This window comes from Camelus bactrianus, chromosome 21 (assembly GCF_048773025.1).
Source record: "Camelus bactrianus isolate YW-2024 breed Bactrian camel chromosome 21, ASM4877302v1, whole genome shotgun sequence".
Taxonomy (NCBI): Eukaryota; Metazoa; Chordata; class Mammalia; order Artiodactyla; family Camelidae; genus Camelus; species Camelus bactrianus.
The window spans coordinates 24,230,559-24,301,567 of NC_133559.1; the positions used below are offsets into that span (position 1 = coordinate 24,230,559).

At 46.5% G+C, this 71,009-nt stretch overlaps 2 protein-coding genes across 4 annotated transcripts; one reads left to right on the top strand and one right to left on the bottom strand.

Moving 5' to 3' along the window:
• Positions 1-23,383: 23,383 nt before the first annotated feature.
• SEC16B (SEC16 homolog B, endoplasmic reticulum export factor) lies at positions 23,384-60,730 on the bottom strand. 3 transcript variants are annotated; one of them, XM_074349835.1, is made up of 27 exons: positions 60,532-60,730; positions 59,956-60,045; positions 58,046-58,399; positions 56,415-56,527; positions 55,203-55,305; positions 54,314-54,422; positions 52,966-53,110; positions 52,172-52,323; positions 51,733-51,794; positions 49,926-50,061; positions 49,207-49,441; positions 46,616-46,709; positions 44,363-44,444; positions 40,251-40,368; positions 39,003-39,114; positions 37,397-37,502; positions 35,555-35,695; positions 34,257-34,373; positions 33,448-33,520; positions 31,248-31,547; positions 30,334-30,401; positions 27,135-27,281; positions 26,866-26,964; positions 26,409-26,520; positions 26,189-26,268; positions 25,130-25,228; positions 23,384-24,535 (listed from the first exon to the last, which is right to left on the bottom strand). In XM_074349835.1, exons 3-27 carry the CDS (start codon positions 58,339-58,341, stop codon positions 24,467-24,469), a joined length of 3,168 nt encoding a protein of 1,055 aa, XP_074205936.1. In that variant the 5' UTR covers positions 58,342-58,399; positions 59,956-60,045; positions 60,532-60,730; the 3' UTR covers positions 23,384-24,466. The 3 variants fall into 3 exon arrangements, with proteins under 3 accessions (XP_074205936.1, XP_045372548.2, XP_010953198.2); XM_045516592.2 differs by having other exon boundaries at positions 46,616-46,713; positions 49,211-49,441; positions 60,532-60,721; XM_010954896.3 differs by having other exon boundaries at positions 26,409-26,517; positions 46,616-46,713; positions 49,211-49,441; positions 60,532-60,719.
• Positions 60,731-62,666: 1,936 nt separating this feature from the next.
• LOC123616814 (large ribosomal subunit protein uL11-like) lies at positions 62,667-67,475 on the top strand. The gene is given in 2 exon segments (XM_074349837.1): positions 62,667-65,567; positions 65,570-67,475. Coding segments are annotated over 2 exon segments (609 nt in total). The 5' UTR covers positions 62,667-65,455; the 3' UTR covers positions 66,067-67,475.
• The last annotated feature ends 3,534 nt before the right edge of the window (positions 67,476-71,009 follow it).

Sequence of the window (71,009 nt, forward strand, 5' to 3'; positions counted from 1 at the left end):
CTGCACAGCAAAGGAAACCACAAGGAAAACAAAAAGACAACCTATGGAATGGGAGAAAACTTTTGCAAATGAAACCGACAAAGGCTTGATCTCCAGAATATATAAGCAGCTCATATGACTTAATAAGAAACAACCAAACATCCCAGTACAAAAATGGGCAAAAGACCTAAACAAGCAATTCTCCAAGGAAGACATACAATGATCAATAGGCACATGAAAAAATGCTCAATATCACTAACTATCAGAGAAATGCAAATCAAAACTACAATCAGGTATCACCTCACACCAGTCAGAATGGCCATCATTCAAAAATCCACAAATGACAAATGCTGGAGAGGCTGTGGAGAAAGGGGAACCCTCCTACACTGCTGGTGGGAATGCAGTTTGGTGCAGCCACTGTGGAAAACAGTATGGAGATTCCTCAAAAGACTAGGAATAGGCTTACCATATGACCCAGGAATCCCGCTCCTGGGCTTGTATCCAGAAGGAATCCTACTTCAGGATGACACCTGCACCCCAATGTTCATAGCAGCATTATTTACAATAGCGAAGACATGGAGACAGCCTAAATGTCCATCAACAGATGACTGGATAAAGAAGAGGTAGGTATATTTATACAATGGAATACTACTCAGCCATAAAAACTGACAACAGAACGCCATTTGCAGCAACATGGATGCTCCTAGAGAATGTCATTCTAAGTGAAGTAAGCCAGAAAGAGAAAGAAAAATACCATATGAGATCACTCATATGTGGAATCTAAAAAAAAAAACAAAAACAAAAACAAAAAAACAAGGCATAAATACAAAACAGAAATAGACTCACAGACATAGAATACAAACTTGTGGTTGCCAAGGGGGCAGAGGGTGGGAAAGGATAGACGGGATTTCAAAATTGTAGAACAGATAAACAAGATTATACTGTTTAGCACAGGGAAATATACACAAGACCTTATGGTAGCTCACGGAGAAAAAAATGTGACAATGTATATATATATATGTTCATGTATAACTGAAAAATTGTGCGCTACACTGGAATTTGACACAACATTGTAAAATGATTATAAATCAATAAAAAAATGTTAAAAAAAAAGAGATACTGTGAATGAAAGCAAAAAAAAAAAAAAAGAAAAGAAACTACAACTTCTTGATGGCATTTTGCAGGGAAATCATGCAAGAGGCTGGAGAGATGTTGTTTTGAATGTATCTGCCTTCTTACCTAGTTTAATGATCAGAGGGATCCCACGTGCAATTCTTTTACCCCAGTTCTTTATCCCGTGGGTCTGACAAAGGTGGTGGGGCTTCGCATCTCACCATATTTGCTGTGCCCAAGAAACTGGGGTCATGGAGAGGAGCTTCCTGGACTCTAACTGCATACCTGCTCTGTCTGTGCTGGTGCTGCGAGCCACACGTGGTAATCGAAGGGCTGAACCATGGCTGGCCTGAATTCAAGTGGGTTAGAAGTGTAAAATACACACCAGACTTTAAAACTTAGAATTTAAAAAGATGTAACATACCAGATTAGTGAGTTTTTATATTTGATTACATACTGAAATGAAATGTTTTGATGTATTGGACTAAATCAGGGTTTTTCAACCAAAATACTATTGACATTTTGGCCATGTAGCTCTTTCTTGCGGGAGGCTGTCCCCTGTGCACTGTGGGGTGTTTAGCTGTATCTCCAGCTTCTATTCGCTAAATGCCACTAGCACCCTCCCAGTTGTGACAACAAAAATTGCCTCACGACATTGCCAGATGCCCTTGGGATGCAAAATCTCCTCTGGTTACGAACTACTGGGATAAATAAAATATATTATTAAAGTTAATACCACCATTTCATCTTACTTTTTTTTTAATGCAGCCACTTGAGAACTTAAAACTGCACATGTGTCTTGCCTTTCTGGCCTATATTGTTTTTCCGCTGGGCAACACTGTCCTAGACGTGAGCATTCTGAGGTCAAGGCTCTGCCTTTTCCTTGTCTCATCACCAAGGCTGCGAACACGGACCCCTGGGCCAGGTGCTGGGCAGAGCCACAATAGGTAATGTTTGCAGGTACCGTCGGCAGCTGTTGGCCCACTGAAGACACTAGGGAGAGTAATAGGAAGGAAACGGGACAGACACTGAAAGGTCACAGATCAGGACCACAGGTGCCAGAGAAACACAGTTGCACGAGTCCTAGAGTCTGAGGAAAAGAGAGTTCTTAGTAATTATTGTGACATCCCTGGCTGGCCCCGATGACATGAAAACCAGTGGAGAAAGGCCACTTCAGGAACCCATGTTGTCTTTTAACTGAGATTAGCTTTCCTGGTGTCAAAACAGGAGAAACTAATGTATTATTTGGGGACATAATGTCTCAATCAGCACATAAGCTCCCAAGGCCCCTTGCCATTTGTTTATTGTTTACTTTGCAGTTCTGACCCCCTTGCCCTGCTTTTCTTCAGCTGTTCTTTCCAATCCTGGGTTTACCTCCCCCCACCCCCATGTCTCCTCTGACAACAAAATCCTCAGAAGTTTGCTGTCCTTAAGGCACCCAGCACCCCTTTCCACCACCATGGGCTCCCACCCTGTTCTAATGTCGTTGCTCTTTACTCACAGCCTGACTTGCCCGCCACCTCTCCAGCCCTTCCTGAATTGCTCCTTCCTGAATCTTCTCCTGATAGTTAGACCTTAATGTAGGTACAGAGTTTACGGCTGAGCGCCATCTCCAATGACAGGCATCTCCCACCGCCTCCGGCAAGGCTCAGGGATCCTGCCCCATAGCCTACCCACCTGTCCTCAGGACACAAAAGAAATTTTAACATTATCACTTTATCAATTAAGTTGCCTTTGACCAAAAGTAACAGAAAATTCCAACTCAAGGTAGTTCAAACAGGTAGTCAGCCCCTCAGTTAACTTAGTAACCCAAGGAAGCCATTAAGGACCCAGGTGCTTTCCGTCATTTTTGCTAGGTCATTCTCAGGGTCTGCTTTGTCCTTAAGGTTGCTCCCTTCATAGTCCCAAAACACCTACACAATCCCAGGTGCTCCTTCCAGAGACAACGTCCAGAGGTAGAAAAGGAGCCACCTCGTCCCTGTGACTCTTTTGAAGAGTGAGATTCCCTTCCCCACAAGCCCACTTACCACATCTCATGGGCAGAGCTGCTTCATGTGTCTGTAACTAACCAATGACTGGCAAGGAGGATGGGACCACCATGACTGGCTTGGAGGTTCTCAAAACGTGGTCTTCAGACCGAGGGTATCAGCACCACCTGACGCAAATTCTCTGCCACCACCCAGACCTACTCAATTAGAAACTCCAGGGCTGGAGCCCAGCAACTGGTGTTTTAACAAGCCCTCCAGGTGATTCTGGTGCACAGTAAAGTTCAGGAACCACTGGCTTAGACCAATCAAGGCCTGCTTCTGGGCTAAAGCCTGCCTCCCTGGAAACACATGGTCATGATGAGGGTGGATGTGTAACGAAATCAGGCTTCTTTTGCAAGAAGAAAGGGGTGATGTTGAACACATACCAACATTACCTCCTGTAATCACTGTGTCCATTTTTTTTCCTTTTTGACTGGAAGAGTAGCCTTTCCTGTATTATATGCTTTTATTGTACTTGCCCAGCAACCACTTTACAATAGTTCAAAGAATGTTTTTAGAGATCCTTAGAAAAAGTGTAACCAACTCTATTTCCATGCAGCATCCAACAAAAATGACACCCCTTTAGCAATGCAGTCTTTAGAATATTTCCCATAAAGGGCTTCCTGCTATCCTCAGGATAATTCTATAAAGTAGAAAGCACAGTTATTTTTATTTTCATTTTACAGATGGGAAAACTGAAGCTCAGAAAGGACAGAATCACACAGCTAGCAAATGTCAGAGCCAGGACTCACTTTGTAGATCTTCTGGCTTCAACTCTTTTTATTCCCTCCAAGGTGATAGCAAGCTGTGTCCCAAGTAAACATTGCCAGACAGAGGCTGCTGGGACCCAACGCGCCCTTTGTCAGAACTCCGTCGGGGAATGACCTCTTGCAAAAAAGTATTTTAAGAAGAAAGCCATGTCTATTTCCATGACTTTCACCTGCATGGCCTGCTCTGCTGCAAGACACTGGAATTCCAACTACAAGAAAATCTGACAAGAAGAAGTGGCAGAGACTTCCCCCCCACCGTTAATTGTACAGCAGAGAGAGTCTGCATGCTGCTGCCCAAGAAAATGAGCGTTTTCATTAACACCAGACTGAATGATTGACCTAATGTTCAGCAAAAGAGATGCTACCTTGCTTACACTGAAATTACTTAAGATTATTTTTCTCTAGAAAATCCAGAAGATTTTTTATTTTCTTTTTGTGAGCTAGAAATATGAATGACTTTTAAATCCTAAATAAGAAAAAAAATAAAAGCACACACAATACACATTAAGATAAATTTCAACAGTACTTTTCAGCTCAGGGACCCAGGCTGTTGTGTTCTTGAATAGCATTAAACCAGGAGCTCAACCCCTGAAGATCACATCAGGTTCTTGGGGCAACAGAACCCAAGAAACAGGGCTGTTATGTTTTTTAACCCCAATCTCCTTGTAATCTATCCGTTCTACAGCACTGCCAGAATTCTCTCCAGATCCTGGGAGCACACATAACTAGAAAGTACAGCCTGAGACAGGAAACCTATGAGTCAACCGTATGAGATCCTGAACAGGCAACCAGAGGCCCAGGGAGGAGGAAACGGCATACACTTGGAGATTTCCAGAAGAGGACTTTTACTGAGGACAATAAGTCAGCAGATTTCAATGGAAACCCTGGATACAGGACAGGAGCATCATTGTCCTGACAGCCCTTGCTCTAGGGTTAGCCAAGCGAATGGTCATCTACAGATTCTCTACTCTTGGCCCCACTGCTAATTTTAGTTCTGCCTTTTGTGGCCTCACTGAACCCAGAATGATGCTCTCTGGGCCCTAAAGTGCTGTGAATCTGTGCTGGACCAGCTCTGGATTCTAGCATCACTCCAACTTGACTTGGCTTAGATCTCATGCACCTGCTTACCAAGATGCTGTCACCAAGGAGAACTTTCTTTTCGATAAAAAGAAATCCCTGCTCCAGCTCTACTGGGTCCTGGTGCAGCTGTCAAGTCCTGTCCCTGACCGAAGTCAAATGTCTTCCTGCCGAGACCCAGGCGTGGCGGAGCACATGCCGCACCTCAGGTCCACAGGAGCAGTGCACTTCAAAGCCCAGGAAGCGCTCCGCCTAAGCTGGGTTCATGAATGCTTTATTATTGTTCTGCTGAGCAGTTACCCCCATGCCAAGCAAGTCAGAACAAGCCTTCTAAGCTGTGGTGATGGATGTTTGCAGGAAACCCATGGGAGTTATTAATATTCATGTTCCCGTCACACTTTTGCAAGTCATAGAAGCTTGTTTTCTGTAACACATCATTAGGCGAGGAAGACAAGTGACCTCCTAGGGTTTTGACGCCCGAAGGGTGGTCACCCAAGACTCAGCAGGGACTAAGGGGAGATCAGACAAGGTGAGCGAGATGACAGTGTTAAATTTTCTCCTTTTGGGGACTCCTAAAAGACCCTTTCGGTGAAGGCAGACCTCCGTGGGCCCCTGCAGAGTGAGCAGTGGTGGAATCTGGGGCTGGTCACAGTCTCCCTGTCGCAGAGGACAGCAGGACCCAGTGAGGGGTGTCTGCAGTCACAGCTCTGAGCACAGCATGGGGAGCTGGGACATCTGGGCCGAGCCATCCTGCCTGCTCGGAGCACTGGAGGTGCCTGTGGATTCAGGACCAAAAGATTCAGGGAGTCATGAGGGTCAGAGGAGACCAGGGTCAGAAGGAGACCAGGTCCAGAGCAGCAAGGATTGAAGTGAGGGAGGGAGAAGTGTCCAGCAACCACAAGAACCAGTTAATGGGGATGACGGCAGGAAAGCGATTATCACCCATAAGCCTCTCACATTTGCCCACCTGCCCCTCCCTACTCTAAGGAAGCACCCAGTTAAAAATGTAAGCTGTTTCACACACCCCATTCACACCTCAGAACGCTGCCACACTGCTCTGTAATTAGATGTGTGGCCTCTTTGTGCCTCTGTTTCCTCATCTGCAAAATGGGCATAAAAGTCATACCTAGCTCGTTTTGTTGTAAGAATTAAAAGAGTTAATATCAATAAATGTGTACCTGGCACATAGTATGCTCCATTCAATGTGAGCCATCATCACTATTACCATTAATATTATTTATGGGTCCATTTCCCTCAACAGACTGAGTTCTCTAGAAGCAGAAATTGTGCCTCATTATATTTGTCACCCCAAAGCACTGTGCCAGGCATGATTTAATTGCACCATAAACACCTAGTGAATGAATGAACCAATGAATGAATGGCGCCTTCCCTAATCCTCCCTCCACCCTCCGGCCACACAGAGCCATTTCTTCCTAATAGCATCAGGTCATTAATTCATCCAACAAATATTTATTGACACCTGCTCTGGGCCGGGTACTGTTCTGGGTACTGAGAATACAGCAAGGAGCAGAAATGGCAGGATTCCTGGTCATCGTGGAGCTCACCTCTCATGGGGGAAGGGACAAGCAAGAAAAGTGAAAATCGAGCTCACGATCTGTGCCACAGAGAAAAGCTGATGGGCAGGAATGCCAGCGAGCAGGCTGCTCTGTGTAACCAGAGTGCGGAGGGAGACCTGCCGGGGAAGGGGGTCCCGCGGGAAGCCCAGGAGGCGGGCGAGCCGGCCAGGCAGATGTAGGGGAAGGGCCTTCCGGTCAGAGGGAACCAAACATGCAAAGATGGGTTTGTGCTTACTGTGCTCTGGCCGGCGGCACCCACTGACAGCCGTCACAGCCTTCCTAAAATATTTGGAGAGGGCTTCCTTCAGCAGCTGAGCCGTCAAGGTCAGCTTAGGGTACCGGATTTTCTACAAAGTCACAGCACAATCAAATAGCAACAGCCCTTTGTTAACTAATGTGTGTTTCTGAGCAAAACTGGGTCTCTCAATCTGCTCAGGAAGGGACCCTCCTGGCAATTCCAGATCTGTGTCGATCTATATATCATAAATCTCTCTTCCTTCTGGATAGACCAATTAAATGAGATATTGGATGTAAAAATGCCTTGTGCTATCCCAGGTCCACTGTAGTTACGTTAAATGGTTATTCCTGTTATTCCAGTCTTATTCGTTCTCCCTCCCCAACTCCCACCCTTCCAAAATGCCACGAAGGAGGAAAATTACTGCAGGAGGCTGTTGCTCTCTTGCTACTTGGGAAGCATGGGTGGGAAGTGGGGGACGGGATAACTAACTATTACTGGATACTTTCTGCACCAGACCATGAGCAGCTTGAGAGTAGCGATCTCCAGCTTTGTTGACTCTGCACAATACCCAGCAGACGACCTGCCACACAGTAGGTATTCAGTACATGCTTGATGCAAGAAAAAAGGAAAAGCCCAGAGCAGCACCATGCAGTGGGACATGGCACCATCACAGGCTCAGTTCCATGAGTCCTGCCGGCTTCTCAGCCAGCCTGAGCTGAGGACACCCACAGAGCGAGGCTGGACGCAGACCAAACACCTTGGGAGCTGAACTCTCTCACTGTGCCACACGCACACTCCCTCAAATGCCACCTGGTGTCTGGGGCGGTGAGTGAGCGGCAGCCCACAAAGGGAGTCTGAGTGATTTTACTGCATTTAGCTTCGTTGGCGTTTAGATAAATCATCCCTTTCTGTAATTTTAAACTTTAGCTCGGTGTTCTCAGAGAAGATATAAATTATTAAACAAAGGAAAGCAACTCTGGCTTCAGATCAGATGGCAATTAGCATCACCTAGCACTGAGAAAGGAGTCCTGTCATGTGGTCCATGTGTCAGCCTAAGGAGAGCAGGATTTGGCAATGCTGCTCAAGTTCTGGCTGATCTTAATCTCAGATGTGCTTGGAACCCAGACGGACTAATTGGAATGATTTGGGCATTCACTGCCACCATGAGAGAAAAGAAAAGGAAATTAAAAAGAGAAGGGAAAAAAGAAAAGGGAAATCTTGGCATAAGAACAGAGGGCATCTCTGTTAACCACTCCTTTTTTATATACCATGTATGGTACTTATATGATCTCATTTTAATGTTTACACCATGAGGTAGCTGCTACTATCTCTGTTTTGCAGATGATCAAACTGAGGTTCAGAGAAGTTGAGTAACTCACCCAAAGGCTCATAGCAGGTGGAGGAGCTGGGAATAGAACCTGGATCTGCCTCCTACTAAGCCGTCTCCTCTCAGAAGAGGGCATAGGACCCCCAGGCAGCCACAGAGTACATCGCAAAGGGCTCGTGGGCAGTGAGCAACAGTGCCCTGGGGGGAGCTTAAATGTGGACCACCCTCTTTGAACTAGTACCTCGGGAAAAAGGATGAACCATCGCACATTCAAGTGATACCAGAATTATTTCCTCCATTTAATTAGAGATTTTTTTTAACAACAAACTGAGCAAAAGTCATGAGGTCCAAAAGCACTGTTTCTCAACTTTTTCTTCCCTACAGTCCCCCACTTTTGCATATGTTCTGTCTCCCTTATTAGATTATAATCTACATCATATGCATAGAGATGGAGAAATATTATATATTTGATATTCCCCTTCAGCGCTAAAACCAGGACTTGCCCCGACACTTAGCAAATATTCGTTAAATGAATATTCTTGTGTAAAACCTACCATGAGAAATAAAAGATTGTACCTGATCCAACTAAATAGGGTTCAAAAAAGAGAAACCTTTAAGCGCTGATTTTTATTTTTGATTTCAAAAGGAAATCCTCCTCTTGGAATTGAGAAAGTGACAGGAGTTTTATTGACACTGGAAGACGAGGGGTGGGGTGAATTAATCAGACGGCAAAACAAAAGTCTTTATTTACCTAAGAGTCCCTCTGCCCCAGCCAGATGCCTCTTACCACGAAGAGTTTTTATGACTCAAGGATGATCCCCACAGAAATGAGAGGAAAGGTAAACGAAAGAGTTAAAAGGACACCATCAGGAAGGCATGTAGGACTCCCAGGTCACAGTTCTAACTGGTCAGACAAATGTTAATAAGAGGGAGAAAACCACAGAAAGCTGCACGGAAAAGACCATCAAACAAACTTCAATCAAAAGACCAAGACAAACATGAAAGTCTGAACAATGAAAGCAGGGAAGTTGGGAAGAAAATACTGCATCAAAGATTCCAAGTAAGGCCCTTTTAACTCATCTGTAGAGACCACACACACACATACACAGACACACACATAGCTGATGAGAACGCCCACACACTAGCCTTGGTAACCTTCCAACAACCATTGTTGCCAATTACTGTCCCTTTGGTCCCAGCCCACCTGCTTGGTGTGACACAAGCCAGAGATTCCAGCCGAGCATCCCAGGACCAGTCAAGTTCACATTAGCCAGGTAACTTCTGAGCCTGAGGGAAGAGTCAGCTCAAACATTGTACTTGGGATCAAGCCAAAAAGCAGCTGCTGAAGTTAAGAGCCCCGAACCAGCTCCAGAAAGATTGTCCCTCTGGATAAGAAGAGTCATTTGAGCAGTCCGCACATGGGCTGCATATTCAGGGAAAACATTCAGGTAAAAGCGACTGACAATGCGATAAAATCTAAATCTTTCTTCCTCGGAAATGTTAAACTTACTTAGAACAAAGACCTAGCGACATCCTCTAACAGATGACAGACGTTCCATAGCTCAGCGACTCTTACAAAATGGCTAGAACGGATCCCACATTCACTATGCACCCAGCACTGCTGTAAGTGTTTACAAGTCTTAAGTCACTTGTTTTTCGTATTAATCAATGCAAAAAAATTCTGTGAGGCGACAAATGATCATTACTCCCATTCTGCGGATAAGGAAACTGGGGCCCTGGAAGGCTAACTTATCCAAGATCAAACAGCACCAGAGCCCTCACTCTTACCCACTATACTATACTATGTCATGTTTTAGGGTCCCAGGAAAACCTTAGATTTTTATCTCACTTGCTGTCATTGACACAGAATAACCCCCAAGCCTCTCCATTGGGAATATATGTGCATTCCTGGAGATCTGTCCAGTTCTGCAAACCCAATGAAACCTGACTGGGCACCTGCTACTAGGAATCAGGGCTAGATGCCGGGGCGGGCTCCATCTGGTGGTGGCAGTCAGGCTCCCCTCGCTGCATCACTGCCGAGGAGGAGGCACACTGATGTGGGACATTGCCTGGAGCACTACTGGGCCGTAATGCAGGGTGGGAGATTCTGTGCAATAGACAAGAAGTCAAGTGCTCTTGCATTCCTGACCTGCTCTCTCCCCTCCTTATTTAGTTCTGACTTCATTTCCAGGTTGTGTCCTTATATTTGGTTAGTGTGATGTTAATTCTTTGGCTTCCTACCGACTCCCATCTCCCAAGGCCTCAGGGGTTAACCGAGGCCAGCTGCGCTCTAGGCTGTCTTTCCCTAGACCTGTGAGATTCAGGTGTCCCTGCCCTCTTCCCTTCACATGGAGCGGGCAAGGCTTAGGTGAGGGCCTCAGAGGAAGGGACCAGGAAAGCCAGTTTTCAGTCCAGTCCTTGAGCTCTTCAGGAGGCCAAGAAGAAACTGTGGGTCACACATGGCAAAGCCAGCACACAGGGCCATGGGTTCCACATGGGGCTCTGGGCCAACACTGTGCAGTAATCAATAGTGTACTGGCTGTCTGGCCATGTCCTCCAAGCATTTCTACATCAACACCAGGAATGATAAACTGACTGACTGAGGATTCTGATTTTCAGGATCCCACCTCTGTCTGTCTCCATTATGGAGACATCTTAGAGATATAAGGACCTATGACCCATGGTCCTTCCGTACCTTCAAGGAGCTTACAATCTGGTGAGGATACAGACATAGACACACATAGTCATATCCAAGGTTGGAGGAACACACCGTCTGTCTACCTGGGAACACAGAGGGCATCATGGATTTCAGCTAAAGCAATGAGAAGAGGCGCACAGGCCTTAAAGGATGAACAGGATTTTGATGGCAAAAGAGGGAAGCACATTCCAGGTTGAGGGAACAACACGAGTAGAGACTATGGGGCAGGAAAGGGCAAGGGGGGTTGAAAAATATCAGTGATTGAAGCCTTGGGCTTGGGAGCTCAGTGAGGGATGAGGCTGAAACCAACCCACAGAAAACTTTCAATCATATTAAAGGACTTGGCCTTTGTCCCTCAGCAAGTAAGCAAACATTACAGGTTTTGAGTATTTATTTTCTGAAGTCTTCCCCTAGCTCTCCCTTGAACTCTAGTCTGACAAATCCAGCTGCCTGGCTGGGCACGTCTCCACTTGTAATTCTCGTAGACATCTCGAAACCTAATGTGCCCAAACCAAACTCTCCATCTTCCACCCCACATCTGCTCCTCCTGCAGCTTTGCCCATTTTCCTGCTGCTAAAGTCAAAATCTAGGAGTCAGCTGTTACTTCTTCCTCTTTCACACCCCACAGTGAATCCATCAACAAATTCTAATTGCTTAGCCCTGAAAATAGACCCAGAATTCCACCCCTTCCCACCACCATCTCCACAGCCACCACCTTGGTCCAGCCACTGCGACATGTTGCCTAGAATATTGCAAGAGCCTGCTGTCTCCCACCCGGAGTCTAGTCTCCACCCAGTAGCCAGAGTGACGCTTGAAAAGTGTAAGACAGATCACATCGGTCACTCCTCTGCTCAAAACCCATCAGCAGTTTCTCTCTCACTTGGCGTAAAGGCCAAAGCCCCTGCCTTGGCCTCTGCATCCTATGTGACCTGCCCCCTTCTGCCCCCTGCAGCCCCCTCAGATGCGGACCTCATGGCCGTCACTCCCACACCAAGCATTCTCTACCTCAGGACCTTTATACTTGCTGTTCTGGATCTTGCCTGGATCTTGTGATGAGGAAATTATCCTGGATTATCCAGGTGGGTCCAGTGTAATTAAAAGGAGGGAAAGGGAGATTTGGTAGCGAAGAGAAGGCCATGTGATGATGGAGGCAGAGGCTGCAGTAATGTGGCCACAAGCCAAGGAATGTGGGCAGCCACCAGAAGGTGAAAGAGGCAAGGAACAGAGTCCCCCCCACCTCCCCGGGTCCTCCAGAAGGAACCAGTCCTGCTAACACCCTACTGTTAGCATCCTAAGACTTTTCTCAGACTTCTGACTTCCAGAACTGTAAGATCATATATTTGTGTTGCTTTGAGCACTAAGTTTGTGATAATTTGTTATAGCAGCAATAGGAGACTGATACAGCTGGGGAACCACCAAGGCCTGTCACAAGTAGAAAGGGTGCTGGACAAGAATTATTGGATCTCCAAGAATCCTTTTACTCTTGAAATTCTAAGAAATTATGGGGGCTTTAAAAAAAAAATCATTGCAGCCTCTCCTGCTTCTGAGTCCTTCCATTGCAAGATGTTCCAGGCTGAGGCCAGCTCTGCCTACTCAGCTTGGCCTCTTTTATAGCAGGAGCTTTTAGGAAACACTATTTCCGGACCTGACATATGGAAATCATCTTATTTTTAAAGCGCATTAGCTTTCCTAGCTTTTTCTTTCTTTCTTTTTCCCTTGATGGGAGGAGGAGAAAGAAGTCTTCATGCCCTGAAGTAGAAATAATTACCTTCAGGACTTCAAGATCGCATCCCCACTGCTTATGCCATTCTGATCAAAGTCAGTCATGAATTAAGAACAAACTCTAGCCTTCTATTCACTCTTTCTTTAAGTAATCTTTCTGCCTCTCCTCTTTGACGAAAAAAAAAACTTAAAAACCGAAGACTAGTATTAACCATAATGATAATGTTTCACGTTTATATTCTCAAAAAGCTTTAGCATCATTAGGCAGTTAATGCACATGACACTTCTCTCCAGGAGGCAGGTCAGTCCTGTTACTCCCTCTTAGCGCAGGGATCTGGGTGCTGCGAGATTTAGCGCTCACTCATACACCTGTCATTCATCAGTCACAGAGCCAGGGCTGGAAACCAGGTCAACAGAATCTCTGATGTCTCCGACATATGTACTAGACCCGTGAGTGGCAAACAGCTTCCAAAAAAGATTGTGTTGACAAAAATAAGTTTATCAATTAATAACAGGAATTGAACAGAGTGTTCCCATTCTTTAGGGGAGATAAGACTTGTGAATAATAAACAGGGCACAGAAGGCAAGGTTAAAACAAAGGGCTATGCTGTGTGGCACAGACAGTAAGAGCTGCAGGGATTCAGAGAAAGGAGATGTGATTGCACAGACGTGCCTATTCAGAGTCTTTCCCCCCACATTTCCCACCGACTTGAATTCTTGTAGCTCAGAGAGGTGCCCTGTATTTACACAGTCAGAGCACATACATGTTCTCCCCAAAGACAAAGCAGCAACTACGTCTGGAGCAGAAGAGAACGCATTAGACATTAGTATATTGGCTTCTGTGTTCCTCCCATTATAAGGACTGACCTGGATTTAAGAAATCTCCTATAGCCTAGTGATGGCATGACTGTAAGACTGATGTGGGCCAGCCTGGACTCCTGCTCTGAAGAGACAAGACGGACAGGTGCTTGTAGGACTTGAAGCATCTTATCATTTGCTGAAATGAGCTAATTCTTTTAAGCAGCCAGGTGCCTCACTTAAAGCCAATAGGTGATTTCTGTGATTTTTTTTCAAAGACAGAGATGAGTTAAACCAACCACACCAAACCTTGGGGTTTCACAGCCTAATTAAACTTCCCCTCCCCATCCTCCCAAAATGTGGGGGACTTAGGATCTTTTTGTTTTGCCAAGTAAAGGCATTTTTAAAACGCTATCATCCACTATTAGCATCATCTTATAAAAGAAAGGGTGTTTTAGTGACAAATAAAGTGGAAGGACCGCATCTCAGAATTCCAGCAGAGAATTCACGTAGATCTATGAAAACTCACCACGTAGGCCTTATTTTCTCATCTCATTGCAAACTGGCGAAAACTTTGCAGTGATCTGGCCCCAGCTGCAGACCCATGTTTGTAAATCTCTGGGTTAAATGCTTTGTATGATCTCTGGTGGCTTTTAGTCTAGAGATCTCATCTGTCATTTTACCATTTGTATGCAGATTCAAGGAGAACCATGGCTCATACCTGTTTTGCTCCTTGAAGCCACAGCGACAGGTAGGCCTTGCCTGCAGAGGGTAGTCGCTGAGGGAATAAACACTTTCCTCCATCCACCTACCCACTCATTCATTCATTCATTCATTCATTCAACATTTATGGAGCACCCAGGAAATGCCAGGGACTATTTTAGGAAATGGAGACGAAAAGAAGAATTTACAAGCCCTATAGACACCTAAATCATGAAACAAGGTTCAGTGCAGCACTATTTACAACAGCCAAGATATGAAAGCGACCTAAGTGTCCATCAACAGATGAATGGATAAAGAAGATGTGAGCTATAGATACATATAATGGAGTATTACTCACCCATAAAAAAGAATGCAATCTTGCCATTTGCAACAACCTGAAGGGACCCAGAGGGCATTTTGCCAAGTAAAATAAGACAGAGAAAGACAAATACCATGTGATTACACTTACATGTGGAATCTAAAAAAGAAAACAAAACAGAAACAGACTCATAGATACAGAGAACAAACCAGTAATCACCAGGGGGAGAGGGAGAGGGATGAAACAGGTGAAGGAGATTAAGAAATATAGACTTCTAGTATAAAATAAATGTCACAGCATGGAGAATATAATCGAAAATATTGGAATAACTCTCTACAGTGACAAGTAGTAACTAGACTTACCGTGTTGATCATTTCATAGTGTATAAAAATATTGAATCGCTGTTTTACACCTGAAACTAATATAATATTGTAAGTCCATTATACTTCAATTAAAATAAAAGAAAAAATTATGAAACAAAGAGACCAAGTGCAAAATGCAGCAAGACCTGCGAATAGCAGTGCCAGGGCCCCTGCAGGTTTGGTCAGAGATGAGGGGCATGGGGAAGGTGGGGGGTCCCAAACACGTGCTGCATCCACCAAAATTTCCATCTTCCATTGTACACACCCCGGTAACGATGCTGACAGCAGGCATATATTCAGATAAGGCAGACAATGATACATCCCACTGTTCTAACTCTGGATCTGCTATGCCACCTCATTAATATGTGGAAATGTGTTTAAAAAGCTGCTGATAAACAGCTGCACAGAGGCAGAAATAGTGGCTCCCATCACATTTGCAAGCTTTATGGGCTCTCGAACATGGCATGAGAAACGAAGCTTCACCTGCATGTATATACTGGGTAATTTGCCATAATACTCCACTTTATTGGTAGACATTTTGCCATATCACGTCTCCCCAACCACAGTTTAAGGACACTTCTGATTTACACAGCCCTGTAAACCACAGCCCTGTAAACTGCCTCTTCCTTAGAAAGAACTGTCATGTCAACTGGCAGCGTTGTTTTAACACTCTCCGATTTATCAATAAAATGGAAGATTGACTCGCTCCCATGCGTTGCACAGTTTCTAATAACTGCATTTCTATTCACTCAGAGAGCATTTGATTAAGGAATTAGAGGCAGGTTATACAGGAATCAGTGCAAACCCTGAGTCGACTGAAGCGATGGGAAGTGCCTTTCTCAGGCAAGGGGACTAAAATCCAGGACCAGATCAGGAGGAAGACAAGAGGCTTGTCCGAAATGTTATAGCCAGAGCAGATCTTCATCTCTCTCAGGCATCGCTCTCCAAGGCCAGGGGAAAAAGCCCCAATTTACCTTACCTTGGGGATGGCTCTGCTCTGTATTTCTCAAGCGACGCTTCCAGCTGGAGGAAAAGTCCCCAGTGACACTCATTTCCAATTACCTCCTTTCTGCGCACCCCCCTCCTCTCTCCTTTCTGGTGACAGATTGATGGCCTCCTCGGGTGCCTCCTGAATGCACCCGGTGACAGGGGACAGCAACACTGAGCTCACGGAATTGATTCCCACCGTGTCCCTATTTAGACGCGGCCAGTGGAGGCGATGCCCATCGCTGACCTCCCCTCAGCACCCCCTACCCCACAGAGGAATTACAGCCTGTTTGGGGACCTTCTCTTCTGGATAAATATTAAACTGTTTTCTGTTTGGTACCAGGTGACAGCTGCTCCTTCCCTTCTGGGTTGAGGATTATGTATTTGCGTAATTTTTATATTGTGTTTGTTTTCTTGGCAGATGGCTTCCGTCTCATTATTGGGGTGGCCTGGTGAGGAGTGGAAGAGTGTAACTCCAGGGGTGTGTGCTGCTTGATAAAAGGCAGATAATAAAAAGGTGGCTTTTCAGTAAAACCCACAGAGAGCAAAACTATATAATTTAACTACACGCGAACAGCCTGGGATCCTGCAATTATCCAAGCAATCTCCATCCCAGCGGTGCTTGGAGCAGGGTAACTTAGAGACAGGCTTTTCCTTCCAGAAGCATTGAGATGATTCTCCTGATGCACACGTCTCCTGTCGCCTGGGTCCACCCGGATCCTGTCCCTACCCTACACTGTGGAACGGTGCAAAAATGGGCTCTGGGTCAGAGAGTCCCCAGGTCTAGAAAATGAACGTTTCCTGGCAGTGCCGAAAGGAAGGGGCCTTAGAATTACAAATGCAGCACCAAGCTAAAGCCCATGGTATAAAATTTGACCTAATTAAGACACTAACAGTGCACAGCGTTCCAGTGGCAATTACATAGGTTACAGAGCGGTGAAGTACCTTCTAAAACCAAGAGATGCTTCTGCCAGAAGTAAGTGCCCCTGAGGGTTAAATGAGGAGCTGTCGATGCAAAGCATCACTTACCGTGACCTCAAGCGGGCACCTCCCTTCCATCAGCTGCCGAGAATGTTGCCTGCCTGGGGGTCTCTGCAAGAAGCCTGAGCTCGCCCTCCCAAAGATCTCTATCATCTCTCCCCTGGACAGTCTCCCAAAAGCTGCCATGATTCTCTCATTTGAGCCCCCTTTCCTTTCTTACCAAGCCATTTAGATTATTTTTTTTTGAGCATTTACTATATACCGAGACCTGTTTCAACTTCAAAAGATGCAGAGATGGATCAAATTCAAACAATAGGATGACCACACATGGCAACCTCTAGGCCAGAACTAATCTGTGGACATTTTCTTGCAAACAGTTTCCAAGTTCTCGAGATGGGCAATTATTCATTCCAGTCTATTTTGAGTATTAAGCCCTTATTTCAGGCATGGGCTCTGTGCAAGGTGCTGGAAATATAAAGATGAGTAAGTTGCATTGCCTCTGTCCCCAAGAAGTCACAAGTCTAAGGGAAAACAGGCATAAGCATAAAGACTTAAGACAGTGAGTAATATTCCTCAGTTACAGATGGAAACAGAGGAACGGAGATTCACCCTAGCTGAGACGGCAGTGTCAGGTCAAGGGTAAGGTTCAGAGGTCCTGCTTGGGTTTGCAGAACAGATGCAACCACTTTAAACTAAGTGAACAGAAGGTAAGGGTCTAGGCTCTGGGGCCAGACTGCACAGGTTCAAATCCCCGCTTCTCTACTTACTGTGTGATCTCAAGGAAGTTACTTAAACTCTCTGTGCCTTCATGTTCTCATCTGTGAAGTGAGGCTAAGAAAGCCACCTGATTGTGTTGTTTCAAGGATTAAAGAAGACAACATACGTGAAGCGCCTAGCGCGATGCTTTCCCGGCTCCCTCATCAGCTGTGCGGCGTTGTGCAAGCTATTTTTTGAACTCTGTGCTTAATTTGTTCAAAATACCTACCTTCACTGTATGTTAAAAGAATTTAATGAATAACCCATGTAAACGTTTATAACAATACCTAGCACAAAAGCTTAGTTATTATATTGATATTTTTGTTACTCCAGACACACTCTTAATGTAATAATAAAAATGCTTGACATTTTAAACTATGTTCTCATACTCAGAGGAAAAGAAGACGCAGGTATAGCTCAGTAGTAGAGAGCCTGTTTAGCATGCACGAGGTCCTGGGTTCAGTCCCCAGTACCTCCCTTAAGTAAGTTTTAAAAATTTTTTTAAAGAAAAAACAAAGGAAAAGACCATCAGCCTGGAAATCAAAACTTTAAGGTAATTTAGGAAAATTGATTAACCCCTTCTTCGGTCCATGGTCTTTTCATTAATAAAGTTCGGACCTTCCCAACCACCTCCTTCCCCGGTAGGCAGCACCGGGGACCTCGGCAGCCCATCACTGGCTCCTGGAGTAACCACTACCCTGGGATACACTTGCTCACTTCGTCTCCCATCTCATCTGTGAGCTCTTTTAGAGCTAGTACTTGTGTTCACCTGTCTATCCCCATGGGAGGTCCTAATTCATTTGTTAAATGAGCAGATTCAAGTTTTTAGCTGAGAAGTTTGGGGACACTGAGAAATTCAAATAACTGACTTACAGTCACCAGTTTAGTTAGTGGGAGATGTGAGCCTAGAACTGGAAATCTTCTCTCTCTTACTACAGCCATCTTCCCCCAGACTACAAAGTCAGCCTCTACGAAGCTAGTGATCAATTTGGAGTGATGGTTTTCTTGGCAAATCAGTTTTTATTTTTTTATTTTAGGCAGTTAACATCAATTACTTTTAAACTGCAAGCCACTCCAGTACATTTAAAGCCTAATTTGATTTAGCAAATGTCAATATATCTGCAGCTTGTTGTTCGAATACCTGTTGCACAAAGCAAGGGCGGTTGGATCCCTACTCGAGATATTAACTGAGGCGTGTTATCAGGATGACTAACACCATCTGTGGGCTTGAGGGTTGGTTTGTTGTTGTCAGCAAGGAGAAGAAGCTGAAAAATTACATAAAGAACTCATGACTGTAAGGCTCCGATTTGTTCTTAATTCATGGGTACTCATTCAAATACCCAGGGAAGTGGAAATAAAATCTTGCGACCCAGTACTCAAATTATTTCTACTCCAGGACAATGAGGTCTCCTTGTGATATCAAATGCCAATTGTAAAACACAAAAATAGGGAAAAAGAAACAGTCAGGGATCATCCTTTACATTCCAAAACGCACTCTTAGAGCTCGGAGGCAAGTTTTAAAAATCCGGATCTTTGACTTCTAAGAAACCAGTTTGAGGGGGCACAAAAAACCAGCTAAAATGTTCTAACCACAGGTTTGGATTTATTGACCTAGGATCTGCCACATCCCACTCTGGTGAATGGGACTTCACGGGTAGTCACCTAGTGTCAGTCACCTGGCTGACGCTCAACAGACAGGCTCTCTTCTGGATAAGCAGTAACTGTGAAGAGGATGTAAAAGTCTGGGCGGGGGAGCATAGGTGACAAGAGACACAGTGGGAAGGGAACTTCATGGGATGGCATCCATGTAGGTGAACACACATAAAAACCACACACACACCCCAGCGTGGACCCCTCCCTTCAGAGAGTTCCTCTGCAATCATCACAGACTCTTCCTGCCTCAGAACCCTGAAAAGGGCAGGAAGAGGCAAGAAGGAATTCTGTGGTGGCAGTTTGGCAAATCTAAACCAGATTAGCCTCCTTTCATTTGCCACAGCTCCCCGGTACTTGTGATCACTGGGCACCATTACTCTTGTCCCTCCAGACTTCATGCCCACCCACCACGGCTTAACACCACTCCAAACTTGGGCCAACAAAGTTTAAATTTGCTATCCTACACACTAGCAACAAACTTAACCTGGATCTTTACCTTCATGAGGTGGTACAATTTGAACACATTACATATTAGCCCCCAAATTACATAAATAGATGAAACCCCTATATTATCAAGGGCTAGCAAGGTACTACGTTTTTTTTAAATGTATTCTTAAGTATAATGGTTCTCATATTAGGCAGTAATTTCTGTGTCCATATATCTGTCTCCCTCACTAGAGTATTTTAAATGTGAAGACCATCTTGCTGGGAAAGGCATGCAATGCCTGATGCATATTTGATGAATTAATTATTTGATGAATAAGTGAACAAATAAATGTACGTGTGTCCAGGAACAATGTGGCTAAAAGCCCAGATTCTGAGGCCAGATTACCCTGATTCGAATCCCAGCTCCATCCTCACTAGCTGTGTGACCTTGGACAAATTGCTTAATATCTTGAGTTTTCAGATTCCCCATCTATAAAACTTTGCAATACTAATATACACTTCATAGAACGTACATCACAGTGCCTGATACAAAGTAAGTACTCAATAAACGTATCACTGTTATGATTGAAATTCAGAATGTCTGGTCACCATGGCTACCAAAAGATTCCAAGCATCTAGCTGGTTTCACCCCCAACTCTGGTGAAGAAAACCCCATTTTGTAAGCCTTCGTTTCACAAGCTGAGACATGATTTAATGGGCTTCCAGGATGCGGAAGAGTTCCAGGCACAGGTGGTGGTGAGCAGCTGTTCCCCATCTCCGCCGAGGACCAGCTGAGAGTCTTAAAGAGCCACATGAGTGATTTGGGCATAAAGTATTAGGAATAGCTTCCTAATGTTGAGAGTGTGAAACCCTAGGCTGAAACCTCAAGGGAAGCCATGGAATCCTCTCTTGAGATGCTTTTAAAACGGGAAACTTAATTGGCTCTCTCTAAAATGGATGAAGACCAGGAAAGCATCGCACGTTCAAGTAACAGGCAGTTTGCCTGGATCAATCAAGTTGGAGCTGCACTGCTGTTGACCTGGGTCCCGCCAAGTACCACTACCTGGAGATACATATAAAAAGGAAGAGAGCATGGGAAGCAGATTCCTCTACTTAGTGAGACTGCAATGAAAATAGTTTAATATGCTCTTAATCCTTATTCGAAATAACTTTAAATCTCATTAAGGATCCGTTTCTGGAGGATCTGAGTGAATGGTGCCTGGGGTAAGTGCTTCACGAGGGCAGGCAGTGTTGGAGGCTGTGTTTGAGGCAACTGCAGGTGAGCAGCTAACATCCTATTACGCGCAGATCACGTCACATGCAATCCGCAGCTAACGGTGGCCAAGAGGAGAAAAGGCACTTCCGTTCCACTCGCTGCAGGGGGAGCGTCAGAGAAACCCCTGGGAGTGGAGAGACCCAAATTACACACCTAGCATTCTTTTCAAGCTCAAGAGTGTTTTGCACGTTTCCCCCTCAGCAAGCAGACATTCTGATTTTAGTGAAGAGGTGGCTGCAGTCTCTTACTCGTCTTCTTGGTGGCTCAGAGGAAGAAACCAAAGAGAAAGATGATTTCTGGGGTAAAGAAAGAAAAGCTAGCAGAGACTTTGATCCTGAGTGACCTGAAGCTTGAGTTCGGGCTGAAAGAGGAGTGTGTAGAGGTGACAAAGGAATCAAGGCTTGTTTGCAGTTTTACAGCCATAAAAGGGGATTAGACAGAAGGCAGGAATGGTGATATGGGATAAAGACACTTAAATGGAATTTAACGGTTTGTTCTCTCCCAAATTACTGAACATTAGGTTTAAATGTTTCCATATAAATATGAAATTATATGTATATAGCAGGATCGCAAATTTGCACATTACCACTCAGTTTTTTTAAGGAAAATGTAGCTGCTTTATTTCCTATAATGATTCTTCCTCCAAGCTCAGACCCCATTGAGAAGTAGGGGGAGAAACAAACTTGCCTATTAATAATATCTTATCTCTTCCCTTTTAAACAGTGTCTTTTGGTCATTCCTTTTTTTTTTTTTTTAAGAGAGACCATTCTGTTTATTTTCTCTCCCCAGAATGGCTTCTGGTGATGGAAGAGAAGGCCTAGGGCTGACACAGTCGGCTCTGTTCCTCGCAGGTGGTTGGTCTGGCCTAGTCCTGACCTGGCACTGGCTGGGCACAACTGGTCCCTTGTGGCCTTTTGGGACACTGTGCAAAAATCCCTGCAAAAGTGCACGTACACCAGGCTGCATGGTCATCCCCACGGCCAAGCCGCTACGCCCCCGAGCCAAAGCCAGCCTCTCCTCTGCCTGCAGAGGCTCCCGGCCTCTCGGGGGCTATGAATGCAGAAGGGGCCACGATCCCAGTGTTGTCAGACCCCCCTTTCCTAGCGGCGTATTTCTAGCACAACCTGTTCCACTCCCCAAGCTTCCACCTTGCAAAGGAGGAAAAAAGTCTTTTCCTCTTAACAGCCGCACGTGCTTTGTTTCACCACAACTGGGTTTAACTGCTGAAGCTGTAAAGCCGTCATGACCTCTTGCAACCCCACCACCATCACCACCACTTGAGAAAGCTGATGAACAACCAAGAACTCTCAGGGACCCCGGTTCCTCAGACCCTCACTAGGCCCAACCCAGGGCTCTTTCCTGACCCATGAACAATAGGATTGTTTTAACCAGCCATGCACGGATGAATGGACGCCTTCTGACTCTGCCAGAGTGCACGCTTTCAATCAGGAATTAGCATAAATACCATGCCTCCTCCCGTCCTAGTGCACAAAACCCACTGACCTCCCCCCTCAGAACGTGTGTCCACTGCTGCAGATGTTCCTTCGCTTGGGAAGTAACTCCGCTCAGGGCTTGCTGAGCTGACACTCTCGTCACCTGTTTTCCATGAATAATCCCAAAGGAAGTGAGGACACAGGCAGCTGACGTCGTCGCCTTCCTCTCTGGTCCTCACTCTCCTCCTGGCAAGTGTTTCTTTTTATGGGGTAGGACTTCCCCTGCGTCACTGCTCCCAGAGGCACGAAGCCACGTGGCCTAACGCTGGTGGCAGATGGGATACAGGAAGAGAAACTGGCTTAGTCTTAAGAACACGTATTGAGAAGTAGTCTTAAATTATTCTTCCCATCACATACCTGTATCAAGAGTGAAAACTCCAGAGTTTAATCTGGTAGGCAACAAGACAGTCAATACTTACTAGATTGTATACTAATAATGCTTTTTTTTTTAAAAAACACACACATATAATACTTAGCACATACTAGGTACATTTTAAGAGCCTGACTCATTTAATTCTTGCACTGTTCCTATGTGGTAGGTCCTACTGTAATTATCATTCTCATTTTGTAGGTGAGGGAACTGAAGCACAAGGCATTTAGATAACCCTGCCCAGGATTAGAAGGTGAACTGTGGGTAAGCCAGGATTTAAGTCTAAAACAATTTGGTGCCTACGAAACTCACAAACGACTGGCATGGTACCACCACTGGGTGTCCACTACTGAGGGACTGCAGTCTTTCTGGGGAAAAAGGGAACAGCACTTACTGAGGGCCCTCTAGGTGCAAAATGCCTCTGCGTTCATTCCCTAACTTAATCTGAGAGATGGATAAACTGTTTAGAGAAGAGAATATGCAATGTTGAGTGAACAGAGGGGCTCATTTGCATCCGAGGAGATTTTGTCCATATTTTCTTAATTGAAAAAAATGACAGTAGACTTGGAAGTTAAGAGGATCTGTCCGTGGCTAGATTCTTCGTTAACAAAGGGCTTTTTCCAGCTGTTTGCACCTCATCACACAATGAAGCTGTTATTAGAAAGACTTCAGGATAGAGACCACTCGGCATGTGCTCTCTCCCTCTGGAAAAACCAGCCAGAGACCAGCATCTGCTGTAAAGTTATCTGGTTTAATGGCTATCAACATCAGAACCACAGTACATTAGAGCGCAAAGCCTGTATGTGCAATTACATACCCAAAAAATGTTCTTTGTGAGGAGCAATTTTCAGCAAATCTGACAAACAGCAAGAGTCATTCTTATTGGGGGTTTGGAAGGAGAAATGGAAATTTCCAGGACATCTCCCTCCTCCCTCTGGCTCCAGTGACCCTCCGAACATCAATTTGCAAAGGCCCGAGGGAGGGAGGCAGGTATTAACAGTCTCAGGCACTCATCCTTCCTCTTTCAGGGAAGGGGTGAATTTTTAGGACACATTTTCCATTCTTTGTTATACTGATGTTCCATCCATTGGCATCATTAGGTTCAGTAGTTACCATGACAATATGATGCCTACAGCCATCTAACTTGATAGCCAGATGCCAGAATGTGAAAAAAATAGGACCAGCTAAGAAAGTGAGAGAAATATAATTAGTCTGAACCACATAAAAAAAAAAAAAAACGTGCACAGAACTCAAACCAAGAGGGAAACTGCCGAAATGTCACCCAACAGGGAATTAACGACAGGAAGCGATGATCAAGTTTCCGTATAAAAATCTTTGGCTAACTAGAACCAGGAATTGGGCCGTAACTAAGGCTGGGGAAGGAGTCAAAATTAGTCTAGAGCCCTGAGTGGCCCTCCCCGAGTAATCTCTGGCTGCCGAGCCTCCTGCCGAGCCCAGAGGCGTCATGGTTGATTCCAGCAGTGGGATTCTTAGGCCCTGACTTCCCTGAGGGTCCGAAGCTACATCCTAAGTACTGTCCCCACGGCATTCAGCTCCCCTCCCGCCTGCAGCTACACCCGGTTTTTCCATCGATAGTCATTTCCACCACTTGCTGAAGCAAATCTTAAGAGACTGAACGGAGCTGTCTCCTGGGAGACCACGTCCCCTTGCCTTCTCCACATCCAGCGGAGGCAATGAGCTAGCACAACCTTCTTGGGAGCACCAACATGGCAGAGGGACTGGGAGATTAAGAAAGGAGAGCAACAGGAAAATTGTGCTTCAGGGAGACCAGCCTGGGATGGGTAGTCACTCTCATCACGGCTGGGCTGGATAGCGGCGCTGAGCTAGGCGATTTGGCCGGTTCAGGCTGGTAGCCGTGGAGAGCTGGAAAAGACCAAACCAAACGGCGCACCAGATTATAGCCCCAGGCATGATGCCACCCAGGGCTGGCTGGCTGGGCTGAGCTCGGACATCCTGAGAGTCTAGAGCCCTGCAGCTGTCTCTGGCTTCCCACAGTGGTGTTCTTATTATTCACTTCCACAAACACCTTCACCTCAAACACAGAGAAAGATATTTGATTTTATAAAGAAGGGAAGCCAAGGATGCCTTAGAGTGATCAGTCTCAAAGTGTGCAACGATCCCCTCACCCTCAGGACACAGTGATGGTGCAGCCACACCACTGACACCAACACCAATTGTCTCTCTGGAGTCTCAAGACTTCTGAAAGGTCAAGAGCAGGGTTAATCACAATGACACTGATCGAGCGTTTTCTGTGTGCCAGGCGCATTTTATCCTCACAACTGCCCAGTGACACAGTTACTACTAACCCCCTTTTACAGATGCAGAAACCAGACTTAGGAGAGGTTAGTCATTGCTCAAGAACTCATGGCCAGAAAGTTGTTCTAAGTAGTTATAAACCTGGGTCCCCTTAATCCAAAACCTGTCCTCCTAACCCCCCTTTCCTCAGAGCTTCCTTACCTGGGGGACCTGAGATGGATTGTAGAGGGGAACAGACCCTGTCAAGGGGGGAGGAGGGAGCAGAACGCCAGGGCTGAAGTGGAGCTCAGAGGACACACCCTGTGATGGAAGATAACAGAAAATCCTATCAGTCTCCGCTTCTCGGATTCCAGAATGTCCCTGAGCACCAGCTCCGGTCAAGAGATGCAGATGTGGCAGAATTCAGGGAATCCTGAGCAAACAAACATGGTTCCAATGTGCACAGCCAGCCTGTGGGTCTTGGTGGCACTACAGGGGCGCAGGTGCACCTGGAGTACATGAGAAGAAAAGGCCACAATAAATTATACTAATAGCACCATAAAAAGTAATCTCATATTCTTTGAAAGGCCTAAAATACTGCAAGAGAGCTGTAACCCGGCCACGAGAAATAAAAATGTTTTCTTAGCAATCAGCATGAAATCCATACCGGTGTGGACAATTCATTGAGGGTTTATTACAGCCCTTGCCAAGGATACTGGTGAGCTCTAGCTCCTACTGGGACAGGAAAAGAAGCCGTTCTTTAGACTTCATCCAAGCAAGCAGTTACGGGCTAACTCGTACCCCTCCTCCAAAATTTCATGCATTAAAATCCTAACCCCAGCACCTTGGAATGTATTCAGAGAAACGATCATTAAAGAGGTAATTAAGATAAAATGAGCTCAGTAGAGTGGGCCCTGGCTCAACATGACTGGTGTCCCTATAAGAGGGGGAAATGTGGACACAGACACACACAGAGGAAAAACCATGCAAACACACAGGAAGGAAATGGCCGTCTCCAAGCTAAGAAGAGAGGCCCCAGGAGAAGCTCACGCTGCCACCACCCTCCTCTGCGATCTCCAGCCTCCAGAACCCTGAGGAAACAAGTTTCTGTTGTTCAAAGGGCACAGTCTATGACACCTTGTTATGGCAGGTCTAGCAAACGAATATAGAAGCTCTCTCCATATCTCCACGAGTCAGGTCCCCACGGGGTGGCACCTCCAGCCTCATGAAAGGACAGAACGCACACAGGCCTCCAGTGGGGCCCAGTGGGCAGCAGCTCACCTCAGGCCCCGACAAGCCTCCACTCCCAGTGCCCTCGGCTGTCCCCCCACTGGACGCTGATCCTCGGACTTCACCCCCACCTGGAAAGCAAGGAGTCAGAGGGGTCCCGACTGCTCAGGACGGAGGAGTCCCCACTCCCAGAAGGCACCCCCCCGCCGTCTGCCCCAGGCGGCACAGAGAGGACCACAGACGGCCGGGGGGACATGGGGTTTGGCGGTACCTGCATCCCTGGGGAAGTCACAGGTGCCCGGCAGAGGCTGGGGCTCGAGGGGCGGTGTCAGGGAGAGGCCCGGGCTGGGCTGGGGAGGGGACGATGCTCTGGGGGTCTCCTGCTGAGTGGAGAAAGAAGGGGCAGCGGGGGCGAACAGGTCCGCGCCACGTGCGTGAACGCCTGGGCGCCCACAGCCGCGCCTCCACCCGCAGCCGGACGCCGGGCTGTCTCTCCAGAGCTCCGTTTCCTGGGTGCCACTCCTCTGCTCAGTACTCCAAACTGCTGCTGGCCCGCCAGAGGTAAAACTCGCGGCCCTAACTTGTAAGGCCTTTCACCATCTGCCTCTGCCCTCACTGGACCAATTTACTTCCCACCACAAAATCCCCCATCGCAAAACCTCTAGGGCGGAGCCTGGTGCCAGCGCCAGGCCGCGGAGCACCGAGGGAAGGGCCTCCCCACGGGTTACCTCAGAGTCGGGGGTGTCCGACGAGTCTTCATCTCCAGAGTGGGACGCGTGGGTGGCGGGCTTGGAGCGAAACCAGCTGAACCAGCCGAAGCCCGAGCTCTGCAGGGGGGGGGGGTCTGCATTCGAGGCCAACCCGCCCCACGTGGCGCGGGAGACACGGGCGGGGCGGGGCGGGGCCACGAGCGAGGCGGGGCCACGAGCGAGGCGGGGCTCCCCGCCCTGCTCCGCCCAGGGAAGGGAGGGGCCGCGGGGAGAGCAGGGCGCTCCACCTTCTCCTTCCCGTCTCCGGGCTTTCCTCTCCGGGCGGGATTGGGGGAAGATTTTTGATCTTCCTCGTTGGAGGACTCCTCCTCATTCTCGTTGACTGAAACGGTGGAACTCTCGGAAGTACTTCGTGCTCTGGGCATCTGCGGCCCCTGGAAGTAAAGAAAATAGAACGAACATTTTTATAGCACCTGACAGGTGACAAAGGCATGTTGACGTGCACTCCCGCACCCGACCTGCTCGGTAAGTCAGAGCGGGTGGCCTTACAGGATCGTATTTTTCTGATGAGGAACTAGGGCTTAGCCATGGGAAATGGTTTGCCCAACCCCAGTCCTCGGATTATCCCTAATCCTGAGGGTTTCGGCCACTGCGCTACCTCCCAGAAAACATCAAATTTCCAGAACTCCGCCGAGGCCTGGAGCAGGGGTCTGGACTGCCACCACTGGAGATGAAGAGAGACGGCAAACACCCCGCAGGGACCCGGGAGCCCAAAGGACAGGCAATGTGACAGCCTTCAAACCTAACTCACCCTAGACCCCACTTCCTAGCAGACTTGTTCAAGATCAACTGAACAACTGCACCAGAGGGGAGTAAAAGATGCCCCCGTCTCCTTATGTTAGTTTTGTATGTGTGGTAAAATGCACATAGCATAAAGTTTATTCATTTAACCATTTTAAGTGTTTAACTCAGTGTATTAGGATATTCACAATGTTGTGTAACCATCACCAATGACCATTTCCAGAACTTTTCGTTAACCTCAACAGAAACTCCGTCCCTCTGAAACATGCTATACACCAGAAATTGACACATTATGAATGACTGTACTTCAATTTTTAAAAAAAGCTCTGTCCCCATTAAACTTAACTCCTCATTTTCCCCTCCCTCCAGCCCCTAGTAACCTCTACTTTTTTTGTCTCTATGAATTTGCCTATTCTAGGTGCCTCATATAAGTAGAATCATAAAGTGTTTGTCCTCCTAGGTTATTTTATGTTTTGCACTCTCAAAAAAACGTAACTGGTATAATTTTTCAAAAATACTTTGGTAAATATAGAAAAAGCTTTATATTTTTATTCTAATGAGTGTAGAATTTACTGTGTACCAAGTAGTGTTATAAACGCTTCATATATAGTGATTCATTAAATCCTTACAACTGTCCTGTGAGGTAGGTACTGTTATTATTGTCCCATTTTACATATGAGAACGCTAAGGCACAGAGAGGTTAAGCAACCTAAGGTCACACAGCTAGTAAGTGGCAAAGTAAAGATTCGAACCTAAGCAATCTGACTCTCTTTCTTGGAATTTCTCCTAATTGAATAATTCAAGAAATAGACAAGGGCTTATATACTAGACTGTCCATCACTGTGTTTTATACATGAGGAGAAGGGGAGAGAAGAGTAGCAAAAAAAAGTAGGGAAGAAAGGAAAGGAAAAGAGACACACTTGAAGCAGGTAACAATGTGGGAAGGACGAATTAAAATCCGAGCTCCTTAAAGGGCCTACCAGGCCCTCCATGGCCTTGCCTCTCTCTGCCCCTCTGGTCTTGCTTCTTAGCCTTCTCCATGCTGCTCCTTACCTTCCAGATACAGTGATTCCTGCTCTTCCTTGATTGGACCAAGTCAGTCCCATCTCAGGGACTTTGCTCTTGCTGTTCCCTCTGCCGTCAATGCTTGTTCCCTGAATACTCACCTGGCTCCTGTCCACCCTCCCTTGTGACCTCCCTGAGAGATGCCTTCCCTGGCCATGCTACCTAAAATAACATCCCTTACATGTACAGTGGTTTATTTGCAGTCACCTCCTGAATAGAAGCACCAGAGGGTAGGCTTTGGCTGGTTCCCTGTGTTTCCCCAGCCCCCATAACAGTGCCAGGTATGTCGAAGGAAATCAGTATTTGTGAATGAATAAATGCATGAATGATGGTGTTTTCATACAACAGATTTTCTCACACCCGTATTAAAAGTCATATCTAGGAATAGCATGGAAAACCTTTTTTTTTTGTATTAAATAGGAAATAAAGCTTCATCTCCATATGTTCTTAACCATTTAAAAACACATATGTGTGTATGTATACACATTTATATATTCACATATATACACAGACCAGTATCCCCTGCTTTTTGAAAGTTAGCATTATGCCACTTGGCTTTTACCGGAGACCTGCATTAGTACCTGTTTTTGCTACCCCCAAAAAATCCAAAGAGGATTTTTGCTTTTAGGGAAAAAAGGCAAAAAAAAAAAAAAAAAAAACAGCATTCAACTTTGGTTTTGCAGGAGTCGCTATAGAAGAAGCATGTATCTGGAACAATGAGAGCGGCCCCGCCAAGCTCCTTCCCGGGAACTCCACGCAGCATCTCATAGCTACGAACTGTGTCTGTGAGCACCTATGCTTTATCTCGATTTATTCTGTGCATCGTTAGCAAGATGTGTCCTAAGGTATTGCTTCTTCACTTCTCACCACTTATGAAAGGCTTCATAGGAACACTCTGCTTTCAGATAGTAGGGGAAACCTGTACACAGGAAAAATACTGGGAGGAAATAAACCAAAACAGCTGACTGTAGGATTATGTGTGATGTCTGTTTGATTCTTTATATGATACTTTCTGTTTTTCAGGGGGAAAAAAAAGTAAATCATAGAAGTATTTTAAGGTCTGTCGCCCGGTTACTACTTGAGAAAGTTCTATAATATCACCCTCCAACCAGGCAAAGCGAGAGAACATCTCATGCTTGGAACCAGCAACGCCCATTGTTGGGGGAAGAGATTTGGTCATTCAACAGCTGGATGGATGGCTAACTAGGCATGGTCATCTCCATGATCTGACAGCCCACCTGAGGAGAAGAGACACAGCTGCCGTAGGTCCTTTTTGGAAATAAAGTAAGGTAAAAATTCAAAGAAAGAAATATCAAGAGTCTTCCATGATGCGGCAAGGGCAGGGCATAGTCAGCATTCGGTGCCACAGCTAGAAGAGGACGTAAGAGGACTAACCAGCCCTGCTGCCCCTGAGGACACAGGTTGGTGGGACTGAACGTAAACGAGAACAAAGCCTCCTCCCCACCTCTCAGGATCTGGTATAGAAAGAAACAAGGTGAAAGGTGGTAGAGAGGGCTGGTGCAAAGCACAGGAAGGAGTCTGCATAAGAAACTAGGGCGACTGGAGAAAACCCACAGCTCCGAGTGGGCCCCCACCATGTGCCGGCCTTTGTCCTCTCACCTGTGGTTTGGAAATGACCTTCTGATCATCAGGATGCTGGAAGGCTCCTGGAGACACTGTGTTCTCTCCTATGGCACAAAACACAACAAAAATAGTGATGTGAGGTTGTGCCTTTTCCCTCGCTCCTGAAGAAGGATGATGGGGACACAGTCCGCTATCTTAATCGCCAAGCAGCTGGAGCTCTGAGCCCAAGTGCATCATGGTAAATTTCAAGTCTATTTGCATAACCCTCTCAATTCCAGCCGCCCCAGGACAGGCTGCTCACCAACCTCCAGCCCAAACCAAGGTCGTTCCTTAGGAATCCTGGAAACCAGGGTCACATCGAGCTGGACCATGGGGATCCTCCCTGACCTCCCCTCTGTCTGAGTCTCCCATCTTGGACAGGACCTTATCTTAGAAGGTCTGAGAGCAGAGCCTTCTGTTTGGTTTCCAGCCATTCCCTGGCATCATTCGGCAATGCTCCCCCCGTCTCGGCCCTGTCATCCAAGGCCTGATGGGACAGGACAGAAGCACGGCCTCTGCCAATAGTCCCTGACAGTGACACCTTCAGAAAGAAGACTTTGCTGAAACTACAGCTCGAGACATAGATGGCATTTTCTTGCCTTCTCCAGCCTCTTTCCCAGGAACTACAGAATCCACGGAGCAGGCAGGAGTGGCCACTACTGGCCATGCTATGTTTGCTCTTCCCAGTAGAGAGGCAGACTGGCACGGAGGAGAGCAGTGGCCCTGGGTGTATGCGAAGCCCCAGTACTGGGGCTGACACACAGTAGGCCCTCAATCATGTGCATGCCCACTGCCCCGGTCTTTACAGCTCTGACCCCATCTCCTCCCAGCGGTCCCTGCACCCCGCTCATCTCCTTGCTCCCCTCCACACCTCCTCACCCAAGGCTTCCCACCTCGCTGCCAGGTCTTACCAGGGGGCAGGTGTATCTGCTGGGCTTCCTCCCAGGCCCTTCCTCCAGGAGCCCCTGTCACTGCCACGCTGCCACCAGTCCCTGGCAGATGGGTCTTAAGAATGGAGTAAGGAGGCACTGGGACCCCTGTCTGCTCGGAACCTCCTCCTGCTGGGTAGGAGCCGGGCTGGAGAGGAAGGGGCTGCTGTGGGCTGGGCCGGCCTGGGCCCATCTGTTCCAGTGTTGGCCACAGGGCTGACTGGTCCCCAGCGGCTTCTGAGTTGCCTTGATACCCAGAAAGGTCCTGGTTGAAAGCATTTTCTAAGGACGCAGGGCAAAGAGGAAGAAGTGAGACCTGAAATGTGACATTTGTGAGGACTAATCACACCAGGAACATTCCTGCCCATGTGCTCTTTGGAAAGCAGTGACAAGGACAAGCTGCTTGATGCAGCTGTCATTAATGCGATGACAAGTATGACACAGCAGTGACAGTTAATACCTCTCACCGCTTATGACTTGGAGTTTACAAAACCATTTCCCTCACCACCTTGTATGACCTCTGAACCTTCCACCAGTGGGTTAGTGGGGCAGAAATTACCATCTCATTTAACACCACACTTTTTTGCTTTGGGATAAACTTTCTGCTTTAAGGATGTCCTAATAGACTTGGGTACTTGAAACTTACAAAATTTCCAGTTAAAACCCAAATCAGACTCCAGAAATGGTGGTTCTGCTTTTCAAGAAGCAGGGACACTGATGGTACTCATTGTGGCTCTGCTGACGAGCCAGACCAAGGTGTGGACGTGTCCAACGGCTGGCCCAAGGTCTCGGGACTGATGTGGCGGCTGACCCACCAGTGTGATTAGGAGACATGGCTACTTGCTAGCAACGCAGCCACTCAGAAACACCCAAGCCTGCTCTCCTGCAGCCCTTGAGCCTCAGATTCCAGGACTTAGTAGCACAATTGGGAGAAAGAAACCAAGGCCTGCCCTTCCTTGTCCTCCCCTCTCTCACCCCGAGGGGAGCATAGAAGGCTGGGAAGCAGCGGGAAGTAAAGAGATGAGGCCCTGTCCTGACTCCACTGTGGGGCCTCGTTTGGGGAAAGGGCACAGAGCTAACTGGGGTGATAATGTCTGCCCGACCCAACACTCAGGCATCCTGAGAGAAAGGAGAGATCTGTTGAAAATACTTTGAAACCTATTCCACATGGGTGTGGCAAGTTACTGCTCAAGGTGCCTCCTGTGTCCCCACCACTAACAGGGAATACAGATGATCCACCATCTCCAGCCTCAAGAAATGCATTCAGCTGGGAAGACGGTACTACCATATGGGAAACAATTAGATAACAACATGGCATAACAAGATTAAAATCTGAAAGTGTGAAAAGATACACGCAACCCAATGTTCATAGCAGCTCTATATACGATAGCCAAGACATGGAAACAATCTAAATGTCCATTGACAGATGACTGGATACAGAAGTTGTGGTATATTTATACAATGGAATAGTACTCAGCCATAAAAAAGAATAAAATAATGCCATTTGCAGCAACGTGGATGGACCTGGAGATTGTCATTCTAAGTGAAGTAAGCCAGAAAGAGAAAGAAAAATACCATCTGATACCACTTATATGTGGAATCTTAAAAAAAAAACACAAATGAACTTATTTATAAAACAGAGACAGACTCACAGACATAGTAAACAAACTTAAGGTTACCAGGAGGGAAAATGTGTGGGGAAGGATAAATCGGGAGTTCAAAATGTGCAGATACTAACTACAAAATACAAAATAGATAAAACAATTTTCTACTCTTATAGCACAGGGAACTAACTATATTCAATATTTCATAGTAACCTATAATGGAAAGGAATATAAAAAGGAATATATGTATGTATATGTATGACTAAGGCATTATGCCATACACCAGAAATTGACACAACATTATAAACTAACTATACTTCAATTTAAAAAAAGAAAGAAAAGAAAAAGAAAAACCCAGATGTGAAGCAAAAACTCTAATACTTAGGAAACAGAAGTGTTGGGGTGCCTGTGGCCGGCAGAGCTGTGTGCAGAGGGGGCCTGGGCCACCGGGTCAGATTGACACAGGCAAGGAAGGCGCTCCAGGAAGGGAAGGATGAGTACGTTTTAAGTTGCATTCTTTAGTGTAATCTGATCCCGAGAGTCAGTGATTTACATGCTCAGCTCATTGGTTTGGGTACCTGTTGTTTTCCTGGCTCCCGAAATAGCCGAGTGAGCAGAACGAGGATCCCCCGTGTCTCCTGCTACCTTTTGCTATTAAAATAAAGTAAAATCCTTTTAGGCAACACAAACAAAAGGAGTGAGCCATGGTTAAAATTAAGTCAAAAATAAACTTCAGGAGTGACAAGGTAAAGACGCCCCAGTTGAATGCAGGGGCTGGTGGGGGAGGGTCCTTGGCGGGGGGGGGGTGGCCTCAGCCCTTCCTGCCTCCCAGCTCTGCCTGGAGCAGGCAGGGACCAGGGACCCATCCTCTCCCAGACGGGAGGAAGGAACGGAACTGTGGGCCCCAGATCACACAGCACATGGAGGAAGCAAGGGCCGTGTGTGCCTCAAAAACCTACCTGCCCTTTCTCAGAGTCAGAGGGACAAAGAAAACAGAGGCGGCTCTGTTCCAATGGCTGTTATAGTTACTCCCAGCAGCTTTTGCAATCAATTGGCAGAAGAAAAAAGGAAAAGCCCGGAAGTCTTTTAAGCAATTGCCCTTCGTTACATGGAAGTGACACGGGGCCGCCGTGATCCACTGTTCTTCACGGAATAGTGGAAGCTTTGATGGTCATAAAAATGTATCTTCTGGGACCGCAGAAGGGTAGCAGGGGGATTTGGAAGAGGGCCCCCCTGTCTCACAGGCCAATGCAGGAAAATGTTTCCACCCAGGAGGGAGGCAGCAGCGGGGGAGCTGAGGGCTACCCCTTCCCAGGTCAGACAGCGCCTCACGGGTGGCGGGGGCCCCACGACCCTCTATGTGAGCTAACCTGCTCCCCCAACTCACCTGCAGCTCCTCGTGCCGCCCTCGAAGCTGCACCAGCCAGTCGGGCTCCGGGTCCCTGCCTCCAGGGCGGCGGCGTTCTAAAACCAGGGGATCTGACAGCTTCAGTCTCTCCGCCAGCTATGCCAGACAGCAAGAGAGGGAAGAGGAGGGACAGAAGGAAGAGGAAAGGACAGACCACGGGGAGAGGCAGCCAGAGAAAAGAAGAGAGCTTTCACTCACTTAAATTCACTCACTTAAACTCAAAAAAACAAACAAACAAAGAAGAACTGAGAGGCAGCAGATTCAGCAGACATCCCCCCCCCCACATCACAACATAAACAGTTTACCCCATCTTGGTGTTAGACATTAAATAAAATATGAGCAGAAACTGTTACTCGGCTTCCTGTCTCAGCAAAGCTGTCCTCAGTAGCAGCACTTCTCAGTCTTCAGGGCTCATAGGAGCCACCTGGGACCTTGTTAAAACGCTGATTCTGATCCAAGAAGTCTGCAGGGCCCAAGATTCTGCATTTCTAACAAGCTCCCTCACAGGTGATGCCCTGCTGCTGGTGGAGGGACTGCCAGTATTGCAAGACTAGTCCTTCATCAAGTCCCCAGACTGCCCTACCCTTCCATTCAGGGTCCTGAGCTTCCTACAGCCATCATCCTGTCGCCGGAAATTTGCCATTAAAGAGGGCTCAGCACCACAGACTTTGTTGGTACCAGAATCCAACGCTGGGGCCTCATCTAAGGCAAAGCCAGAATTGATGGCAGGCTGCCTTTTTACTCTCAGCAAATGGATTTTTTCTTCAATTAATTGGAACATCTATTCGCCTGATTGTTTTCTTTCCCAGGAACTAAAAGTTGATATGTTTCTGTTTTCTTTTTTGGAATGTATCTCACATGTGATAAAATATTCCATGCATTTAAAAGCTTTTTAATAAGGAACATTTCCTGTTTTAATCACTAAAATATATTTTTCCAAGCCCAGCTTTTGTAATTAGAACGGTTCACCGTTAATACGCAGTTTTACTGTACCAAGAAAGCAGATGCAAGAAGGAATTTCTTGCACAGCACACGCCTGGTTTGCAGGCCCCCAGTCGCTGCTTCCCCCACCCCTGCCCGTAGCATCGCTCTCTGTGCAGTGTCAGGCCTCCCCTTATCACATCTGGACATGCGCACGTGGTCAAAGTTTAGAGCCACGGGCTCCAATTTGGCAGCGCATTCAAAGAAGATGACACGGGGAGTCGGGGCCACTTTACAAGAGCTTTCTCTGAACACTGATGATAACACACCTGCAGGGACCCCTTTGAGAAGCTCACCTTGATGAGTTCCACTAATAGCACAGGGTGACTGCTCTCTCCCTGGCCCAGGAGGGCCGTGCCAATGGCTTCGCAGTAATGCAAGGCTTGGGATGCGAGGCCGTAATCTGCCAGACGGGAAGCATAAAGGAGCTTATACACCTGCGAAGAGGAGCAGGGCCAGTGACGAGTCCGTCCGGGCAGGGACAGACAGAGGGAAATGGAGATAAGACTTCTTGGAAGTCAGATGACTGCCAGCTTCCTCTAACTCTGGATCCAAATATTAAAGAGGGCCTTGTGCCCTGTGGGGCATTCTAGCTGTGCACAGGCACCATTCCAAATCCAGCCCGCAGGCCCTGCATTCTGGAGAAAGGGATGGAAGTCACATCAGCTGAATCTCCGTAGGCTCTGGTCACCATGGAAATGCACCGGACTCTTCTCAGGCAGCCCACGTCTCTGGGGAGCCTGGCGTATGGGGACACAGGACCAGACACCAGGGGGAATGTAGAAAAGAAGGAAAAATGACTCCAGTGCAGGGGCTTCACGCCCACAGGACAGTACAGACAGATACAGGTAAGTATTCAGGGAAGCGGGAGCGACAGCGAGATGGATCATGAGGGCTGGGAACCAGACAGACCCAAGTTCAAATCTCAGCTCCGTGCTGGGCGTGGAACACTGAGCTGGTTACCCTACCCCCACCCTGTGCCTTGGTTTCCTCGCTACAACATGGGGATGATAATACGAGCTACCCCTTGGTTGTTGTAAAGAGTCAATGAGATAACCCACGTGAAGGCCTTGGAACAAGTGGTACGCAAGAGATGTCAGCCAAGAGCACATGACTCCTCCGAACCTCAGTTTCCCTTTTTGTGAAAGGGGGGTTATCACATCTGCCTCACAGATTAGAAGTCATACAGCAAAGGCGTCATAGCACAGTGCCAGGCGTGGGGAACACGCTCCCTGAAGCCAGCCAGTCTCACTGCTATCAGCCCAAAGACAGCCGGGAGGTGGGATGACTAAAGACGAGAGAGAAAGAGACTTAAGACCTGCAAGGACCCAAAGGAGCTGGTCAGGCCAGGCTTTGCTGGAGAAGGTGGGTCTTTGGTAAAACTCTTGAAGAAGATACTACCTGGGTCGTTCCCTCTATACAGTAATTCATTCATATCCAAGGCTTTGTTTCATGTTTCGTGGTGTGTGTGTGTGTGTGTGTGTGTGTGTCTGTGTGTGTGTGTTGCCGCCGCCACGTACATTCTCAACACAGGCCCTGAAGGAGTGTCTCTGAATTTAAGGGGACAACAGGGCAGGGAGCAGAGAAGTTGAGAAGGGAGGTCAGAACCCGGGTGTGGACGCCACCTGCACAGCTGCAGCCCTGAGGGGAAGAAGGAAGGATGGGGGCCAAGGACAGAGCAGGGAGGAATCGGCAGAGTTAAAGACAGAGGAGACAAAAGAGACGGGAGAGGAGGGTCAGAAGGAGAGGGAGAAGGGTAAGCAGCCCCGGTTGGGCCTTCGAGCTCCCGTCCCGGCAGGATGGCCGTGGACCAGGAGAAGGTGGAGCCGTCTGGAGAGAGAACACGGCTGCAGGCGGGAGCTGGGGTCCCGGGGCTGCGGGCACGATTCTCCTCTGTCAGGAGTGGGGCAGGAGCCTCGCGCCGAGAAGCTGCTGCAAGGTTTTGCTTTTCTATCTTAAAATGCAGAATTTTAGGGGACATGGAAAGAAATCCAAACCCTTCCCACACCCCAGCTAATGAGGGAAAGTCCAGGAGATGACTTAGCCCAGGGACTAGGTGCCAAGAGCAAGGCTGAAAATCCAGCCGCCCGCTGCCGCGGATCGCAGCTAAGGCGGCAGCCCCGCAAGGGTTCGGTTACCTGGAAAGAAGGAATGAAGGATTTGGGGCGGCCCAGCAGCTGACAGTACTCGAAGATTTCCGTCCTCTGGATGGCCTCAGTTGTTGCAAATTTCAAAAACTCTTGACTATAACCGGGAATAACAATAAAAGAGATTGAGGTGGGGGTGGGTTTCAATCCTAGCTGATGGCCAAACACCAGCTGCACCCATTCATGGTAGAGTTTCTGTCCCGGGCTGATCCCTGGGGCAGCTCCAAGAGAGGAAAGAGGCACTGAGGGGAGAGAGACTGCGCAGAGGGGGTTCCTGCCTTCTTTGCTGGAGGGTCACTTAAGGCAAGCTGCTCTCTCCCAGCTCAGTGGGGCACTGGGTTCTCCCTTTCAGTGCATGAGAGCCAGCCTCAGTGCGCTGAGATCCTGGAATGGGCGCAGGAAAGGCCGCCCCCCCCCCCCGAACCCTCGCCTGAGCAGGAAAGAGGGAGGGATGGGACATTGCAGGAGAACTGGAGAAGGAAGGCCTGGCAGAGGAAGGGGGGAAAGGCTAAGCCAAAAATCAAATGATGGTCCCTAGGTCAGATGCTCATTTCAGGGAGGCAGCAGACTGGGTGAATGTGATTTCAGCAGCCCTCAGAGTTCCCATGGACCCGAAAACAATTGCATGGTGTTTGAAGTCACAGTCAACGAGGCCAAGCCCCAGAAACATCCTCATACGAGAGAAACACCAAGGGAGACATATTAACCCATTTCACTTATTGTCACATTTGGCTCAGACTGGCTTCTTTGGCAAACTAACTACGTGCTATCAGAGACCATGACCTTGACAGGCCATGAGATGGTGTGTTTCTACAAAGAAAAGCCCGGCAGTCTAGATTCCAAGTCCTGTGCCTCAGTTTCCTTCCTCTATAAAGTGAGATGAAAAATGTACCTTCTTCTCAGGGTAAACATATAATGATTAAGGAAATAGTGCAATAAAAAAAAAGTCTAGCACAATATAAGAGCTTATGAAATCTTAACTATTACAGGGAGGGAGAAAGATCTGGAATGTGGAGGGCAGCAACAGAGCAAAACTGGTCTTTTTGTCCATTTATTCATTCTCTAGGGGCTTATTAAGGTCCTTCTGTGAAAAGCCTAGTGTTATGGCCAGCAGGTTGAATAAGTGACAGGCAGGACTTTGAGTAGCTTGTGCACCAAATCAGTGTAGGGTGTGGGGGCTAAAAGTAAACTTCTTCCACTTTCAGGTTTTGCCCAAGGCGGGCTCTGAAAACAGGCTCAGGGCTGCCTCACTGTAGACCTCAAGCCACCGCCTCTCACTAGCATTTTCAGTCTCTGGTCGTGGAGCCAGGGCGCCACCGCGTGGCGGAAGAGGCGCAATACAACCCACAGGCACCAGCTCACAGCTTCCCCGAACAGAGCCTGGACCTGACGCCCCCTGGCGGTGCGATGCGGCACCCACCGAACATCCCCTGGCCCAGAACCTACCGGTGCCGAAAACCATCCCAGAAGAGGGGACCAGCTGTCTCCGAAATTCACACAAGACAGTGGACAATGGAGCCGTGAAACCCAGCGAGGGCTGAAACAATCTCCTGGAAGACGTCCCTCCCACCCCCTTCCCCCCAAGAAGGCCGCATACCTGTGGCTACTGCCCAGCAGAGCCAGGTGGTCTGTCTTCACGGTGTAGTAGCCGAAGGGCACGTGGGCCATGAGGTAGCAGAAGTGAGCGGCCTCCACCAGCCCCTTCCCAGCTGCAGGAGAACAAGCCCGGGTCACGGGACACGCCCACGTGGGGACGCCCCCTCTGGGCGAGAGGGGAGAGGGCTGGAGACCCCGCCCGGAGGTCGGAGCCTCATGAGAGTAGAAGAACAAGCTTTTCACACCACAAGTAACAGACCCCAGAGCCCACTCCTCCCACCGCATTTTTGGCCTCGACGTTACATTTCGCTTGTCTTCAGCCAGAATAAGGCAGTCTTTCACATTCCCCCACCTAATGGATTTTTGATGAGGGAGCTTCTAGGCGTTTTAGTCCGTCCAGAGGGGGAGAAATGAGTAGAAATATATGCACCTGGGAGGAGAAGCGGGCCATGGGGAGCAGCCATTTTTAAACCAGGCTTCTTGGGGCACTAATGCCGCCCCTGCTAAAATAAACAATAGAAGACTTTCCCCGGTGCTCATAAAAATCACATTCATTACCAAATTGTTCCCAATCTTACAGTGTTCTCCCATACGTTTTCCCATTACTTCAACATTGAATGAATTCAAATGGGTAAGGTAACCAGCACAGGGCCCGGCACCCAAGCAGATTCAACAAAAGTTCCTTCTCTTTCTACCCAGGTGCCCAGCAACCTGACATTTGGGCACAACCGTACACGTAGCTCTTTTGAAAGTTTCACCAAGTTCCACAAAGCCATGTGCTGCCCCTTGACCCAATCTGAGAACCACTGATCTGTAACATTCAACAGCCCCTAAGTGTTTAAAAGGCCACGTTCACAGAGAGATAATAGAAATAAAGACCATGCAATTACCCTCCGTGGTTCAGGCAAAAATAGAATTTCCTATCTGGCTGAGGGGGGGTCACCGTGGGACCAAGGGCAGCAGGAGGGGAGGGGCCCCAGGTGTTAACTCCATGTGTGACTTCGAGGAGCCTCCTACAGCAACAGGACACCAGAGTGTCAGGGGCCTGGCCTGCACGGGTCACAGCAGAAATCTGGGAAACGGAGCCTCCTTTCTCTGGACTTTCTGTCCCCAGTACACTGAGTTTCTGGGTCAAAGAAAGCTTGAGGCAGAGACTTGGGCCCAACACAGGACCTAAGCCGCTAAACCCAGGATGTTTAAAGCTGCCTGGAGATAGAGGAGAGGAGGGGAGGGGCGGGTTTCGGCTTACCCAGGGTGTCCCCCATGGTGACGATCGTGTGCTGATACAGCTCCCGGTCCCCACCCGGATTCGACAGAATCACAGCCAAGTGAGGCCTCCAGTCTCCCCACTGCTTGTCCCCACAACACTGAAAAGCAGCAGAGAAATTGAAAATTGAGTGATGTTGCACTGATGTAGGTGAGCAGGCAATGTCGGTAAGGAAGGTGGCTGTCTACTTCCTGGTTCGCAGGGAGCGCCCATTATAGTGCCTGCCACACTGCCGGCCACCGATTTGGGGTGCTCTTTTTCAAAAAGCAAAACTCCTAGAAGGGTGAAAAAGAATATGAAAACGAATATATGTATGTATATGTATGACTGAAGCATTATGCTGCACACCAGAAATTGACACACATTGTAAACTGACTACACTTCAGTTATATATATATAAAACAAACCAAAAAATTCTTAGAAAGATGGATAGGCAGACAGACACATATACATACATACATACACAGGGATATTGGGAGAGAAATAAAATGACACTATTGGTCACTAATTTTCAAAGTTCTTCCTGGTGCCCCTAACCCCAATAGCTAGGGACAGAATCCAAAAAAAAAAAACCCTGATGTTTCAGTGGGAGAAGGAAGATCAAATACCCTTGGCTCATGAGGAGAGTCCACATTAGCCTGTCAGAAGGCAGGAGAGTGGGGAGGGTATAGCTCAGTGGTAGAGTGTAGTGTTTAGTATGCATGAGGTCCTGGGTTCAATCCCCAGGGCCTCCATTAAAATAATAATAATAATAATAAAAGGCAGGGGAACAATGGACTCCTTAATATATTACCAAATGGCTAAAGTTTTCTGGCTTTACAAAGCTCTCTCCCCCACATCACCTTCTTTAATCTTCAGAACAACGTTGTGAAGTCTGATTCCTATCGCCCCTTGAGTAGTGAGAAAACCAAGCCCAGACAGCCCTCCATCTCCATCTTCCTTCCAGCGGGGGGCTCTGTCCTCTGCCTCTGGTGACGATGCAGAGGCAGCAGAACTCCACGAGGGGGCGGTAGAGGGTAACACAGAGCAGGGGAAGCAAGCAGAAGTCCCACACAAAGGATGGGCCACCTTTATCCTGAAGGAAGGGGAACTTCCAGGCAGGAAATATCAACAAAGAAACAACACATGTCATAAAAACGACACAGGTCCTGGATTCCACAGGGGTCCTACCTCTTGAGCAAGTTTCTTAATGTCTTTGAAACTTTGTTTCCTCATCTCTTCAATGGAGATCACAATGTCTACCCTGTTATCGTTGATCATAAAATAAGACAGGAAAAGCACAGAGAGTAGCGCCTTACGCTTGGTTTGCACTTTATCAATGACATGTAGGTGCAAATACACACGCAGGGAAGCCCAGCAAAGGAAAGAGGTGATGTGCAGACCAGCCGGTTCTCCAATGTGGTCCACAGAACGGGCAGAGCAGGAGACTGACAGTCACAGCTGAGATCTGGGGGTCCAACAATTCACAATTATTTGGTATTGTATTTGTAACTGTCCCACAGAACAAAAGATGCTTTGTCCACCTCCATTGTACAGTTACTCCTTGTTTACCTGGGCAGTGCAGTGTGAATGAGGCTGATGCCGAGAATAAATCACAACATCAACAGCAGTTCTCACTGACTGCACTCTGACCGTGGGCCACAGCCCGTGCTAAGCATTTCTCCTATGAACAAGCACATGCATCACGTCCTATTATTATTCCCATTTTAACATGTGAGCCAGGCTCTTCCACGCTGGAACTAAAGGAATCAGCAAAAGAAAAGCCCTTGCTAAAAGAACAAAAACTTAGAAGTGATTCTTCTGTCCCCTCCCCAGGTGATTTGGGGGGGAAGAAAATCACTGGAGGGCAGATCTGTAGAGAGAGATTTTGAGAGAGAGAGAGAGAGAGAACGCTTATTAACGAACTTCAATGCACCAAGCACGGCGGATGATATGTTCAGATATTCTGTCTCCTTTAGTTTTCACAATAACTCTTCTGGGCATCAAAATGCCCACGAAGATGAAAAGCTGAGTCTCCGAGATTAAGTAGCAAGGCCAGGGTCACACGGCAGTGTGGAGCGGAGTCTAGGTGAGGCCTGTGACAGAAGCCCACATCCGTGTTTCCCAGCTGCCATGCTTTTCCCACTACACTTCTTATTAAAAGTACCAGAATCTGGCCTTTTCCTGGATGCTGCGATGCTGGGGAACTCTCAGACACTAAGGTCAAATACTGCACTGGCACATCACCTCTGGCTCCTCGGTGTTCTCACCCCGAAGCAGGGAACAATCAGCGAGCTCCAGCAATGCGATGAGACCCAGTGGACTGCATGTAGTTACATCATTTCCTGCATTTAGTGCTTTGGGACGTGAGACAATGCCACTGCAGAGCACAGGCATGCAGCGGAACTGGGAAGTGCACCCCATGCTCCAATCCAGCCAGTTGGTTTGACGATGGGGCGTGAAAGTCATCATTTCTCTTTTCTTTTCTTAAAAGTGTGCACAAGCAATAAGAAGAACCAAAAAGCAAAAGCATGAAGTCCATTTTCATTAAAACTAGGTGTCAGCAAAAAGCCAAGCCTCTAAATACAAGAAAAGGCTTCCAGAAGTAATGACGATTGAACAGAGGTGGGCTCAGGAGGCAGAAGGAGGGGGTCCCACAACCATCTCCCCGGCGAGGGAGAAGCAAAGACCCTCACAGACACCAGGTCACATGGAAATGCTGACCGGCCTGGAATCGGGCCCCGGCCCCTCCCCATCTCCAAAATCCCATAAATAACTGGGCCAGGGAAGACTCAACACCTGTGGAGGAACAGGTACAGATACACTGTCAAGATAAAAGGAAGGGGGAAGGTAGAACATTCACCAGAAAAAATGTTACCATGACGCAAAGAATGGTCACTCAGCATTTCATCATGAGTTTAAGGAAAAAACAGAAGAAGGTGACTGTGGGCTCTTTTGCAGAGCTCAGGAGAGACATGGGAGAAAAATCAGAGGAATAAAGACAGGAATGGAGAGAGCTCGAAAGCCCAGAGACACTGATGAAAACACAGTGAGGAACACACGGGGTGGAACTCATACAAGCAAAAAAGAAGGCAGAAAGAGCTGAAATAAAAAAAGGGATTTTGTAATTAAAGAGAAAATTACATGTATATAAGTCCCATGTGTGTAGATACACGTAATGTGTATACAAAGGATTCCTGAGAAGAAAACAAAAACAATGGAACAAAGCAATTACTTAAGGATATAATTCAAGAAAACATCCCTGAACTGTAAGGTGCACATGTTAAAAGAGTAAGTATACTGTACCCCAAGGGAAAAACTCACCCACACGGACAACACCAAGATACATCCTAGTAAATTCCTGGACTTCAAAGATGAGTAAGGGGTGTCTTGGGACAAAAAGATCAAGTCTCTTGTTACAGGAAAACTAGTGAGCTGGCCTCAGACCTCTCCGGAGCCACACAGCACTCTGCTGACATGTAAAAGCGAACGTGTCCAAGCTTTGAAGGGTGGACGTGCAGTGCTGGGAAGAAAGGAAGCCTGGCTGCGGGAAGCATGGACGCGGTCTCTCACTATTGGAGACACAGCAGGCAGCCGTGGGATTGCGGGAAGGGCAAGGTCTTTGGAATCAGACAGACCCTGGCTGATCCTGACTCCCCTACTCCTAGCTCCGTGATCTTGGGTCACTGGCCATCTTTTTTTTTTTTTAATATTTAATTTTATTTATTTTTGTTTTGTTTTGTTTGGGGGGGTAGGTAATTAGGCTTACTTATTTGCTTATTTATTTAATGGAGGTACTGGGGATTGAACCTAGGACCTCGTGCATGCTAAGCACACACTCTACCACTGAGTTATACCCTCTCCCCCCTCATTTTCCATCTTTGCATCTCAGTTTTCACATCTGCAAAACAGGGATAATAATTCCTAGCTCCATGCATTAAATGAAATGATGTGCATCACAGTGTTTAGCACAAGACCAGACACATGGGAGGTGATTCAGGAACAGTTACTGTTTCTTTTTCATCTCTAAAGCCATCACCTCACTTCTGAGCAGTCCCCACCCCCTAAACCCTCAGGATGCTGGGGTGTTGGCGGGGTCCTGTCGAGAAGGGTACCGTGGCTGCCTGTGGGATCCGCCCCGACATGAGCTGGAACAGCGTCTGCAGGGGGTCGTTGAGCGCCAGCGTGCTGGTGAAGCTGCAGAGAGAGGGGACCGTCAGTGGGTACCCCGCCAGGAGAGCCTGCTATCCGATGCCTGCTGGGCACAAGCCCCGTCATGCCTACTGGACTGCAGCGGCTTCTCCTGGATCCTGAGTTTCTCTTTGCTGTTCGGTTGTGCCTCTGCTACCTCCTCCCACTTTCCGATCTCCACTCCACCACACGGCCCAAGTAGAGCTCACTGATGGGGGAGATCCTCCGCGCTTGGGCACTGACACCCTGACTCCCGAGTAACCATCTCTGCTGGCCTTCGGTCATCGCGGTCATCGCAGAGATGACCCAGGCACAAGGTTAACCTGAGCCTCTTCTCCGTGGGCCACTCCCCCGCCCCTGGCCGCCCTCCACTGCTGCCCGCCACCCCTACGGCAGCCCTCCTCCAAGTCAAGCCCTCAGCCCTCAGCCCTCAGCCCTCAGCCCTCGGTGCTGGTTCTCGGGCTCATCGCTAGCCTGCGTCTGCAGTGCTTTTACTCACTAGCACTAAATAGTCATTTCAGTGACCAAAGAGGCGGAGAACAGAGACCAGAAATGATCCTGCTGATGACAATCCGTGGGATCTGCTTAACAAGGATATAATGAGCTCTATGGCTGATTTGAGATTTAAGCCCACTCAGTAAGGGATATTTTTCACGATTCACTGGGCTCCATCAAATACCAATGGCCCAGGGCAAAAATCTGGAGTGGAGATGTATGCTACAATGTGAAGATTTTCCTTTCCAAAACCGAAGGGAAAATCACCCCTCGGAGCATCATCTTTGATTTTTTTTTATTTGAATGGAAGGACTTCGGATTGAACCCAGGACCTCGTGCATCCTAGGTGCACAGGCTACCACTGAGCTGTGTCTGCCACCGTCCCTGCCCACATCGCTGACTGAGCAGCACCCTTCCTTCAGGGCTCAGAGTGCTTCTTCCAACAGACGTTCAGTGCTGCTCACTCTGAACGTCTTGAAGTACGAGGTGGAATTACTAGTCCCTGGGACAACCGAGGGTCAGAGTAATACAGAGACTTGGCTGAGGCCATCATGAAGAACGGGCTCCCAGGTTAGCTCCACAGACCGAACTTAAAGTGGGGGTGATCACCTTCTTATCAACTCTGCCCAACAGGACTTACAGCCAATTTAAATTTAAGAGAAGTTGAGGAGGGGGTGGGTGTGGCTCAGTGGTAGAGCATATGCTTAGCACGCACAAGGTCCAAGGTTCAATCCCCAGTACCTCCATTAAAAAAAAATCAATAAATACAGAGCCGACATTTTAAAATTAATTAATCAACTAATTAAATATAAGAGAAGTTGAGAGGGTAGTTTCACAGCTTTAACCAACGTGAGAAGATAAGTATCCTTCTTGCTGTCTGACCCAAGCCTGCTCCTTATAGGAGGGTCCCCTGCCCTACTCCACCCCGCCACACGTCTGTCCCTGACAAGCCATGGATGCTAGATTCAGCCAAAAGGACTGACTCCAGCGCCCCCTGCCCCCACCACCTCCATTTAATTCTGATTCTGTTTGGCTGTTTCATTGCCCTTGTTCTGCACTCCTGGCTATGTACTCACACCTCCATCCCTATCTCTCCTTGGTTTGGGCATTCTGCCTGGTCCCCCCTGGACCCGGATCACAATGTGCTGGCATCATTTATGACTGAACACAGCCCTTCAGTCGTGACGTCTCCCATTAGATGAAGACATCTCGATCTATTCCCCAGCCCTATAAACCCCTTCCCTACCACAGCTCACGTTCCTGGTACCCTGAATCCCTACCCACTTCTCCACACCCACATCCCCACTGCGGGACTGAGCAGCAGACAGTCACTAACTCTCAGTCCTAAAGCTCTGTCAGTTAACGCTGAGTGATCGCCTGTCCCCTCACCAATGGAACTCTCTAGAACAGACCCTCCAAAGAGGAAAGGCTACTGCCATGTAGAAACCTACTTAATTTTTGGAAACTCTGACCCTGGGAAACATTACTAAAATGTTGTATTCAACTTAACAACTAGGAAGAATGTGTCTGTGCCTGGGTTATAAGAATCTGAAAAAGAGAAATGCCATGTCCAGCTTAGAATTGAAATGTAGGGCTTCTCCGTGCACCTTGAATTTTCTCCCCACCCTCACCCCCATCTTTGGAGGGGAGGCCTCTCGGCTCCGTTGGTCTCCCCAGCTTACCTACTCATGACCCAGCTGTAGGTCCTTGGGTCCATCTTGCTGGACAGGAACAAAGCATGGCCCCACAAATGGTTCTTCATGGCCCACTCCAAGGCTTCCTGAAAACACAAACATCGCCTTCAGTGCCGCCTGACCCCCTTCCTCTACCAACAACAAACGACTGTGCTTAGGTACTGCTGCCCCCTGAGCAGAGGAGGCTGGGCTTCCAGAAGACTGGCAGAGCCTCTCATGTGAGTATGAAAAAGGAAGACTTGGGGAATGGCTTTCACTGGCATGTATTTCTCTCAGTTGTCCCTTTCTCCAGCCTTCACTTGATCAAAATCCATTATGCAATTTCATTAGCTCCCCTCAAACATTGTTTCCAGTTAGCTTTTTCTCCTTGGCAGAAGTCACACAATGCTTTCAGGAAGCTAAGCACCAAAATTGAGAGAAGCATCTCACCCCAAGGCTCGAGTCCCAAAAGACGAGTCCAAGATGGTGTTCGTGGAGGCACGATAGAGGAACAGTTTCTTTATTAACAATTATGGCAGTTCCTCACCCAAATCCATGCTCTCCTTCCTGGGCCAAGAAGTGGGCAGCATTTCCTACCCCCATGGCACCTAGATGTGGCTGAGTGCTAGGCCGTCAGATGGGAACGGAAGTGATATATGCAGCTTCCGGGTCTGGCCCATAGAACATACGAAAAGAGCAGTCTTCCCCCCCCCCGCCCCCCGCCAAAAGAGCAATCTTTATGTCTTTTTTACTTGTCCTGGATGTGAGGCTGAATTTCCTGGGATTGTTTAAATTTATTCTCTCTTTAAATAAGATATCATGAAACATATTGGGATAATCAAATCAATTTTCATTTGGAGGTGGAAATACCTCATTAGTGATTTCCTGTCCAAAAATCACATTATTTGGGGGCACCAAGGAAATTAATACCATGCCAAAACCTCACATATCAAGCCCTTACTCAACAGTTCTGAAAATTAAATGAAGAGGTGAACGTGTGTGTGTGTGTGTGTGTGTGTATGTTTTAAAATTTGCGTCTTCCAACCCATGTCACCAAGTTCATGGTGTCATTAATTTGGCATATGAAGTTGATAGTTAACAAGCACTTGATGGTTAGTAAGCAATTAATTACAGTATTAGGAGGGTAGGTTAACTGCTATGTATGCTGGCTCAACAAAAGAGCAGCCCCCCTTCTAGTCATGGGAGAGCACTGGGCAGGGGAACAGAGTCCGGGGCAGCCCTCCTCCGTGTGGCAATTCAGGGACTCAACTGTGTGAGCCTCCACCGTCTCCAACATCGAGCCCCCAAGGTTTCCGGATGTCATCCTCCTTCCAGCCAGATGGGGAAGAGGCCATGGAGGACTGAGTCTAAGACTTTTGTAAAATGTGAGTTCAACTTCAAAATTAAACAAGGCATAAAATAATAGCTGATGTGAGGTGATGGAGGAAACCCTTTCACAAAGTGTAAGTGTCTCAAATCATCATATTGTACACTTTAAGTATCGTATAGTTTTATTTGTCAAGTATACCTCAACTTAAAATTTTTAATATATAATATAAAAATTAAAATAGTCTAATTTACATACCACAAATAAACAAGGCATCACTTCATCTATGGAATTAAAGTATTCAGTATTGGTAGGTATATTTTAGATATGATGGGGGTACCATTTGTAAACAAACTTTCTGGAAACTAATATTAGTGTATATGTGAAGAACTTTTTAAAAGTGCCTACCCTTTAACCCAGTGGTTCCACTTCTAGGAATCTATCCTAACAAACAATAAAAAGATCAGCCAAAGATTTTTATAACAAGATGTTCAACTTGTAGAATTTATAACGGGTGACAAAATTGTAAATAGTCTACATATTCAACAGCAGTGAATTGGTTAAATAAAACATGATATGCTTAAATAATGGAATATAGTCCATTTTTAAATGGTATATTTTAATGTCATGAGAATATTTCACCATATAATCTTGAGTGGGAAAAAAAAGAAATAATTGTGTATATAATTTAACTTTTTTATTGAAGTATAGTTGATTTCCAATGTTGTGTTAGTTTCAGGTGAATAAATGCTGGAGAAGGTGTGGAGAACAGGGAACCCTCCTGCACTGTTGGTGGGAATGTAATTTGGTGCAGCCACTGTGGAGAACAGTATGGAGAGTCCTTAAAAAACTAAAAATAGAGTTACCATATAATCTGATTTTTAGCATACAGGCATGGAAAATACTAGAAGTAAATAAATCAAAATGTAAATGAAAACAAGATTATACTGTATAGCACAGGGAAATATACACAAAATGTTATGGTACCTCACAGAGAAAAAAATGTGACAATGAGTGTGTATATGTCCATGTATGAAAAATTGCGCTGCACACTGGAATTTGACACAACATTGTAAAATGACTATAAATCAATAAAAAATGTTTAAAAATGTAAATGGGTGTTATCTTTTAATGGTAAGACTATAGGTGTTTTAATTTTTTTCCTTTGTACCTCTCTGAACATCTTAGGGGCTGTAAAATGACTGTCACAGCTGGGGGAGAGGAGAGTGGCTGGGGCGGTGGGTACTTTTTTAAGCCCGAGGCGGGGCCGCACTTGCCTTCTTCCTTCCGTAGTAGAGCAGCTTGGTGAATTTCTCCACGATCTGCGCAGGCGTCTCCACGCTTGGGGGAATCTCCCCGGTGAGCAGGTTCCGGGGGCCCGAGCTCAGCACCGGCCTGTCCTCGTCCGTCAGGCTGATGAGGTTGGCCACGGGCGGCTGCCTCCTGTACTTCTCCAGCTTCCTGCAGTCTTGCATCAGCAGCTCCGCAATGTCGGACCCCGCCATGGACTGCAAGGCAGAGGGGGCCGTCCTGACGCAGAGTCCTCACCGTCCTCACGCCGGCAGCCCAGGCTGCAGAAGGAAGGCACCGGGGCACCAGCCTTCTCCAGGCGGGAGGCCGACATGCAAACGCAAGACAGCCCCTTCTTGTATTATTGTATTTCAAACTTCAGCTTCACTCTCAGGGTTATTTTCTTTCTGTCGGGAGCCGTGAAGATGACCAGAAATATGCACACTCCCACAGGTGTACTGTCTGCCTGGCGCAGTAACCCAAGAGCTGGGCGGCAACCCCAGACCAGCGGAGGAGGGCAGGGCAAAGGTTAGGCTTAGAAAACTGTGGTGTCGTCTGAGCAGTATCTCCCCTTGGGGCCATGTGTTGCTTCTTTCATGTTACCTTTTATAATCTTGCCATAAACCGTATCTTCTCCGTCCAGGAAGGCTTAAATTCCAAGCCAGCCTGCACCTGCCCATCCACCCGAGCGGTAATACTGACCCCGTTCTGCCGACAGAGGAGAACCAACAGCTGCCACAGTAGAGCGGAGTCTCTGCTCCCCGGTGTCTCGGACTTGCGGCTCTGCGCTGCTTTCTGCTGGCAAAATGTCATGATGTCCACCTTGTGTACATCTTCCCTAGGGAGAGATTTCAGGGAGCAAAGAATGAGGGGCAGACCCCTCCCCCCCACCTCCCTGTAGGACCGCAGGCTCCTCCTACCCTGCGAGGCTGCTGCCTGGGCTGGAGCTGAGGACGGGCGTAGTGAGGCTGTAACTACAGGATAGTTTCCTTGCAGAACAGAGATTCTCTGGTCCTCCTTCTCCATTTTACAGAGGAGGAAACTGAGGCTCAGAGACTTGAAATGACTGTCAGGGTAGCAGGTAAGAGAGCACGCAGACTTTGGTCAGACATCCCTGGGTTTAAATCTAGCCTGCCACTCCTCAGCTTACATAAGTTTTTTTTTCTCAATGAAATATGTTTGTAGGCTTTATTTTTTTGGTTTTTTTTAAACACCTTTATTGTGGTATGGTTCCTGTACAGTAAACTACTTTTATTTCAGGTGTACAGTTTGATGAATTTCAGCTTACGTAAGTTTTTTATCTCCTCTGAGCCTCTGCTCTTTCCCCTAACATAGGGGTAATTTTTTAAAAATCTACTTCGGTGGGAGGGTATAGCTCAGTGGTAGAGTGCATCCTGGGTTCAATCCCCACTACCTCCATCAAAAATAAATAAAAATCAACCTAATTACCTTCCCCTGCAAAAATAAACAAACAAAAAAAGACAATGTAGATAGATAAGTATTTTTAAATAGAAATTAAAAATTACCCCCATACAAAAATGAATTAGCCAGTTGTGTAGCATGTATAATTGCCCAGTGAACAGGAATCATTATTTTCTTGAGCTCATCCAATAAAATCAGTCAGACTGGGACCAGTAACCTCATGTCCAAACACCCAACCCAGTGCTCTGCCTTACATCTATATACCTACCTGTGTCTCAGAAATCGAGACAGCACTCATTTTTACTTGAAAGCACTGTCAAAATACTGTAGGGTTTTCTTGGAGGGGGAAGCTTCAGGTAAGAACACCTTTATATAGCAGTGATGAGACTGAGAGGACTTCAGTGTGCATTCTCTCTCTTGAGTCTCGCAGCCGTCACTGGAGTAGCACAGCCAGGGTTACTTCATTTTTAAAGGGAAAACTGAGGCTCAGAGAGGACTAACTAACCTGTCTGCCATGGTAGCTCTAGTTAGTAGGTTGTCCTGGCCTAGAACCCAGATCCTCTGACACCACCAGGACTCCACTGCTCAGCAAAGAGCGTCCTGAATGTTTTATCAGAAGCAGGACTCGGAATGTAAAAGCAGTTCCAGCTCAGTCCTGCAGAGGGCAGACCTGCACTCTGTCCGGTAACTCAAATGCTGACCGTGTTACTTAGCTCCCCAGAAAAATTTTTTTATGTGATCCACTTGCCTATGATCTCCCAGGCTGTGCGCCCCTGTTCTAGCGGCTTAAGGACTGTTAGTACACAGCATGCTAAAACCTCCTACCACGTAGCCTTTGTAAAACAGAACTGATTTCAGATTTTTAAACCTTTAAGTTAATTTTTCTTTCTGCTTTCAACCCTCAAATTGCTTGTCAAAATAGCTCGGGCCACATTTGCCTCCATCCTGTAACACAGAGATTCCACTCTGACGGGGACAGACATTTTCTTTCAAGGAAGCCAAGAACAAATCCCCAAAATGCTGAGCTGGGCGGGAAGATGTGGTAGGTTCCAAAAGCCCTGATGTGGCAGCTCTTAGGGTAATTTACCTAATCAGGGGTCCTGAGAAAGTCCTCATCTCTTCTTGTTCCTCAAAATCATTAAGGATAACCTGGAACAAAAAAAATCAAGTTTGGTCTTCAAGACTCTGTTCACCCAATGGCCCTTTCAGCCAAGTCCGGGATCAGAACCCAGAGCCGTGGTCCTGGGATAGGGCTCGGTGCCTTGTGGAGAAAGCAGATGGACAAAATCAGTTCTCCAGTTGCTGAATATGAACTTACAGCATCTCAGGAAACATAAGTCTAGCATTACTTCTTTCAGAGAAGAGCCCCACCCATTCCTTTATACACACACACAAACACAGACACTCCACAAGATGGATGGCCCAGTCCCCCACAAGAGCACCCTATTTCTAGAGATGCCCAGGCTTATGCAAAGGGAAGCAGGGAGTGGCATGCTGGCATACCAGGGACACAAAATCTTGCTTACCTCCACGCTGTGCAGTTCAACCAGGGCAGTTTGTCCATCACTGGGGGAACTGGGACCCACACACACCAGCTGACCTCCTGGTCCAAAACTCACAGGCACGTGAGGGACATAGAACTTCATGGGTGCCTTGGGACCAGCTGCTGAGATGTCCTCTGACCAACAGACACAGGTAGACACTGTTAGCATTACCACCACTGCTTTACTTTAGAAATACTCCACAGACACATATGTTTCCAAATTCCACCTGGGACCAAGATAAGATTCTGTGTGGGCTACATAATTAGAAGGCCACACTTCAAGTCTGACTTGAGACTATGAGAATATGTCAGAATTTAATGCAAGGATTTGATGGTTTGCTCCAAAGGATAATGCACCAGGCCCAGCCCCTCAGTGATGGTGACAAGCCAGGGACTTCGGCTCTTGTAGCCCCAGTAATCATGGCAAGTCTCCTACATCCAGACCTTTGTGACCTGCCTTGGCTTTACCAAACTGACTCTACTTTCTTCACCTCTGAGGACCTAAGAGGACCTCTGAGTTCCGCCTCTCCCAGCCTGATGATGGCTAGGGGCAGTGTTCCCTTCCAAGAATCAGCTATGATGCAACCTCCAGAACAAGGGAAAAGGTGGGAAATGGAGCCAAGGTTGGCCACTCCGCCCAGGAGACCTACATACACAAATGAGGCAGACAATAATCTGCTCTTGGAAACAGAGCTAAAGGTGACTTTCCAAGAGATGTGCCACCCAGCCCTCTTCTCACCAGACTCAACCAACTCCTTTGAGGACTTCAGCACCCACCAGCCTGAATTGGACTCCAAGCTGAGGAAGCCATGGGGTCAGACAGTTCAGGAGCATCTGCCATGTACTGACTGAGCTCGTAGCTACTGGAGCTGAGACCAGACTCATGCTGCCGGAGAAGGTTGGACTCCTCGGTCAGTGACGGCTGGAAATTAAAAACAACGAAAATGCATGGAAAGAATCAGAAGCACCTTCAAACAGATGGTCCTCCCAAGTTATCCTTCAAAGCACCAAAATTCAAACTTACAAATAAATATAGTAAATGTGGGTGTGTTGAAACAAAAAGAGGGGATCATTCAACTGATAAGTGTTTGCTAAAGGATTCGTTATGGCCTCTTGGAAAGAGTGTTAGCCCTGGGGCCTGGGGCACTGAATTCAAGTCCCAGCTTTGTCAATACCTAGCGGCTATGACCTTGAACAAGTAACTTAGACTCTCAGATCAGTACCGTCATCTGTAAAGCAGACAATAATGCCTACCCTATATAGTTCATGTACTTACTCTTACATTCATTCACCAGCTGTTTGATGAGCACGTACTATGCTCTGGTTCAGTGCTTTCCCTGGGGATAAAGGTGTACAAGAACTTCATGGAACATTACATCCTGGGAGAACTGTAAAATAGTGGATGCAAACAATGGATGCAAAAGCTCTCTGCACACTGTAAAGTGCTGTATGGGTGTACGGCTGCTGTTACTGTGTTGTTGTTACCGTTTGTCATAGTATGCACCCTACCCTGTTCTGCATCAGAGGAAACTGTTCCCCTAAATCATACCAATCTGATCAGGGAAACAAAATTGATACAAGACAAGTCAAAAATTAAGGGCTGGTCTCCATAGTATCTTTGCCACTTTTCCATAGAACTAAAAATATCGCAAAAGTTAAAGTTTATTTTTAAAAATTCAAGAGTTCCACTTTGTAGCCTAGCAAGTACACACGGTAAGATTTTAGAAGAGAGAGATGAAAGAGTCAGGAAGGCTTTCGAGTTCTGACTTTCAGACCTAAATTAAAAGATGCCAGCAACTTCCCACTTCCTGGGTACCCCAAAGTGCCAGACCACCGGAGGCCTCTTTGCCGGCACCCCAGAGTGGCTTGGGTGACATCTCCTGATCCAGCCAACTTGGCAAAGAAGGCAGACAGGCCAGATCAGGGCCTCAGACCCAAAAGAATGAAACAGGACGCAGGGAAAGGAGGAGGTAGGAGAGGAGGCTCTGCCAAGAGGGGAGGAACGGGACCCCTCAGACTGCTGGCCCCTGGGGACCCCCACCCGCACCGGCCCGCCCTGCCACTGAGGAGCGTGTCAGCTGTGATGCGCTGTCACAGATCGCCAGCCCCACGTCACTCAGGTTACCTTGTTTCTCTGGGCCCCAGTTAGCAGACTCCCCGGAAGTAGGTCCCCAGGCCTCTCCTGTCCAGAGTTGGAAGCAGGGCTGTTTTTATAATGGTTCCGACTCTTAGATCTGCAGCAAAATGACAGGAGCAAGTGAGAAGGGGTCCAGGGCAGGCCAGCAAGGCTGAGCTGCTCTCTGCTGGAGGATGTTCTACTGCAAAGCGTGGGCAGGAGTCAGGTTGGCCCCAGGGGCCACAGGGAAAAGCCTTGTCCTCTATTTCACCACCTCGATCTATTAATACCAGAAAAGCAGGCGCTCCTGGGGTTCATAGTACATTTACTAGAAGTGGCCCCAAACCCTGCAGAAAAGGCTCGGTCTCTGTAGCCTGACATCCGGGAAGGACTTAAATTAGAGCAGTTGGGTTGGTGAGTTCCAGTAGGGCAAAGGCACCAGACTTCAGGGCACCAGGACAGGTGCCAGCACAAAAGGCTCTTCCCTGCTGGTCGTATCTCAGGGGATCGCCCATTCTCAGGGCACAGGAGTGGGTAGAGGACAGGCACCCCAGCCCCAGGCAGGACCCAATCATGAGAACTTTTGCGAGGCCACATCTGTTCTGAGGCCAACATAGAATTCAGGCCCTATTTTAGGATGGATCTCAAGTAACCTCACAGATCTGGGGACTCACGCGGGTTTGGGGAGCTGTGTCTCGGAATTAAGACTCCCTCCCTCCAAGTGTCCATGTTAACAGCTGGCCTGGGCCATCCTGGGCTCCCCCAACATCCCTGAGGCCAGAACAAAAGCAGATGGGCTTCCGAAGATGAGGAGCCAGCACCAGAGGACATAAGGTTTGCCTAAGATAGTCTGAGTTTGGCAGAATCGTGTTGAACTGGTCTCTTCTTTCCCACTTACTGGTACTGGATCTCACTACTCTGGTCTTCACGATGATGTTCACTGAGGCACTTTTGATCTCGATAATCTTCATGCCAGATGTAAGGACTCCCTTGCCTTGGCACTGCACCCTCAGAGAAAACAAAATAAAGACAGGTCACTTCCTACTCCTGAAAGTTCAGAAGAATAGTAGCAATCTGTAAAGCAGAGTTACTGGAGCACAGCAGGTATAAAAACATTCAGTCATCCCTCTGTATCCAGAGGGGAATTGGTTTCAGGACCCGGGGAAGTTCAAGTCCCTTATATACAATGGTGTAGTGTTGGCACATAACCTGTGCACATCCTCCATTTACTTTAAATCATCTCTAGGTAACTTATAATGCCTAATATCATGTAAATGCTGTGTAAATAGTTGTAAATTCAGTGTAGATACTATATAAATAGTTTCCTGCAGCAGTAAATTCAGTTTTTAGGAATTTCCTGGAATTTTTTTTTCTTCGAATATTTTCAATCCGCCGTTGGTTGAATTGGCAGATGCAGAACCCATGCATGGACACAAAAGGCTGGCTGCATTTGCCAAATTGACTAAAAATGATGAGTGAAAGCTAACAGTGGACGTCTGTAAGCTGCTTCTCAGTCCCCTCTAAATAAATTAGCACAGCTGTATACAATTGTACAACAGTAGGGGCCCTGTGTGTGTTTTCCACGTGGAAACAGCTTTCTCTTTGCTGGCAGGTCAGAAGTGCCATTAGCACATACTCATGATAGCCTCACTACTGGTATGAAGTATACATTCCTTTCTGTGCGTATCTGCCACCTTCAGGGTGAATGATGGTCAGACTCATTACGGCCCAGTCCCACTCTTGGTGACTTCACTGTTAAGAACTGACTTCACTGTCACTTTATCAGAGGCTATCATCTCGGCTATAATGAAGAGGAGAAGAAAAACGTGGATGAAGTGCAAACCATCCATAATACTAGTAACGTAATGACAGTTTCAGTACCGTCAACCACACATACAAAGAAAAATGACTGCTTTCTACCTCCATCTCTTCTCCTCAAGACATCTAGCCGCAGTGGCCCCATCCGGCTGAGAAAGAAGTGGGTGGGGGCGGGGCTCTAGCTTCGGCAGAGCAGGAGACCCAGGGTGAGGCTGTGAGCACGGCCCTGTCGGCCTCTGGTCTGTCAGCCCGACTGCACTGTCCTAAAGGCTGCTTGGAGATGACTCCATACCTCTTTCTTCCTGCAGCTGCTGCGGGTGTCCAAGGTAGTAATAACTTCCATAGGCGTATTCTTCCCTTAGGGCTGGGGAATGATAGCTCTGATACAGATCCTCCATGCCCGGCCTAGAGAACCACCAAGAAGGCCCGTCACTCAAGGATAAGTGTGGTAGAGAGAGAGACCAGTGGGGGACTTGACAAACCAGACGACTTCAGAGGACAGACTTGTGACCCCATCTAGAATCTGCTCTAAAGCCACAGTTCCTTCTAGATCCTATAACCAGAAAATCCAGAATCAGAGTAGAACTAGGACCTTTGTGTCAGCACAAGCCTGGGATTTTTATTGCAAAACCATAGCCAAGTATCTCATTCTCCTTCTCCATGACCCCTCTTCGTCCTCAAATACATACATCCAACAGCACAAGGTATTTTCTGAGAAAACACTGTCCTGATACCATCTTAGGAAACCTCTTCCCGAGATGACTGTGTAAGTACCCAATAGGCCACTGTAATTCCCATGCATATTACAGATGGAAATGAGATGAAGAAGTCAAGTTCAAATTTATACTGTATGGCACAGGGAGCTATATTCACTATCTTGTAGTAACCTAGAATGAAAAAGAATATGAAAATGAATCTATGTATGTATATGAATGACTGAAACATTATGTTATACACCAGAAACTGACACAACATTGTAAAATGACTGTACTCCAATAAAAAAGAACGCAAATTTTAAAAATGTTTAAAAAGTCAAGTTGGGCCATCTTAAATCTGATTGCTTTTATCACCTCTGTTCTTAAAATAACCTCCTTCCAGAATTCAACAATACAAAAAGGGACAAAACGAAAAGGGTCATGTTGTTAATATTTTTATCAATTAGTAATTCTTTAGTATTCCCTAGGGGCAGAATTCTTTACCATAGTTGTCATAACTTCAACCCTAACTCTGGAGGCAGGAATGATCACCCCTGTCTATCAAAGTAGAAGACAGACAGCTTGAACAGTTCATAAAATATTAAGTCCAGGAGCAGGAACTCTAGATTCTCCTAGAATGGCCTCACTGAGACCTCTTCATTCTGAATTTGGAGTATAGAAGCTTCTATTTGCTTTCTCTGAGGTTTTTGTTGTTTTGTTTGTTTTTTAAGTTTCTATTCTTTCATTCAATGCATATTTTTTCTGTGTGCTGATTACACTATAGGTACTGTTCTGGACATTAGGGCTCTTCTGGGTGCTAACCCTGGGTCAGAGTCACCCAAAGATGCTAAGGAACCTTTTACTGGGACTCATGAGAAAAACTTTTCCGTAGTCTACAAATATTGCCTTTTGTGATCCCACAGTAAGAGGGTCTCATCCGCTATCTTGAATTGCATCATTCTTTCTACCCACTCCCCTGCCCCCAACACCCAATCACACTGTGATGCGTCTTTAAGAAGCTCCCCTAGTGGATAAAGAGGAGAAAAATACTGTATTTTTGGTCACCAAAATCCAATTTGGGAGAAGAAAGGGTTTAGCTAAGTCAGTGTAGTAGGACGGAGATGGAAAAAAGGAAAAAAAAAGAGGAGAAATAAAAGGAGAAGGAAAAGAACAATCTGCTCACAGGCATTTAGGAGAGTCGGGTCAGTTCCGAGCTCTGAGCCCATACCTTGGGTACAACTGACTGGGATAACCACCTTCATAATAGGTAACCCTGGACACAGGCTGACGCCACTCCCCAGGCCTGGGCACGTAACGTGGCTGCTGGTGGTCTGCCCTGGGGTCCTGCTGTGGCTGGGGGCTCCTGCCCACATCTTGCCTTTGATGGAACTTCTCTCCATTGTGCCAAGAGTGAGGAGCAGGCGGATAATATCCATCTCTCCTAAGCCCTCGGTCTGGATCCTTTGATGGTGCTGGCGGCCTCCCCCATGGCTGAGGCGGCCACTGGGGAACCCAAGGTTCCATCCCTGACCCTCTGAATTTCTCCCGTATTTTGAGTCAGTTGTGTAATTATTTTATCCTCCTGCAGACAAAACAAAAAGACAAAAATAAATGAATCATCATTTTTAGGTCCATGTCCGAATTTGATGGTTGATTAGGTTTTGTGGAAGAAGCACCTATGGTCCTCATAACCTTCTATCTGAAACAAACCACACGGGCGCTGATGTAGAGATATCTGAAAAAATCCCAAGCAGATACTTGAAATAAATAACAGGCTAGATAATTACATGGATGCTGCTGTAAAAATTAAAAAGTATATTTGGAGCAACAATAGATGTGGGAGGCATGGGAGAGAGAGAACAGTAACAGATGAAAACAGTATCAGAATATTCCGATTAAATAAATGTTTGCTCATTTGTGCCACCACAAGTGTTTATTCAGCACGTACTACGGCGGCCCTTTGTTGTCATAGAAATAGAGTGGACCTTAGACAGAGCTAGACCACAGTTCAAATCCTAACTCTGCTGTTTAGCTGTCAGCTAATTAAATGTTTCAAGTCTTCATTTCCTTGCCCACAGAATGAGGACCGTAATGATTAGGTGCAGGTCACTGTCAAAGTTAGAGCTAACTTGCAGAAAGTGCCCAACACACCATCTGGCATATAGTAATTGTTCAACAAATAGTAATTAGTGTTATCAGAGAAAGCTTAGGGTAGTGTGAGGAGCTGAAGGCATTTTCTAAACAAAAAGAAGCTTAAAGTGACCTCAAGTCGGGGGAGGGTATAGCTCAGCAGTAGAATGCATGCTTAACATGCAGGAGGTCCTGGGTTCAATCCCCAGTACCTCCATTAAAATAAATAAATAAACCCAATTACCTCCACCACCCCCTCACAAAAAAAGATTTAAAATAATAATAATAATAATAATAATAATAATAATAATAATAATAATAATAATAATAATAATAATAATAATAATAATAAATGAATAAGTAATACTAATTACCTCCTCCAAAAAAAATTTTTTTTAAAAGGTGACCTCAAGAGACATCTCTTCTGAAATTTTAAATTAAAGTCTTAGAAGAACTAGGCCCTATAATCCAGCCATGCCCATCCCTTCCCCAGGGGAACCGATGAGACACAAGTTTGGGGTTGCTTCCGTGGCAAGCTAGAGAGCCATGTCTCAGTCATCTTCCTGGCCAGAGATCTTAAAACCTGGAAGTCTCCCCCAGCATTAAACTGATTTTCCCCACTTATTCTTCAAAAATGGGAAACAGCTCCAGAGAACAAGTTACCTTCCAAGCTTCTCTGCCCATATGGCAGAGCAGCACCTGCATCCAGCTGCCTCCAAAGAAAAAGCACATGTCAGACCTCACTCCTGTTCTCGGCTCTCTAGTGTTAGGAGAATGCAGAGCTCAGCCAGACCCCGTGTCTCTCCTCCCCTGAGAACCATTTTAGGTCGAAAGAGTCTGATCCACTTCAGTTAACTTGCTCCCACTCCTGAAACTCCCAGCCCAACATAAAAATGCATATCAGAACAAAAGGTCAAAGGTGTGTGTTGAAATCAAGACGTCACTCTGCTCGAAGGCCGTGGAGCCAGGGTCCACAGCAATGAGCTGAGAGCGGTAAGCAGAACATACCTGAAGAGCAAGGCGCAGAAGTGCCTTCCACCTCAGGAGCAGTCACGGCTCAGGACGACCTGCACCTTCCTTCCCGCATCAGCCCCCTTCCTGGAAAAAGCCAGGCACAATGAGACCCTTTTCCAGCAACTCCCAGCAAAGACCAAGTGCCCCAGACACAGTGAAAGGGTAGCTGGATCTTTCCTGAAGGCCCTTGGAACTTGATACCAATGGGACACAAGGAAGCTCAGCAAGAAGAAAGCCTCTTCCACCTTGTCCCCAGATACTGTCCCCAGACAGCCCTTCTCCCACTGCAAAGACACAACGTTCAGTCTCTGCGCCAAAGTCAACTCCAGTTGATTTTTGTGGCCAAGATATAACTCCAGTAGGTTAGACCTCAGGTTACAATTAAGGAGCCCAGATGAAAAGCACTGAAGATTCTCCAAATGAAGGCATTGCATCTGCAGTGACAAGTCACACTTACACGCTCACATACATGACCTTCCCTGGCCCCAGGAAGAGCACTCTTGCCTTTCCTAATCTGACGCCGCTGCAAGCACAGCGAAGAGAAAGACAGAAGCTCGCGCTCCCACAAACCTGCTCGGGCGCCTGGCTCCCCGCCTCCCCTCAGCGCCGCTCCAGGGCTGTCTGCTCCCCTCTGGGAGACTGTCAAAGTCCAGGTGCCACATCTACCGAGACCCACCTGGCCCTCAGACCCACAGCCTGTCAGCTACCTTTGCAACTGCCCGGCCCCCAGGGAGCTGATTCATGAGGGCAAAGTACGGCCCCGCTCCCTCCGTCGGACAGACCTGGCTTGGTGTGTTTGCTCAGAACCCTGTCCCAGGCTCCTGCTTCTGTTTGCTTGGTCGTGGGCTGAGCCAGGTTCACTCCCATACGAAAGCATCCAAAACCCCACAGCAAACAAGGAACAGAGACCCGAGGGAGAGGAAATCCAGCAAGCCCCGAGGCAGCCTGGCCTGCTGAGAAGAGCACCCCGTTCTATACTATGTGACTCACGGCTGGGCCACAGGCTGGCCCTATTGCTTAATTCGTCCGAGTCTCAGCTTCTTCGCTGAAAGGAGAATAACAATACTTAGCTTATGAGGGTCACTATGAGGACTGCAGGTGGACCTCAGACATATCACTGGTTTGTCCAGACCACCACCATAGAGCAAATATTGCAATCGAGTGAGTCACACGAATTTGTTGGTTACTCAGTGCATACAAAAGTTACATTTAAAACAACCCAATTAAAAAATGGGCAGAAGAACTGAACAGACATTTTTCCAAAGAGGAGATACAGATGGCCAAGAGGCACATGAAAAGATGCTCAACATCACTAACCACCAGGGAAATGCAAATCACAACCACAATGAGATACCACCTCACACCTGCCAGAATAGCGATCATCAAAAAGAACAAATAACAAATGTTGGTGAGGACACGGAGAAGAGGGAACCCTCGTACACTGTTGATGGGAATGTAAATTGGTGCAGCGGCTGCGGAAAACAGTGTAGAGCTTTCTCACAAAAACTAAAAATAGAACTACCATAAGACCCAGCAATTCCAGTCCTGGGTATATAGCCAAAAAGAACAAAAACAAAACCCAAAACACTAATTCAAAAAGATACCTGCATCCCGATGTTCATAGTAGCACTATTTACAATTGCCAAGACAGACACCACCTAAGTGTCCATCAACAGATAAGTGGATAAAGAAGGTGTGGTGTGTACACACACACAAACACACACACACACGCAATGGAATACTGAGCCATAAAAAAGAGCAAATTTTGTCATTTGCAGCCATGTGGATGGACTTGGAGGGCATTACGCTAAGTGAAGTAAGTCAGAAAGGAAAGACAAATACTGTATGATATCACTTACATGTATGATATCATATGAAATCTAAACATATGTGGAATTTTAAAAAACCATAAATATAACATAATAGAAGAATATAACATAAAAGAAGCAGACCCACAGATATAGAGAACAAACTAGTGGTTACCAGTGGGGAGAGGGAAGAGGTGAGGGGAATTAAGGAGGTGGGGGAAAAAAGGTCGTTATGAGATTGTATGAAATCATGTGTGTGAAACTTTTGAAAATTGTTAAGCACTATAGAATTTAGAGTCCTTCATTGATAAATAAAATTTTTTAAAAAGTTACATTAACACTATACTGTAGTCTAAGTGTGCAATAGTATGTCTAAAAAAAAGTCTGTATCTTAATTTAAAAATACTTCATTGCTAAAAAAATGCCAAAATAATTATAATAGTAACATCCAAGATCACTGATCACAGATCACCATAACACATAGTTTGAAATATTGCCAGAATTACCAAAATGTGACATAGAGACACGGAGTTTACAAGTGCTGTTGAAAGAACGGTGCCGATAGACTTGCTGGACGCAGGGTTGCCAGAAACCTTCAGTTTGTAAAAAACACAATAAAGTGAAGCGATATAAAACAAAATATGCCTTTAAATGTTGGTGAAGTGGCACATGGTTTATAATTATGTATGCTCTATAACTAAGTATTATCTTTTCCTTTCACAAGAGATGAGTTAATTCCCCTGGCTGAGGCAGGAGAGTACTCTCTGGTGGGTAGTCAGTGCCCGGCTTGTCTGGTTTGGGTTTTTCTCATTCGTGTTTCTCTCCATTGGGTTCTGGTTGTGTATCAGTTGAGTTAATTGGATGGGAGGCAAATTTAAGTGCCCAATATTGAACTGAAGGCACTGAAAAGTTTCTTCTATTACAACAAGAATATAATCTCTCTTGTTTGAAAAATACATTTCTTCAGGTAAACACAGAGAAGCACGTGTCTGCTTTTGAATTAACATTTTAAAGTTCAGCAAATCAGCAACTACAGTTAATAATACTGTATTGTATAATTGAAATTTACTGAGCAAATAGAACTTAAGAGCTCTCACACAAAAAAGATAAATATATGATATGATGGTTGTGTTAATTAATTTGATTGTGGTAATCCTTTACAATGTAAACATATATCAATCATCATGTTGTTCACTTTAAATATATTACAATTTTATTTGTCAGTTATACCTCAATAAAGCTTAAAAATAAAAATTAAAAAGTGAATGGAAAATAAATAAATTAATTAATTAATTAATTGATTAATTAAAATTCAGCAAATCATCATGCTGTACACCTTAAACTTGCATAATGTTATACATCAATTATATCTCAATACAGCTGGGTGGAAATATAAATAACACTCAGAATTTGCTCTAAAAAATCCTAAATGGTTTATTCTTTCTTTCAGCAAATACTGAGTCCTTACTATGTGTCAGGATATTACACGTAGATATGAAGGACACAGCCCTTTTCTTCAGAAAGCTTTGAGCAAATTAACCTCTCATGCTGTTCCCAGTCCAGGGAAGACCACCACGGTTGGTCTCATGGTCAGATAGGTAAGGTACCTAGGCTATAAGATTTTGTCTCAGCCCTTCAACTGACTCCTAGAACCTGACAACTGCATGTAGAATCCTCTGACTGTGGGTCACGGTTTCTTACCCGACGGGTGGGCCATGAGTCTGGCTCACTAATGGCTGTGCTGCCATGTTTAGTCCTCCTGGGAAGAGGTACTGGAGAGGGACACAGACACTGACAGCAGGAATCAGATATGGCTGATTATGACACAGATTCAAATATCAAATTATATGTTCCAATAGCTCACAATAACGTGCATGAAAATCTGACATAACTCTTTCGGCTTATAATATGATACTAGTCTTGCCCTACGACACCAGCTATGTTACTGAAATGTTAACTTCAGAAGGGACCTTGCAGGTTATTTTAGCAACTTCACTTCACTGATGATAAAAACTAAGATTCAGAGAGATGAAGTAGTTTACCCAATACCACAAAGCTACCTAGAAGCTCATCAGGATTATACTGATGTGCCGGACCTGCCTGCCATAGGGCTACAGGAACTGATTATTAAATATTCAGGAATTACGGGAGCCAGTAGTCAAGCCATCAGTAATTTGCAATCCACTACGATGGGATTATTTCCACCACAGAAACTGGCAAATGCTGCAAGGTCAGATTGTTTTTAGATGACCAGTTTACCAGCATTGTGATTACAACCCCAAACTCCTAGCCCCCATTCCAGTGTTCTTTCAACCACAGAATTATCTTTCTGTTGCTAGGCTTCATTGCCCATCTCTGGTTTAAATATCTAGCCCAGTTATTCCAAATGCTCCTTTTGTGACATCCCAAAGCATCTCTAATTATCTCAAGAGTTATTATGAAACTCTTCAAACACTCACCAACCAAAATTAATTTTAATTAGCTTTAATTATTTTACATGGACACATGGCATACAACAGTTATATGGGTCATGGAATGAAATAGATTGTGTGGGATCTCCCCATTCCAAAAGGTTTGGGATTTATCAGTCCCTGCCTTCCCCAGCCCCACAAATCTACAGTTACTAAGTTTTTCAACCTGGCAGCTTAAGTCTTCCTGCTTTTTAACAAAATGCACTCATTTGGACAACGCATTAGCGCCCATCCCCAACAGGAGGGGGGCTGAAATTAGTCTTGGGGTCCCAAGTCCTGGTTGCAGGGCCGTGGTGGGTCCCATAGGCTCTCACTTGCTGGAATGGCTACAGTCTTCACATTATCCGTTCCCCAGCGTCCTGTCCTCTTGCCTGAGTCCTACTCTGCATTCCAACTGTCCACTAGAATCGGAGCCCTGGCCAGTTGCTAACAGTTGTGAACTTCCTCCCCCAGTCTCTGCCCTCCTTTCCAAATGTCAGAAAGAGGATCTTGCTTCAACCAGGAGTAGCTACCCTAGTGTGACGTCTAACAAAAGCATCATCACTGCTCACAATTCTGCTAATCTCTACCCACCAGATTAGCTCTGATAGATGTGAACACCCACTTAGATCCAGGACAGGCTTGCCATGAAGCCACGAGCACGATGATTCAATGACTGGCTACTCCTGCAAGGGACAGCCCAGCAGCTGAGACATCCCCCAGGCTTGATCCCATTCCTTAACTAAAAGTAAAAGCTTAGAAAACACACTGAGGGGCCGTCTGTCAACAGGTGAGCAGTAATTATTTGTCTAGGTGATGAGACTGTGGATGATTTTATTTTCCTTTTCTTACTCAACCATATTTTCTAACTTTTCTGCAATAAACATATTTTGAAAGACAAAATCAACTAACATTTTTTCAATATAGCTTTTAATCAATACTATATCCCACTGTGATGTCATATCCGTAACTAATTACGCACCCAAGTTGTTAAAATGGAGCAGAGACGATAGCTGGGACTCCAGTGAGGCACTTGGGGCTGCAGTACTGGCTGAGGGTGGACAACAAAAGAGAGTTATATGCCGATTCATATGGAGATATTGGAGAGACAGAAAAGGAATACAATTACTAAAGGTACTAATCTCAAAAGAAGCAGGTCACATGGGATCCAGAGGATAGAAGCCAAAGTCAAGCCTAGCTAAGAGGAAGGGATAAAGGGGGTGAAGATGAGCATCAATGGAGGCAAGTTTGTACAAAAAGAGACATAGCTTTTGGCTTTTGGCTCAGAGGAGTCCAAGGTGCAACTTTCTTCAGTTGTCCCGAATTCGGGTTCATCACACAGACACCAGCCACCTCCACCATGACAGCCCAGCAAGATCAAAGTCTTATACCTGGGGTGCATCCCTGGGGAAGTCAGTGCCACCTCTGTCCTGGCCCCCAAGATCGGCCCCCTGGGTCTGTCTCCAAAAAAGGTTGGTGATGACATCACCAAGGCAACTGGTGATTGGAAGGGTCTGAGGATTACAGTGAAACTGACCACTCAGAAGAGACAGGCCCAGACTGAGGTGGAACCTCTTGCCTCTGTCCTGATCATCAAAGCCCTCAAGGAACCACAAAGAGACAGAAAAAAGCAGAAACACATGAAGCACAGTGGACGCTTCACTTTTGATGAGATTGTCAGCATTGCCGGACAAGTGCTGTGCCCGTCCTTAGCTAGAGAACTCTCTGGAACCACTAAAGAGATCCCGGGGACTGGCCAGTCTGTGGGCTGCAATGTTGATGGCCACCACCCTCACGGCATCAAAGGTGACATCAACAGCGGTGTGATGGAAAGCCCAGTGAATTAACTGCAAAGAAACTTATTTAACCAAGGGTTATTTGACAACCAAAAAAAGGGGGGGGGGTGCTGGGAACTGAGACTTCTCGGGGAGTAAACTGCTAGGGATCACGGTGAGCATTTGGTGAGAGACCGAAGAAGCATTATGAAGGTTTGGATTGGCCAGTGTGGAAAACGGGGGTGGGCTTTAACTGGGAACATGTCCTCAGAGGAACAGGTAGGCAGGAAGTGCAGCTGTTACTGGACACTTTCACAGATTTGAAGGTTCGTGGGAACAATGAGCATCTGTGCTTTGGTCCTTGCTGTACCCACAATGCCTAGCACAGTGCAGGATGTATGACAAGAGCTCAATAAAGTTTTATTTATAAGTGAATGGACCTCTTAAATTTACAGCAGCAACAGCCTATCTGCAGACTGTACCCAGTAGTTTTCACAGCCTGAGTACAGAATTAAACTTTGACAGGGAATTTCTAGAGAAAGTAAAAGAAATGAGCCAATGAGTTAAGGGGGCTGAGCAGAGAGCGGATAAAGGGATGCCATGTTGGACATAAATAAGATAAACACACACAAATTATCTGCATGCCTTGTTAAACTGAGGTGCCTAGAAATACTTAAGGGGCCCTCTCCAGTTGGACAGTGACAGAAAAACATTCAATCACAATTCAAAATAAAAAAACCATAGTCACAGTGAGAATGACTGAATAATGTCTGCACCTGCATTTCCAGAAACATCTGATGCACTGAGGTGCTTTTTAGTCAGCCAGCATCTTGTAGCTCCGGCTCCAGGAAGGAGTCAGGGGGAAGGGTGAGTACAGAGCAGCCTCTTAACTCCAGCAAAGCCAGCGCCTGGGGCCAGCCTTGGAGATATGGAGCTGGCAGCCCCGGCCAGAGACTGGCCATCAAGGCTTGGACCCCTTCCCTCAGGTGAGCCAGATGGCAGGCAAGAGGCAGAGCAGCATGTGCCTGTCAGCAGTTCCAGTTATCAGGAAGGATGCGTGCCGGAAAACACGGTCCAAGGGCCAGAGACAATTAGCCTGGCACAGGCACCAGGAGCTACCCATGCCAATGCGGGGACGGTTGCTCTGACCACATTCCTGGAAGTGAAGGTTTGGACACTGTGTTGGTTTTCTACGGGACCAAGGAACCCTGCGTGTGAGCCCTGATAGAAGGGCTCCTCTAAATGCCACACATGTGGCTGCCTGCAGACCTGCCCTACCTCCACCTACTTTTGCTGCCAGAACTAGAAAGTGAGCGTACCGTTTGAGAAGAAGAATGACTCCATTCTTCCTCATCAGCCCTGGGCTGGCAGCGGTGGCCCCACTTTCTCCTCCCTTCCCCCTCCCATTTTACTCCTGCTCCCTGAACCCGGATGAGTGGGGTGGCAGGTGGATAACCCCACATCCAGCTCCTTTAGGCAAAGGTGACTCACACAACTGCTAAATGAAAGAAAAAGCCATCACATGCTGGGAGTGTCCTCCAAGCCCCAAAGCCAAGGGGACGCAGGCAGAAGAAGGCTGCCTGCGTGTGACTCTCAGCTCCACCATCTGCAGGCTGTGTGGACTCGGGCAGGTTATTCCATGTCTCCTTTTCCTCATCTATAAGATGAGGATCATAACAGAACCTTCCCCAGACAGTTATTGTAAGAGTAAAATTAGATTAAACAAACCCGCAAAGTACCTGACATCCAGTAAACACTCGATAAATGTGAACTGCTGCAGTTTCCCTGAAGATGCTGTAAAGGGCCCAGGAAGCATTCTGCGTGAGTCATCGGCAAGGGATTAACTGAGGACCCACAACTGCTGTGAAACCCACAACTGCTCCTTTACCCTGAATGCAGGGTCCCCACTCAATCATGAGGTCAGGGGGAACTGAGAAACTAAGCCACACAACTCCATAGGGAAAAAGGATGCATTAAGGTACGAACATCAGAATTAGAAACTTCACGAAATGCAGCCCTGTGCTTCTCACACTGGAGCACTTGTAGGCCCAGGAACCATGCAGGTTGCCACAGAATTAATACCAGTTTTGTTTTGTAAGCAATTTAAAATACTATTTTATAAACCGATTATATTTCAACTAAAAAAATAAAAACTAAAGTATTATTTTAATATTAAACAAACACAAATCTTACGTTATTGAATATTATGAAATAAAATTCAAATTTGTATTCATTTTTACAACAAAGCATGAGAAACTTCAAAAAACACTTCATACTTGCAATGGGACACATACACCCAGACACACACACACACACACACACACACACACACTTTCACATACACATACCCTGCACCCCCTGCCATTTGGTGGAAACGTTTGAGAGACACATTCTGAACAAGAGCAGACATTCAGACACATAACTGATGAGCTGGAAAGAATTCCTGGAAGGAATCCATCCCTGCAGGTGAAGCAGTGTCTAAGCCAGGAGACTCAGGCCAAGGCATACAGCTCTCTGATTTACAGACCCCCGGCGCTTCACTTGAAGCGCTGGACAAAAATCCCCTATCACATCAGACTCCACAGGGTACCCAGGAGGCCAGCGACTCTCTGTTTACCTGGGGCAGGACGCATTTATTCTGCAGCTACGGTCAGTCCTCAGACTCCCTACAGAAATACATGCCAATATTTTAGAGTCAAGATATTCTTCCTGATGGTAACACACATGCCTGACTCAGACTCATTTAAACTCTTAGAACACAGGAAAGCATGAAGCCACTCAGCCTCCTCCTCTCCGGGTTACACGTCCCAATCCTGTTTATGTTTCCTCATACAGTTTCCTTCCCTCAGTCGTTCTGGACAGTAGCAAAGGCCCAGGGGAAAGGAAATAGGAAGTGAAACCTGCATTTAGTTTTAACTCTGCAATTTCCCAGTCACTGTATTTGGAAAAGCATCACTGAATCTCCAGGAGCCCCACCTTTAAAATGAAGTCTAAAAAGTACCTCACCAGGCTGTGATGTGGCTGAAATGAAATGATATATGGCAAAACACCAAGGTGCCTGTTAAATAGACATTTTGAATAAATCTCTGCCTCTTCCTCTTTCAGGATCCTTACCTGCTGTTAAAGGCATGAGAAGCTGAACTGTGCACAAGGCTCATGAGTATGGTACAGGGTAGTGGTGGAGAGTTCAGGCTTTGCCATTCAAATTGGATTTGTGTCCCAGAGCCTCCCCTGGCTAGCTGTGAGACGTCGATCCAGATTCGGACCCTCTCAGGCTAAGTGTCCTCACTTGTTAAGGGATTGTATAATAATGGATATCTTCACAAAGTTGTTGTGGGATAAATGAGACAATGTACCGCTCGTGGCATGTAGGAGGTGCTCAGTTAACATGTGATGGATAGATGAATGCACCACCGAGCAGAAACATTTGGCACAGCGCCTGCAGAGTAAGGGTTCACCAAGCGGTGGTTGTAAATGCTGTTGTATAAAAGATCGTAGCAAGAGAGCTCCCTCCCAGGCTGCTCAGGGTATACGTTCTCATGTTCTTTCATCATAGCAGTTCATATTTAACTTTCATCTTAGCTGTTCTTCATTATTGGCTTAGAATCTGATCTGAGCTTTTTATTTTTAATTTTTCTCCTGCCCTCTCTCTCATCATCATAATCCATTGTATTCATAGCTTGTCGTCCACAGGGATGGGCCTTCTTGGCTCTTTATTTTCATTACCCAGTGGTATCAGCAGAGTTTGTCCATTTGGGGGCCAATCAAAGGGAGACCAGAAAGGCGAGAGATTTCACCAAACTCACGCAATGTCAGTATTAGTCATCACGTGGAGGAAAACCAACTCTAGCACGTCTAGTTAAAGCTTTGTTCAGAAAAGCAGACTGGTTAGTAATAGCCATGTGACATATTCAGCATAAAAATGCAATTATTTAAAAATCTATGCCATATTACTCAGCCATAAAGAGAATGAAATAATGCCATTTGCAGCAATGGGGATGGACTGAGAGATTATCATTCTAAGTGAAGTAAGTCAGACAGAAAGAAGATCATATGATATCACTTATATGTGGAGTCTAAAGAAAAGGGTACAAATTGAACTTATTTATAAAACAGAAACAGATTCACAAAAAAGAAAAAAAATAGAAAGAAACAGACTTGCAGACAAAGAAAACAAATTTATGGTTACCAAATGGGAAAGTGGCAGGCGGGAGATATATTAGGAGTTTGGGTTTAGCAGAAACTAACTACTATATATAAAACAGATAAACAACAAGGTCCTACTGTAGAGCACAGGGAACTATATTCAATATCTTACAATACACTATAATGGAAAAGAATCTGAAAAAGAATGTATATATGTAATTCTGAATCACTTCGCTATACACCTGAAACTAACAAGACATTATAAATCAACTATAATTCAGTAAAATAATAATAATAATCCATTTCATAATCTTCAAAGCTATCATTCAGTGTAAATTCAACTTGACATACATATATGAATATATATTCATAAGAACAAAGCTCAAAGATGAATTTCTCTATTTCCTCCTTGTCCCATTTGTCAGTCAGTTAAGGTGCATACCACTTCGCTGGCTCCACCACGTACAGAAATAGCCCATGTGTGTGCACAGCATGAGTGCATACACATATTTCAGTGGCACTCACATCCTTGTTCTCTCGGCCTGGAATAACTGACTGCAGATAGAGCAGAGATCCCCAGGAGTGCTGTTCTAATGCTGAATTTAGCACATCAGGGCAATTTCCACTGGAGCCACTTAAGATGCCAAAAAACAAAGCTCATACTTCAGTTTCTGGAGGACACTGAAGGGCACCACAAGCTGATGGAGAAGTTTCTTTTCTAAGCATAAATGTTGGCAGTTATCACAAGGGAGCTGGCCAGAGGTCATTCTTTTCAGGGAGCCTCTCTGAATGAATGTTACAGATTCTCTGCATGCTGAGCAAACACTTACTGCCTTTCCCGACATTGCAGCTGTGACGTGGTTTCTGAA

Coding starts and splice junctions, on each gene's coding strand:
- SEC16B (XM_074349835.1), bottom strand. CDS start 58,341: ATGGAACCTTGGGTTCCCCAGTGGCCGCCTCAGCCATGGGGGAGGCCG. Junction 51,795..52,171: donor TTGAACTGCACAGCGTGGAG/GTAAGCAAGATT, acceptor TTTTTGTTCCAG/GTTATCCTTAATGATTTTGA. Junction 26,269..26,408: donor TGACTTCCCCAGGGATGCAG/GTACCGCCAAAC, acceptor CTTGCTTTCCAG/GTGGGGGTGAAGTCCGAGGA.